Here is a 72089-nt window from a genome sequence, read left to right as displayed (position 1 = left end):
GACTGTATGATTTTAATTCTAACACTTTTCTTAATTAGTGACCAGTTTTGCTGTTAACGTATATTCTGTCCACTTTTCATAGACCTTTTTAACATTTAAGCCTAGTTTATACGTTACCACGTGAAATAGGTGCTCATACCACACCGCAAAGCGCGTGCGCACGGTGAGCAACCAAAAGTCATTCATACTTGTATCAGCCCTTTGGTTCAGCGCGCTAATATTGTCCTAGTCGAGTCAAGTGGCAATGTTTGGTCCGTGTCACATTAGTGTCGCATAGGTACTAATGTTACTACAGAGGAATACACACACTGCTGATGGAAGAATGTTAATGACCTTAACAGGAAAAAAAGGAGAAGGTGGAGTGTAAGACCTGTTGACCAAAAGCAGTGAAGGGAGGGAGATTCTCGTAAGCGGGGGACCTTCATTATAATCGGATGCCTTTTAAAATGGTTTTGCATGTCTGCCTTGTGTTTTGAATGTCTGTTGCATTATATTAGCCCCATCGTTAACATTCTAGTATTTTCCTAACCAACCACTCCTCGTAATTCACCATTTCTGCATACATATCAGCTGAGTCCGCGGCTCTGCGTAGTTTTAGAAATTTTACCAAGCGCATCGCGCGTGGGCGTGTCCTCAAAGCTGACGTCATTCTCGTCGCGTTGCCTTCGCGCCCGTTAGTACTTTGAACTGCTTCATTTTTTCCTTAAACTGCACCAAACAGAAATGCTGTGGGAAGTTATGAGCCAACAGATGACCAGCTAGGTCGGGGCCTCAAACTCCAACCCATTTCATAATTGGAAGCCAATTCTTGCTGTTAATTAAATCCATTATTTAATCCATTGGTTTCTTGGTGCTCTTATTCTGCCAGACGTTTCCAAAACTGTTGACTTCCTTAGGAGGTTAGGAGCAGGCACTGATACAGCGCATTGCCACACCCACTACTATAATCAGAATACAAGTTTAACCAGGAAACCCCCGATTCTCTAAAGAATTGCAAATCCAAGAATGGCAATCACTTTCTGTTCCCTCCGATCTTTGGAGGGATGAAAAATGATGGAGGGTGGGAGCGTCCTGGGAAAGTTTTCATTTAATTAAATAAATGTATTTGTACTTAAAGTAACCAAAATTTATTTAACCTAATTTATTAAGACTAAAATTGAAATGTAATTGTTATATCATTTAAGTCCAAAATGTCTTTGAGTTGCTGCACTAATAAGTAAAACAAATATCGGAGTGCAAAGGTTTAAATGAAGTAAACTGGAAACAAAAAATTCATAAAATGGTAAATTCAAAATAGTTAATCAAAAATTTCCTTATAAACAACATTTTTGGTAAAGATGGTTTCCTGTCCTTGAATTAGCTCTCCCTGGTATGGAGTAGTTTAAACATTCACTTTAACGTCACACGAACAGTGGAGTCTTGAAAAGGTAACACAAAGTTGTCCATGTTCAAATACAGGCTCAGATAGATAAATCCCTACTTTGTCCACGGTTTGTCCTTGGGATTTGTTGATCGTCATGGCAAATGCAGCCTTAATGGGAAATTGGTGTCATTTAAGTTTGAAAGGTAATTCCAGGTCAGAACTTCAATTCTGGGAATCAAAACAGTATTGCCAGTATGGGATCCCGTAAGCACTTGTGCCTCAGTAACATTTTCTCTCATGCTGTTCACGACCAACCGTGTACCGTTGCATAAACCTTGTTTAGTATTAAGGTTTCTAATAGCATGACTATTGTCCCTACTTTAAGGTTAAGATTGTGTTGTGGTAATCTGGCCAGGCTAATAGTGTTTAAATATTCGAATGGGAAATTAAGATGCTCAGTTTCGTATTCAGAATCAACACTGTCAGTACTTGGAAAGACGTGGCTTTCTCCAGGAAGCAATCCAATCACTTGGTTATTTATCTGCTCAACGTCAATAGGTTGTATATGTGGTGGTGTGCGCGTTCACGTTCGGGCGGCGGTTGTATTGTGACCTGAAGTTTAGTTTACAGGTCGTGTTGTGTTGTTTGGGCGCCACCTACTGACTCTGGGAAGCTGCTGGGTTTGACTCTGGGGTGCTGAGGCGCTGTGCTCGTGCGCTTTCGGTGCTTCTGGCCTCTGGCATCCGTGCATATACACAACCTTTGTTTAGTAATATAGATATGTCATTGTGCTCTGTGCAAATATTTTAAATCTACTTTTCCTTTCTTCTCACATGTACTGCTAACACAAAGCCAGATTTAGCACACAGGGGCTCATCATTTAGAACTGCTAGTCACGCATTAGAAGGCATTGTACTATTTCTGTGTGTCAGAGTCAGCATGACATTGGATCTTCTTTTCCTTGTTTGGAATGCCATGGTTTACCAAAGTGGGGGCCTGCACGTGGAGAAAGAGTATAAAGCCTCGGAACATTGCCCGGCACACCTTTGAAGCCGACAGACGGATGGGAGATAACGTCATCCGATCCTGAAAATCCTTCCAGCGCAGCAGCAAAAATACATTGGGCTGCCACTCCCGAAAGGTCTTGTCATGGCTTCCTCGTCTGTAATGCCATGTAAACCGTCATTAAAGAAAGATTTCCTCCTATGTGATTTTTTACTGCTGTATCATTAAGGGAGGGGTATCACCTTTTTATATCATATCTCTATAGTTTCAGGTTATGTAACATGCCACAATTACAAGAGAACTTATTCCAACAAGAGAGCTAGCACCCCCTGCTGGATACAACTACATGACAAACCACTTCAGGATCCCAGACTAGGACCCGTGTGCAGCCATGCAACAGGTGACACCTCAGCACCACACTTGTTCAGATGGAGTGGAACCAGTGTGAGTTTTTTATGGTGGCTGGAGGGCCAATTCTGCCACCAACCCCCAGGTTTTCCCTGAAAGATGGAGGGCCTACATGAAGGGCTGGATGCAGATTAACGACATACCCAGGATGGAGCAATTACAGGTTAAGGGCCTTTCTCAAGTTCCCCACTAAGTGGCGTTTATGGGATTTGAACCGACAACCTTCCTATTGCTAGTGCAAATCCCTAGCCTCAGAGCCACCACTACTAAGACCTCCAACTTTATTTATTTTCAGATGCTTTATGATGGACATAAGATAGCTGGTCATGTGTTGGCTTGGTTTGTATCTTGTTGACTGCTAATTAAAGAAAAATGAAACAATTAAGGGGGTCTGAGTTTTAAATAGCAAATCAATTAAAATTAAGACAAAAGAATTAATTAGCACCAAAAACTGGTCATTAATTAAGGGCAGGGTTAGAATGAAAACCTGCATCCACAGTGGCCCTTCCTTGTGTTATGCATGCTTGCCAGGTTAAGAAGTCCGTATTGCACAATGAAATGAATCAAGATATATGGAAAAATGTTTTTTCTTCAAAGAAATATAGGTGCCACTAGACTGGCTGATCCAAATCTCTTTGACCCCTTTACCATTTTCCCTGAGCATCACAGGTGTTGTGCCAAACCCCTTTTGTGTGCATGTGGTCTCCCTAGCTAAATACATATTATTTTCTTAAGGTAAAGACGTAAATACTGTTGATTGATTACATAATACCAGGAGTCTCTAGAGATCGTAAGTCACATTTACTTATAGTTTTTGTGTTTCTGCATTTAATGTTAGACAATATTATTTGTCTGTAGCCGCAATGGAATTTTAGGTGTTTATGACACCCCAGGTGAAATAAAGACTCCAGACTGGAGGGCCAGAATCATTTGGCATTGCATACTCATGTCTTCCTCTCTCTTACACTCATAATGTCTGATGTGGTTTCTCTGGCTATTGTTGCTATCCATTCACCTTTTACATATCCTCACACTACTTGCTGTTCTTACGTGGTGCCAATTCAGGTTTAGGCGACTCCACACTGCCACATTCTCCTAACAAACCTCATCACAGAGCCACTCTTTATTTTTTACAAGTTAAATAATGATCAATAATGTTAACTATACACAAAAAAGGTCTGGAGGATCCCAGCATCCTTCAACAGACCCCTGTCCTTGGCTGGCTCTTCCTCCTCTCTGCTGTCTCAGCATGGGTCAGTACTGTGCTGTCTGCAAACCCGACTCACTCTCACCTTGTGTTCGACCCAGCAGCACTTTGGGACTCGGCTGCCTCATCCAGTATTTTTGCTGCATGTTAAATCAAAAACCAACAAATAATTGTGATTATCAAATATGGGAGAAGGCTGTAATCTGCCAGTGAAGTGAAGAACGAGGTGATGGAAACCCCAGACCCTTCACTTACCCCGTTGATTGAGTTTCTCCCAGCAATCTGACCAGAGCTTCCTGTGGATTATTATTCAAGACTGGACTCCTTCAGTATTGTGTCTCTTCAGAGAATCCTTGGGTACCACTGGTGTGACTTTGTGTTGCTCATGGAGTCCTGAATGAGGGAGCGTCAGTTACAGCACTACGGCCGTGTGGCACAATGGTGATCCTGCTCATTGATGAGGACCTGAGTAACTGGACCAGGCCAAGGGGACGTCCATGTAACACTTGGCTGTGGCAGATAGATGGTCATTTCCGAAGGGTGGGATTGGACCCAATGTCTGTCTGGTGGGCTGCAAACCAGGAAACTGAGCTGTTTCGTCGTGTGGTGGGTGCGATAATGCGCTGTACCAATGCATACTCCTCAAACTGACCTGACCTGAACGGCAATATCAGAAAGGTGGAGCTCATCACCTCTGAAAGTCCCCCATTATGAATATCTCTCTCCGATGGGGCACAATTATAGTACCCACTAATGCCATAAAAGCTTCCATTTCTTTCATTATTTACATCCTCTCCTCTTTTTTATCAAAATAGACAACCACACATATTTAATCCTTGGCTAAAGAGCCAGAATTTCGAAACACAAATGGGGGTCCGGGGTCTATTATGGGAATGCATACACTGGTTATAAAACATAAAGTTTTATGATGCCAAGTGTTTTAAGGATGGTGTCAGACATTGTGTGGAGTTGTTGCTCCTGGTTCAAGTTGAGGACTTTTCTTGCACTGCAGTGCTCTCTTTCTCTTTGCTACGCAGTCCTTTCTTCATGGTGTGCCATGATGCTTTCCTCAGCTGACTGTTAGGATCTTTCCTGTGTCCTCTGTAACTTCTTTTTCAGTCTTCTCAGACAGGGCTGCGTCACTGGCACAGAACTTCGCTTGGCAGGGTGGCCTGTAGAGCTAGTTCAGGGTGCCCAGCTCCATGGGGAGTTGCTTCCAGGCCAACAAAGCTTTGTGAACTCTTTGTTCTACAGGGAGTGGATGGCTTCTCACCCCCAAAAGGCGGCAGCTCATCAGCTTTCAGCTCACCAACAGAACAGATTGTCAGCTTTCCACTTTCGGCTCATCAGCTTTCAAACAGTGCAGACTGTCAGCCTTTCGGCTCCCCAAAGAGAAGAGATTGTCAGCCTTCAGCTTCTCCCTAAATGAAGAAGAGATTGTCCTCACAAAGAGACAGAAGAGATGAGTGCAGCTTATTTTTGAAGGAAGGTGTAACCTTGGGTGGTTGGCTCGAGGTCACTTTCTGGAAGAATAATATTAGGGTAACATAGCATTCATCTTTAAGAAATAGCATACAGGGTTATTAAATGTCAGAAACGAGATAAAGATCAAATGAACAACAAAATGTACACTGAAATACAAGAATTGGTTTAGGAAAAATACTGAGATGGTCAATAAAGAATGTACCAGAAGAAAGGCTGATGTAATACACAAAATGTACTGAAGGATGACTAAGAAATCGGCAGATGTCCTATAAGCAACAAGAATGGACAACTGTTATATGCACAGAAATTTAAAAGGTGGTGGCGTAACTCAAAGTTATAAGAAGAACCAGAATATAATAACAGACTTTTATTTTATATAAATCATTTGGGTGTAAACCAACGAACCAACCAGAGTAAAATGTACTGTATGCATTGATTGACTGTGACGATGTGGGTTCACTCCATGCTCCCATCTCGCTTCCTGGAGCCCTAAACCCGACACCGTTGGTAATGTCACCAATGAGCTTGGCAGTGAGGCACAACAAATGGAGTAAGGGGATGGTGCAAAAATGCCAAAAGTCAATGTTCAAATAAATAGTGCAGTGATTTAAAAATCCTCAGATAAATAATCCAATAAAATGGGTGAAATGTGGAGGTAAAAAAAAAAAAAAAATCCTTTAAAACGATGAGGTTAAAACAATGCTGGAAGCAGTCCCTTAAAACACAAAGCCCGGTGTCTTCTTTTACCTGGCGGCTCCCCTGCTTCTCCCATCTGGGCCCCGCAACAGGAGAGTCCCCATACCTGCAGCTGACCTTCTTCTCCTACACAACTGATCTGGTGGCTTTCCGATCCCTGGCTCCGGTCCAGCTCACCTAGACCGAGACTTGGGCTCCCCAGAGACCAGGACGCTCACACTGGGGCTTCTCTTCCCAATCTCCAGCTCCCGCTGCCTACCTTGGCAATCCAACCTTCTCCTGGTCACTCCTGCTCCAAACAATCACTCAGCAGGAGCGACCACTACTATCGGCCCTCAGGTGCTGGCCAAACACCTCACTTGGGCTCGCCTCTCCCAGCTGCGTGTATACAGAACGAGCCTGCACTTGCTCGCTCTCCTTCTTTCTCTCTACCGGTTTTCTCCCTCCTACTTCCTGCCTCCTTCTCTGCAACCTCCGTTCTTCCTTTTCTATCTCCTCCCCCTAGCCGTCTCGCACTTTTATTTATGACGGGGACGTGATTCACCTGTGGCAATCAGCGGCTCCCGGGAACAATTAAGGATGCGGACGTCTCCTCACCTGTGCACTTAAGTTAGACTCGCCCGCACCGTAAATCACCCCAGGAACCACTTCAGCCACACATCACCACGCCCCCTCGCTAAGCCGCGAGTGCGGCGATTATTTATTTTAAAAATGACCCTTTGACGTGAGCTGTGGACCCGCTATACCGCATTGACACTGTATGTAATGTGGAGGACTGCCGGCTTCCCATGCCGGTCCGCACCCCCAGGCCGCCAGGAGGAGCTCTCCCGACAGCAGTATCGTGCCCCGAGTTCTAGCAGGGCCTTATGGACTATGTAGTGTTTTTACACAGCCTTGCTGGGTACCTTGGGGACCACCGGGAGTCGCTGTAGGGGGGCTCATGGGCTCTTGTGTACCCTATAACCCGGGAGTACATCACGGTCATGTGACAGGAAGGAACGACGTGCTCCCAGGTTGAAGGAAAGGACTGTTTGCCCTGACCCGGAAGGAATAAGGAACTGTGGACTGTTGGGACAGGAACACCTCCGGGTCCGGGGCTATAAAAGGACGGTGCCTCAGTCCAGATGCTGAGCTGTGCTGGGTGGGAGAGGAGCAAAGTGTCTGGGCGAGGAGGAGTGGTTAGTGTTTTGTGAGATACGTAGTTTAATTGGTTTATGAGTAGTGTGGAAGGTGCTTGGTGCACTGTGAACCAAAAAAAAAATTCTTGGACTTTTACCTGGTGTCTGGAGTCATCCCTGAGGGTTCAAGGGAGCGCTAGCGCCCCCTACTGCCACAGTAAATTCAACAGTTTATAAAATGAAGCTCAGTTCTTTGTTTCTCTGATCATGCTGAAGAATGCTCTCTCTAAGGCAGGGGTCTCGCTAGCTAACGGTAGATGGCAACCCCTTTCCAAGTAGCTTGCCAAAGGGTTAATGAATCCTACATAAATTTGAAAACTTGATTAGTCAAATTAGGGGTGGGCGATCTTTCCAAAAAAATCATGTCACGATCCTTTCAACACAAAATCATGATCCACAATCCAAATTGCAATCTATCTTTTCAATGTGGCATACACTTATCAAGTGACATACAAATATGAAGACTCAAACTCATCAAGACCTAAGTAACACTTTATTTTAAATATCAAACAAAGTTGAATTCAATTGTTCTCTCATTAGCTGGCTAAGCAGAGTTAAGGAAAACGCCCCAAAGCTGGCGAGTGAGTGAGGAAGGCCCCTCCTCTCGGCCCACTGCGTGGATCTCAGATTCGTGCAATTAAACTATGATGCATAATGAAATGAGAGAAGTCGCGAAATCAACCGGAATGTTCAAGCAAATTATAGAAAAAAAAAACGATTTAAATCCATGAAGTAGTTCTCTCATGAAAAGCGGACAGACAGACATTGGATTTTACATACTGCATTATACAGGGTGGGCCATTTATATGGATACACTTTAATAAAATGGGAATGGTTGGTGATATTAACTTCCTGTTTGTGGCACATTAGTATATGTGAGGGGGGAAACTTTTCAAGATGGGTGGTGACCATGGTGGCCATTTTGAAGTCGGCCATTTTGGATCCAACTTTTGTTTTTTCAATAGGAAGAGGGTCATGTGACACATCAAACTTATTGGGAATTTCACAAGAAAAACAATGGTGTGCTTGGTTTTAACGTAACTTTATTCTTTCATGAGTTATTTACAAGTTTCTGACCACTTATAAAATGTGTTCAATGTGCTGCCCATTGTGTTGGATTGTCAATGCAACCCTCTTCTTCCACTCTTCACACAACACCGCAGGAGAAATGCTAGCACAGGCTTCCAGTATCCGTAGTTTCAGGTGCTGCACATCTCGTATCTTCACAGCATAGACAATTGCCTTCAGATGACCCCAAAGATAAAAGTCTAAGGGGGTCAGATCGGGAGACCTTGGGGGCCATTCAACTGGCCCACGACGACCAATCCACTTTCCAGGAAACTGTTCATCTAGGAATGCTCGGACCTGACACCCATAATGTGGTGGTGCACCATCTTGCTGGAAAAACTCAGGGAACGTGCCAGCTTCAGTGCATAAAGAGGGAAACACATCATCATGTAGCAATTTCGCATATCCAGTGGCCTTGAGGTTTCCATTGATGAAGAATGGCCCCACTATCTTTGTACCCCATATACCACACCATACCATCAATTTTTTGTTCCAACAGTCTTGGAGGGATCTATCCAATGTGGGTTAGTGTCAGACCAATAGCGGTGGTTTTGTTTGTTAACTTCACCATTCACATAAAAGTTTGCCTCATCACTGAACAAAATCTTCTGCATAAACTGAGGGTCCTGTTCCAATTTTTGTTTTGCCCATTCTGCAGATTCAGTGCCGATCTGGGTCATCCTCGTTGAGATGCTGCAGTAGCTGGAGTTTGTAAGGGTGCCATTTGTGAGTAGCTAATATCCGCCGAAGGGATGTTCAACTAATGCCACTCTCCAGTGTCATGCGGCGAGTGCTACGCTGTGGGCTCTTGCTGAATGAAGCTAGGACAGCCACTGATGTTTCTTCATTAGTGACAGTTTTCATGTGTCCACATTTTGGCAAATCCAACACTGAACCAGTTTCACGAAACTTAGCAAGCAGTTTGCTAACTGTAGCATTGGAGATGGGTGGTCTCGTAGGGTGTCTTGCATTGAAATCTGCTGCAATGACCTGGTTACTGCGTTCACCAGACATCAACACAATTTCTATCCGCTCCTCACGTGTTAACCTCTGCGACATGTCAATGGCTGTAAACAAAGAGAAACTTGTAAATAACTCATGAAAGAATAAAGTTACGTTAAAACCAAGCACACCATTGTTTTTCTTGTGAAATTCCCAATAAGTTTGACGTGTCAAATGACCCTCTTCCTATTGAAAAAACAAAAGTTGGATCCAAAATGGCCGACTTCAAATGGCCACCATGGTCACCACCCATCTTGAAAAGTTTCCCCCCTCACCTATACTAATGTGCCATAAACAGGAAGTTAATATCACCAACCATTCCCATTGTATGAAGGTGTATCCATATAAATGGCCCACCCTGTATATTAGTAAACCTTCAAAATAATGTGCAGTTAAAGTCTCAACAGCATTCTCAGCATTTCTGGAGCTTAGCAGAGCCAAATAACTATAAGAATCTTCACCAAGAAGCTCTGAAAATGTCTGCATACCTCTGTGAGTCTAACATGAATGTCATGAAATCAAAGTTCAGAACAAGACTGATAGATGAGCATTGAAATGACTCCATAAGAGTGAACCTCAGTGGCTCCACTCCACCACACACCTGCCTCTCTTGTTGACTCCATGCAGTGCCAGTCATCTGACTAACTAAAAAACATGTCACACATGCAACTGGACATGTGAATAAAGTGACACAGTGACATGGAACAGAATGACAAATGAAGAAGTCATATCTGTGTATTTGGAATGGCATTGTTTTGTTTTGACAGCATTCAAGTTTTAACTCAGTAGTGTGAGATACACTGGAAAATGCATACAGATGTACAAAATGCACTTGCAGGTGAACTAAACATTCTTTGTGATGTTTTAATGCAAAATGTGAGTTGTGGACACCAACATTTTGTAAATGTTCAGGCAGAACAAGATTTTTCAGTTTGTTTGGGTTGAAATAAGCGGAGAATAAACGTTAGAAAACATGAGTAGCTCTCAGCCATTTTCGTTTTGTAAAAGTAGCTCTCAGGGGAAAAAAGGTTGGAGACCCCTGATTTAAGGCATTTTGCCGAGGAGCAATTAAAGGATTCAATGAACAGCTTTTCTCCTGCCTGATTACTGAATTGTCCTTTTAGAGGATGTTTATTTAATAAGTTGTTAAATTTCGACCACAACTTCCAGTTAAATGACCAGTTCCTTCTTGTAAAGAGTGTTATTTAGTCCATCACAAACAGGCAAGTTCAGTTCACAGTTACAAGCCTAAGACTTTTTGTCTGAAGCAATGACTGCAAAAGTGTCAACTCAGCTCTGATTTGCTTCTTTATTATAAGATGAAGAAAAGGGCTGACATTGCAACGAGCTGCAGTTCAGCCATTACTCAGCAATGCAGGTGGTGGAAGTTTTGTATTTTTGTTAAATATTCAGCCTTAACAGGCCTTGTGTGCCACTAAAAAATCTAGCAAAATGGGCGATGCCCACTTCATCCTACCAAACTACCTAATGTTTTAGGAGTGGCTCACCACAAAATCCTTCCACGATAAAACACAATGATGCCAAACCAAGCTGAATGGCAGGTACAGTAGAATCAGAAGGATCATTAAAGAGGGGCCTGAATAGAATAGGCAGCAATAGTTTAGGACATAAGACTGTAGTGGTGCTACTGGGTGATGAAACTTCAACTCCCAGCAGTCTCAGCAGATGACCAATCAGAGCAATAGGCAGACAACTTAATGGCCCTCTGGAAAGAATGATCGACCACAATCCACCCAAACCAGACACATCTATCCGCCACCATCTACAAACTTTACAGCAAATTACACAACGGGTAAAGGAGAGGATGGTGACGTCCCAGTCCAGGTAATCTCAATTCTACAACCAGAGACATAAGCCTGTGCAGTTCTCGGTTGGGGAGAAAGTCTGGATCAGAACTCATCCCCTCTCCAAAGCCTCCAACAAATGTGCAGCAAAACTGGCCCCGAAATGGTTCGGCCCAGCTGAGATAGTACAGTAAAAAGGTCTTGTAACCTATTTGGTAAAGTGGGGATTGCCGGAGACACAGCCAACATTTCTAACCTCAAGCCTTGGTTCGGCTGTATACCATGGTCTGGGGGAGAGGATTGTAACGGTGCTACAGGGTGATGAAAGTTCAACTCCCAGCAGTCGCTGCAGTGGCTCTGATTGGTCGGTCATCTGTTGAGGGTGCAGGGGCTGCTGGGCATAAGGAGGCCGGTACAACATTTAAAAGGAGGCCAGATTTGCAGGAAAAAAAGTCTTGGGTTTGGAGTTGCCTCCCCATGTTGCTACTTGTGGAATCTCGTTTTGTCGTGGATCGTCTCCTGTTCGGTGTATGGACTGTCTGGTGTCTTCCTGCTGCATGATGACTATCTGAGGATTTGTTGTCATCCTGCGAAGAAAGGAGTGCTCCAGATCCCTCCACATGCCATCATCTCATCAGGAAATACCAGCAGGACTGACCTTTACATTCATATGCAGCGTGCTGATCCCTGGACTATCCACCTCCATTATGTCATTTCATCAGTTGCTGTTTTCATGGACTTCACAGTGTGTGCTTTTTGTTAGTGGTTTGTTATTGTCGAATTTGTGTTTATTGTAAGGGAACATTGGTGGGATCTTTGTAGTTTGTATAGTGTAGAAGATTAGCCCAGCTCCAGACAGGCACACAGACCCACAATGTCTAGAACACACATATTTATTATTCTTTGGCACTGCACAATGCACAAACCCCGATAAAGCTCAGTCCTTTCTTCCTTTCTCTGACCACCTCTGCTCCTCTCCCACAAGCTCTATCTTCTTCCTCCCGACTCCAGCTTGCTTGCTGGAGTGAGGCAGCGTCTTTTATAATGCTCCATGATCAAGTTCCATCAGCACTTCCGGGTGCGGCATGGGAATCCGGTTCCTCTTCTGGCAGCACTTCCGGGTGTGACGGAAGCGCTGCAGACCATGGCTCTTGAACTGTCCAGGCGTCCCCTGGTGGTGGCCATGGGCCCGTGCAGGATTGAGCTTCTAAACCCCAGTCCCATAAACTGGGGAGCTGCCTTCTCGTGTCCCGGGCGAGGTACTGCTGATGATATGTCCACTCCCCCGGTCCTCTCCTCAAAAGAGTCTATCACAAAGAATGTCTATCACAATAGTTATATTTTGTTTATTATTGTTTAATGCATTCTTTGATTTCGGTTATATTACCAGTTGCTTTTTTTGTCTCTGTGAGGTAGTGTGTGTGAGTCAGGCCAAGGCTGGGTGCGTTCCTGGGATCCCCACATAAAAAATAAATAAATCATCATCTTGTCAGTGGTGTGAATCTTAGCCGGGTTTTAGTCCACTACAATACTACTAAAAGCAAAAATGCAAATTGTAGTCTAAGTCACATGGAGTGTACAGTCAGATTTAGTGATGTTGTGTTTATTAGTCTAATGGCATCCAAGAAGAAGATGTTCCTCAACCTGGTAGTGTCAGCCCATAAGTTGCACTTAGAGGGGGCCAAGCAGTCCATGTGTAGGATGAGTGGCCTCTTCCATAATGGAGGAGGTTTTACTTTTTGCACCTACAAGTGTAAATGTCCTCAATATTGGGTAGGCTGCTGCTGATGATCCGCTCTGCAGACTTAACCACCCGCTGTAGTGGTCTCCTGTCTGTAGCCGAGCATCTGCTGTGCCACACCATAATGCAGGAGCTAAGGATGCTCTCTACTACCACACACTTGTAAAAAGAGGCTAAGTTAAAGGGACACAGATAAGCCCGCTTCAGCCTCCAGGAATTAGAGGCGTTGGTGGGGTTTCTTTGACAAACAGGCTGTATTGTAGTTCCAAGAAAACATTTTATTTACTTATTTATTTATTTATTTAGCACATTTTCATACAAAAAGTAGCTCAAAGTGCTTTACATAATGAAGCATAGAAAAATAAAAGACATAGTAAGAAAATAAAATAAGTCAACATTAATTAACATAGAATAAGAGTAAGGTCCGATAGCCCGGGTGGACAGAAAAAAAAACAACTCCAGACGGCTGGAGAAAAAAATAAAATCTGTAGGGATACCAGACCATGAGACTGCCCAGTCCCCTCTGGGCATTCTACCTAACATAAATGAAACAGTCCTCTTTGGATTTAGGGTTCTCACGGAAGGACTTGATGATGATGGTCATGTAGACTTCTGGTTTTTAATCCATCCATCATTGTTGGAGCATCATGAAGCTTTGAGTAGGTGGTGGTGGCGCAGGTCAAGAGAGGTCATTTATAATATTCACCTCCGGGTATTCAAAGCAGATGACAATTTTCATCCTCTTCTCCATTGATGTACAGGGGGAGTGGAGGGCGAGTGTCAGTCTGACAAAAGTCCACAACCATTTTCTTAGTTTTTTTGACGTTGATGCTCCTGCTAAAAGGTTCATTTGATCCTGGGAATGTGTTCTTTTAGAATTGTCGCTCCTACTAGAACCTAAGCAGTCCAATATCCAATAACCTGGCTGAGATATTAAGACAAGATAAATATGCAACAAAGAAAGGATATATACAGTATTTAATGTAATTTAAAACACTTCCTTCCCTCCTAATGTACATTACAGTATAAATATATATATATATATATATATATATATATATATATATAGCCGATAGCCGCGCTGCCGTAGCATATGGCGGTGTAAGAATAGGTATGGAAAAAGGTGCATTGCCTCCGTCAACCGTTTGTGTCAAGAAATAACCCACTGATAGGAACAGGCAGTTGCCGGATCCCGGAAGAGAGATGACATTGTACAAAAACCCATCAACAGAGAACATACTGTTGTTCATTTTATAACAAAGGCTTAGGAAACAACCGTTGCAGTATAACGAAAACAGCAAGGTGTATGGGAGGCCGCAGGCAGCATGTAGTCCGAAGGAGGAATAGGAATCGAGAAAAGCGACGTGGGTGCGTATGGGAGGCCGCAGGCAGCATGGGGAAGTGTTTGGAAGAGGACGAATAGGAATCGAGAAATGCTGTGTCGGCTGCATGTGGGTGGGATCAGTTTTGAAGTGGAAGCAGGATGAACCAGAAGAGAAATATATATATATATATACAGTGCCTTCAGAAAGTCTTAAGGGCCTTCACTGTTGTCACATTTTGTTATTATTAGAACAGGAGAGCAATCTGGAACAGAACAGGCCATTCAGGCCACCAAAGCTTGCCAGTCTTATCCTCTTAATTCTTCTAAAATAACATCAAGTCGATTATTGAAAGTCACGAAAGTCCTACCACACTTATTCCATGTGTCTGTGGTACTCTGTGTGAAGAAAACCTTCCCAATGTTTGTGTGAAATTTCCTCTTCACACATTTCCAACTGTGTCCCAACTCATTTTAAAGTCATAGTCTCAACCCACTGGACTAATTCCCATCATCATTTTAAACACTTGACACTTCAGTTTTGTTACGTTGCAGCCTTGTGCTAAAATCATTTCACATCATTTTTTCCCCACATTAAGCAACACTCAGGAAGAAAAAACAGGATATTTAGGATTTTTTTAAGAAATTAATAAAAATAAAAAACTGAAATATAACACTGAGACAGCTATTCGGACCCTCTAGTCAGCGTTTAGTTGAAGACCCTGTGACAGCGATTCCAGCCAGGAGTCTTCTTGGCTCAGACACAATAAGCTTCACACAGCTGGATCTGGACATTTTTTGCCCTACTTCTCTGTAGATCTTCTCAAGCACCATCAGGCTGGATGGAGACCATCAGTGGACAGCTATGTTCAGGTCTCTCCAGAGATGTTGGATTGGGTTTAAGTCTTGGCTCTGCCCGAGCCACTCAAGCACATTGACAGTGCTGTTCCTCAGCCACTTTTGTGCTGAATTTGCTCATTGAACATTGAGCCCAGTCTGAGGTCCAGAGCACTCAAAGGCAGGTCTTCATTTAGGATATCTCTGTGTTTTGCCCACCTTTCCCTCAGCCTTATCCAATCCCCCAGTCCCTGTCCCTGATAAACAACCCCTCAGCGTGATGTTGTCACCATGATGCTTGACCTTTAGAATGGCATTGAGCAGGTGATGAGTTCTGCCTGCTTTCCTCCACACATGATGCTAAGAAATGAGGATACAGTGATAGCACTGCTGCCTCACAGTAAGGAGACTAGGGTTCCCTTCCCGGGTTTTCCATGCATGGAGTCTGCATGATGTCCTCCCTGTCCTGGGTTTGTTCTTGCCTTGCATGCTATACTGCCTGGGATAGGATGCAGCATCCCCTCATAACCCTGGTCTAGATTAAGGGGGTTAGAAAATGACATTACTGTTCAGTCTTGGTCTCCTTGGACCAGAGAATCTTGTTTCTTATAGTCTGTGAGTCCTTAGGGGGGCATTTTGCAATCTCCAAGTAAGCTTTCATGTGTCGCCTGGCATTCTGCCATAAAGCCCAGATTAGTGGAATATTGCAGTGGTGGTTGTCCTTCTGGAAGTTTCTTGTATCTCCACACAAGTTCTCCAAAGTTCGGCCTTGAGTAGCCATTGGGTTCGTACCCAAGCACGATTTGTCCCGCCCTGCCCTGCACTCATTCTGAGTGTAGTTTGAACCCAGCCACTGGGGATGCACAAACCAGTGTGTTACTTTGTGCCGGTCCCAAGCCCGGATAAATGGGGAGGGTTATGTCAGGAAGGGCATCCGGTATCAAATCTTGCCAAATCAATATGCAGACAACAATTCATATTTCCATACCGGACCGGTCGAGCCCTGGGTTAACAACGACCGCCATCAGTACTGTTAGCCAACAGGGTGCTGGCGGAAATTGGGCTACTGTTGGCCAAAAAAGAAGAAGGAGAAGAAGAGGGGGGAAGTGTGTCCGGCGGCGAGAGGAGACGAGGAAGGTAAAGAGAGAGGAACTGAGGGTAGGAACTTTCAATGTTGGCAGTATGACTGGTAAGGGGAGAGAGTTAGCCGATATGATGGAGAGAAGGAAAGTTGATATACTGTGCGTGCAAGAGACTAAATGGAAGGGGAGTAAGTCCAGGTGGATCGGAGGTGGATTCAAATTGTTCTATCATGGTGTGGATAGGAGGAGAAATGGAGTAGGGGTTATTCTGAAGGAACAGTATGTCAAGAGTGTTTTGGAGGTGAAAAGAGTGTCAGACAGAGTAATGATTATGAAGCTGGAAATTGGAGGTGTGATAATGAATGTTGTAAGTGCATATGCACCGCAAGTTGGGTGTGCGATTGATGAGAAAGAAGATTTCTGGAGTTAGTTGGATGAAGTGATAGACAGTATACCCAAGGGACAGAAAGCGGTGATTAGAGCAGATTTCAATGGACATGTTGGTGAAGGGAACAGAGGAGACGAGGAGGTAATGGAGTAGGTATGGTGCAAAGGAGAGGAATTGAAGAAGGTCAGATGATAGTAGGTTTTGCTCAAAGGATGGGCATGGCTGTGGTGAATACGTATTTTAAGAAGAGTGGGGAACATAGGGTTACATACAAGAGTGGAGGAAGATGCACACAGGTAGATTACATCCTATGCAGAAGAGTCAATTTGAAGGAGATTGAAGACTGCAAAGTGGTGGCACGGGAAAGTGTAGTTAAACAGCATAGGATGGTGGTCTGTAGGGTGACGTTGGAGATCAAGAAGGGGAAGAGAGTGAGGGCAGAGCCAAGGATCAAATGGTGGAAGTTGAAAAAGGAAGACTGCAAGGTTAAGTTTAGGGAGAAGGTGAGACAGGCACTGTGTGGCAGTGAAGAGTTATCAGACAGCTGGGGAACTACAGCAGATGTAGTAACAGTGTGACCGCAAGAAGGGTGCTTGGCGTGACATCTGGAAAGAGGCAGGTGGACAAGGAAACCTGGTGGTGGAATGGGGAAGTACAGGAGAGAATACAGAGGAAAAGGATGGCAAAGAAGAAGTGGGATAGCCAGAGAGATGCAGAAAGTAGACAAGAGTACAAGGAGATAAGGCGCAAGGTGAGGAGAGAGGTGGCAAAAGCTAAAGAAAAGGCGTATGATGAGTTGTATGACAGGCTGGACACTAAGGAGGGAGAAAAGGACCTGTACCGATTGGCTAGACAGAGGGACCAAGCTGGAAAAGATGTGCAGCAGGTTAGAATGATAAAGGATAAAGATGGAAACATACTCACAAGTGAGGAGGGTGTGTTGAGCAGATGGAAAGAGGCTGATGACTGAAAAGAATGAGAGAGCAAGAAGGTTGGATAATGTGGAGATAGTGAATCAGGAAGTGCAATAGATTAGCAAGGAGGAAGTAAGGACAGCTATGAAAATGATGAAGAATGGAAAAGCTGTTGGTCCAGATGACATACCTGTGGAAGCATGTCGAGTTTTTGTTTAATGGAATCTTGGAAAGCAAGAGGATGCCCAAGGAATGGAGCATAAGAGCACTGGTACCGATTTTTAAGAATAAGGGGGATGTGCAGAGCTGCAGTAACTACAGTTCTATAGCGGGATAAAACTGATGAGCCACAGCATGAAGTTATGGGAAAGGGTATGGGAAGCTAGGTTAAGAAGTGAAGTGATGATTAGTGAGCAGCAGTATGGTATTCATGCCAAGAAAGAGAACCACAGATGCAATGTTTGCTCTGAGGATATTGATGTAGAAATTTAGAGAAGCCCAGAAGGAGTTGCATTGTGTCTTTGTGGACCTGGAGAAAGCATATGACAGGGTGTCTCAAGAGGAGCTGTGGTATTGTATGAGGAAGTCGGGAGTGGCAGAGAAGTACGTAAAAGTTGTACAGGATATGTACGAGGGAAGTGTGACAGTGGTGAGGTCTGCGGAAGGAGTGATGGATGAATTCAAGGTGGAGGTGGGATTACATCAGGGATCGGCTTTGAGCCCTTTCTTATTTGCAAGAGTGATGGACAGGTTGACAGACAAGATTGGACAGGTGTCCCTGTGGACTGTGATGCTGATGACATTGTGATCTGTAGCGAGAGTAAGAAGCAGGTCAAGAAGACCCTGGAGAGTTGAAGGTTTGCTCCAGGGAGGAGAGGACTGAAGGTCAATAAGAACAAAATAGAATACATGTGTATGAATGAGAGGGAGGTCAGTGGAATGGTGAGGATGCAAGGAGAAGGCACCGTATGTATGGATATTGAGCCAAAGAGAAGCCATGGAACAATAGAATTGTTTTACTGTGCTTCAGTGGGATCTTTGACAATTACATGTTCATCTTCAAAGGAGTAGGAGGTGTTTTTTCTTATGCACAGACTTGATACAAGGACTTCCATCTGTCTATTTCAGCAGGCTTCTGCTTTTAGTAACAATTAACAGTCCCTTTGTGCTTTTTTCACTTTCTTTGTATTTTTCAAAAGTAACAACATTCACTCTGACCATTGCCAAACGTGGAATCCGTTCTCTGTAAATACAACAAAACCTTATAGCAACACTACAGTCACTGACCATCTACTGACGATTACCAAATAAGGAGCAAATCAGCAAATCTGTTAAATCATGTCCTTTTCTAACTCACTTAATCCAGATCAGGGTCGAGGGTGCTGGAGCCTTTCCCAGTTAGCATTGGGTGCAAAGCAGGAACAAACCCTGGACAGGGTGTCAGTCCATCACAGGGTGAAGAAACACACAAACACACCCACACCTGGGCCAATTTAGCGTTGTCAATTCACCCAACCTGCCTGCCTTTGGACTGTGGGAGGGAACTTGAGCACCTGGAAGGAAACCCACCCAGATATGAGGAGGACGTGGAAACTCCACACAGTGGAGGAGCCAAAAACCCTGGTCTCTTTACTGCGAGACAGCAGTGCTATTACTGTGTCCTCAATCATAAGCATCAGGTATGAAGCAAAGTAGGCACACCGCCTGTTAAGTACAAGCATTTAATACCTCTCCCATTTACCCATTTTTCTGTTTCTCTTCAACTTGCAAGCATCTGTAGGAGGAGGAGGAGGTTGGGAGGATGCACTGATACAACATGTTGCCATACCCACCACACAACAAACCACCTCAGGATCACCAAATTAGGACCCGAGCACAACCATGCAATGGGTGACACCTCCATACTACACTAGTTAAAATGGAATGGAACAGAGTGAGTCCTGCCACCAACCCATGGAAATGAAAAAGACCCGGAGAATCGCAAGTTGAAGAACAAGCTAAAGGTGAAAACCAGTCAATTAGACCTTTTGTTAAAGCCAAGATGCCATTGGAAAAGATCTGAGTCAAAAACAATAGCGGGGATTCAAAAAACAACAAAAGATTAAATAAAGATAGAATAGAACAGAATGCCTTTTATTGTCACTATACACATATACAATGAGATTAAAAGCAGCTCCTTCAGTGCAGACATATATGTAGAACACAACAAGTAAATAAACACATAAACAAATGGTGCAAAAAGTTGCAAAGAAGTTGCAAAAACGTTCTGCGATGCTATATACTGTACATATGTAAAGAATCTATATATATTATTCACTAAGGCAAGACAACCATGGAAAGGACGCCGGAAGGGGCGTGGATTCACTAAGCCACCGACAAGTGAGACACCTATGGCGCCCGCAGGAAGGAGCCACGCCCACCAACTCTAAGACCATTGGATACGACGGCAACTCGCAGAGCCACGCCCACCAACTCAGACGCGACGGCACAGAAAAAATGGCGCCATTTATATTCGTCTGTCGTAGAGGCAACATGCAGCTCCGACCCACGCTGACTGTTCATGGAGGCATGTTTCTCACGGCGGTAAATCGCCATATGTAGCGTGTAAAACGGTTTGCGAGGGGTATCCCATGGGATCCTTAAAACATTCCTTCACAACTGAGGTTAAAACACAATGAAGTAAGCAGTCTTTAAAAACCGAGTTTTCGGTTACGACGCACGACCCACGTGCACCATAGCAGACTGTTTTACACGCTACATACAGCAATTCGCTTCCGTGACAAACATGCGTCTTCTTAGATGCTCCTGCACTTTGTACACACCCACCTCGCTACCTGTGCCTCTGTTTCATTACCGTCTCACCTGCTTCACCAATGCAGGCCCTGCAACAGTCGAGACGCTCTCTCAGCAGCTGACCTTCTCTGTGCCTGACCGGTTCACACAGAGGCACCACACGACCAGGCGGTGTGTGTGCTTCGAGAACGAGGGTGGACGCGGCAGGACTATCTAAGAAGAGGCATGTTTGTCACGGATGTAAATCGCTGTATGCAGCGTATAAAACATTTTCCGAGGGGTTTCCCATGGTCTTAGACTCGGTGGCCGGGTCTCTGTCAGTTGCTCTTGCGACCGAGCACATGACCAGGCAGTGTGTATGCTTCGAGTACGAGGGTGGACGCAACAGGACCATCTAAGAAAAATCATGTCGCGGCTGTGAATCGCTGAATGCAGTGTGTAAAACAGTTTGTTTGTCACAGATGTGAATCGTTGTATGCGGCATGTAGAGCAGTTTGCGAGGGGTATTCCATGGTCTTACAGTTGGTGGACGGGTCTCTGTTAGTTGCTTTTACGCAACTGGACGCAACAGCACCATCTAGGAAGATTCATATTTGTCGCAAATGTGAATCGCTGTATGCAGCGTGTAAAACGCTGTATTGTATGTTGCCCTCTCCAGAGTTATATCTTTTCATTCACCTACAGTCGTACGCACAATGAAGTAAGCGGTCTTTAAAAACCGAGTTTTCGGTTACGCGTGACCATAGCAAACTGTTTTACACGCTACATACAGCAATTCGCTTCCGTGACAAACATGCGTCTTCTTAGATGCTCCAGCACTTTGTACACACCGCCCTCCCACCTCGCTACTACCGTGGTCGGGTGTCTTGGAACGGCAGCCAAAACCGCACAGAGCAATGAAAAGTCTACGTGAGTCACAGGTGCATCTGGACTGTGCAAAGACAACGACTCGAGTGACGAGTTGGAGGTGGGCACATGAGCAGGCAGTGCATACTGGACGAGAAATCAGCAGACTAGCATTATGGAGGGAGCAGGGTGGATGTCCTTCTCTCTTCCCGTTCCACCCTCCGCGCCTGAGCGCCGCACGGATGATTGTGTGTTGGTTTGTTCCGTGCATTGTTACAATGTTGCTTTTCTTGCTGATTTATTACATTACCAATTTTTCAAATGTTAATTTTCTTCCTGTGCTTAAAAATCATTTAAAAAAACGGCCTTATTAGCGGCATATGGTACGCCGCGGGTTGGCTAGTAGTAACTATTGCACTATTGGGTTATTGCACATAATTTAAATATTGCACAATAATGATGATCATTTGCAGTAAGTAGTGGATGTTGGACCCTGAGAGTAATGATATTGTGCAGTATACAGATATTGCACAGTTATTATCAGTACTATTTAGATATTGGATAATGCACAGTTGATTGATAGAAGGAAGTCCAGGGGTTGGGGGGTTAGACTGTGTAGTCAGTGCACGTGTGAGTTTAGAACGGTTATGGCTTTTGGGAAAAAACTGTTCTTGAGTCTGTTTGTCCTTGTTGTGATGCACCTGTAGTGCCTCCCTGAGGGCAACAGGTCAAACAGATCAGAGCCAGGGTGGGATGTTCTAATGCAGTGAAGCAAGGCTGATCCTTCAAGGTTGGGTATCCTAGAAACACCAAACTGATGCCAGATTGACGTCACAAATGAGCGCACCCTGAAGAATTCTAAGTAGAGTTGCCATGGAGAGGGCAGAAACAGAAACTTAACATAGTGGCGCTTAACCAGAAAACAAAAATGGTGCTGTGACAAAAGGAAATGAAATAATTAAACCCTCGGGTCTCAAAAATCATGCCAGCCCTATAAAGATTCATAGGAGCTGCACAGGAATTTGTAGAAATCTAATCATTAAAGTTGGACATCATAACACTTACAATGCTTCTTTCTAAACAGACCATCTACTTGACAAGCTGCAGGCTTTATAATCTTGTTGTGTCAAAACTGGAAGAGCACACGTGTTCTAATCACCAATCACTTCTTTAAGGTCCAGTTCCACAGTCCTCACACTGTCACCACTGCCATTGTAAAAGTTTTTAAATTTATACCCTGCGATATGACAGAGTGCAGAAAAGCCTTTGTGTGTGCTAAACACACTTACTACAGCAGGGAAGATAAGTATTGAACACGTCAACGTTTTTCTCAGTAAATCTATTTCTAATGGGGCTCTTGACATGAAATTTTAACCAGATGTTGGTAATAACCCAAGTAATCCACACATACAAAGAAATCAAAACAAAAAAGTTAATAAATTATGTGTAATAAAGAGGAATGACACAGGGAAAAAGTGTTGAACACACGAAGAAAAGGAGGTGCAAAAAGGTATGGAAAGTCACGAAATGCCCTGACATCTGTCAGTATTTAGAAAGGAATCCTGATAGCCCCCCCATCAGTGCAGTCCTAATTGATGGTCTATAAAAAGGTTTCTCAATCCCAAGGTGTCACACAAGAAGCACCTCATGATGGGTAAAAGCAAAGAGCTCTCTCAAGACCTTCACAGCCTTACTGATGGCATTGGTGGCAGACGGATTACTAAACTTCTGAATGTTCCAATGAGCACCGTTAATCCAGAAGTGGACAGAACATCATTTCACCATAAACTGGCCACGACCAGATGCTCCTCACAAGATTTCTGACAGAGAAGTCAAAAGAATAATCAGAAGAGTCGTCCAAAAGCCAAGGACCACTTGCTGAAGAGTTTCAGAAAGACTAGAAATTAGCAGGTCCAGTTGTTTCAAAGACAACAGTAAGTAATGCACTCAACCACCATGGCCTCTACGTATGCTCACCGCACAAGACTCCACTGCTAAAGTTAAAGCACGTTGAAGCTCATTGAAAGTTTGCTGCACAACATTTGGAGAAGCCAATTTAATACTGAACAGAGAATAGAGTCTGGTGAGAGGAGACCAAAACTGAACTCTGTGGATGTTATTGCACACACACCATGTTTGGAGGAGAAATGGCACTGCATATCGTCACCCCAAAAACACTCCACAATACTTAATACTTAATAGAATTGAAGGAAGGATGAATGGAGAAATGTAGTGGGACATTCTTGATAAGAATCTGCTGCCATCTACCAGGATGCTGAAGATGAAACGAGGAGGGACATTTCAGAAAGACAAGGACCCCAAACACACAGCCAAGGAAACTCTCAGTTGGTTTCAGAGAATAAAAAAAATAAAGAAGCTGCTAGAACGGCTGAGTGAATCACCCGACTGGAATCACATTGAAAATCTATGGAAAGAACTGAAGATCAGAGTTCATAGAAGAGACCCCTGGGACCTTCAAGATTTGAAGACTGTTGGTGTGGAAGAATGGGCCGAAATCACACCTGAGTGATGCATGTGACGAGTTTCTCCATCCAGGAGGCGTCTTGAAGCTCTCATTACCAACAAAGGCTTTTCTCTAAGTATTCAATATATACTCAGCAAAAAAAGAAACGTCCCTTTTTCAGGACTGTGTATTTCAACAATAATGTTTTAAAAATCCAAATAACTTTACAGATCTTCATTGTAAAGGGTTTAAACAATGTTTTCCATGCATGTTCAATTAACCATAATCAATGAATTAACATGCACCTGTGGAATGGTCGTTAAGACCTTAACAGCTTACAGAAAGTAGGCATTTAAGGTCACAGTTCTAAAAACGCAGGACACTAAAGAGACTTGTCTACCGACTGTGAAAGATGCCCAGGGTCCCTGCTCATCTGCGTGAACGTGCATTAGGCATGCTGCAGGGAGGCATGCGGACTGCTGATGTGGCTAGGGCAATAAATTGTCATGTCCGCACTGTGAGACGCCTAAGACAGCGCTACAGGGAGACAGGAAGGTCAGCTGATCATCCTCGCAGTGGAAGACCACGTGTAACAACACCTGCACAGGATCGGTACATCCGAATATCACACCTGCGTGACAGGTACAGGATGGCCACAACAACTGCCCGAGTCACACCAGGAACACACAATCCCTTCATCAGTGCTCAGACTGTCCGCAATAGGCTGAGAGAGGCTGGACTGAGGGCTTGTAGGCCTGTTGTAAGGCAGGTCCTTACCAGACATCACCAGCAACAACGCCGTCTATGGGCACAAACCCACCTTCGCTGGACCAGACAGGAGTGGCAAAAAGTGCTCTTCACTGAGGAGTCACGGTTTTGTCTCACCAGGGGTGATGGACGGATTCGTGTTTATCGTCGAAGGAATTGAGCACGTCTGGGACCTGTTGGATCGCAGGGTGAGGGCTAGGCCATTCCCCCAGAAATGTCCAGGAACTTGCAGGTGCCTTGGTGGAAGAGTGGGGTAACATCTCACAGCAAGAACTGACAAATCTGGTCCACACCAGATACTGACTGGTACTTTTGATTTTGAGCCTCCCTTCATTCAGGGACACATTGTGAAACATTTTTAGTTTATGTCTTATGGTGTTGACTCTTTTAGTGTTCATACAAATATTTACACATTAAGTTTACTGAAAGTAAAAACAGTTGAAAGTCAGAGGACGTTTCTTTTTTTGCTGAGTATATTTCAGTAACTTGTGTTCAATACTTATTCCCTGTGTCATTCCACTTTATTACACATAACTTAATTTATGGACTTATTTGTTTTTATTTCTTTGTATGTGTGGATTACTTGGGTTGTTAACGACATCTGGTGAAAATTTCATGTCAATAACCCCATTAGAAATAGATTCACTGAGAAACAGATTGACGTGTTTAATACCTATTCCCACTGACGTATACTTGTGGTATAAAAAATTACAGATACAGTAGACCCCTGCGAAGTTGCAGTTCAGAGTTCGTAGGCTCAGTCATTCGTGGATTTTTCCTTAGAACCTATCTAATAATTGTTAGCAGAAACCACAAATATCCTCCACAATTTTTATGGCTTTTACCGTGGCAATACTGCACTGTAGAGAGAACAGGAAGCAACTGTAGAGGAAAACGTGGGTTGGGATGGTGAAAGTAGCCAATAGAGTTTGAAACTGCAACTCCCAGCAGTCCTTGCAGTGGCTCTGATTGGTCTTCTGCTGAGGGTGCTGGGGTTGTTAGGGTCAAAGGATGTCAGCGCAGCTTTTAAAAAGGGGGCCGGTGACCAAAAGCAAAAAAAAAGTTTTTGTAATTTGTGCTTCAAGTTCCTGTCTGCCTGCCTTCTGTTGGGTTACCTGTACTTATTCATTTTGTAATGGATCGTTTTTTGTTCATCTGGATTGTCTGCCGTCTACCTGTGTATATGAGGACTGTAAGTGGATTCATCCTGCAAAGAAAGGAGCGCTCCTGAACCCATCCACCCATCTTCACCATTTCAGGAACTAGTGGTAGGACTACCTGTACATTTCCATTCAACATGCGGATCTCTGGGCTATCCATTTTCATCATTACAGTTCATCTGTTGACGTTTTTCATGAACGTTTTTCATGATTTACTGTGTGTTTTGTTTGTGCTTTGTTGTATTTAATGTGTAATCACCGTAAAGGGAGCAGGGGTGGTATCGTTGTTTTCATGTAACTTTCATTACATTCTTTATTTGCAGTTTGATTACTGGTTTGCTTTGTTTTTGTCTCTGTTTGTAAGTGCATGCGGGTTGGGCCAAGGCTGGGAGCGTCCCTGGAATCTCCACCATAAAAATAAATAAATTGCCATCTTCTCGACGGTGTGAATCTTAGCGGCACCGGACCGCTACAGCGTTATTCATTTCTCCTGGCTGCTGATTGACTGTGATGCTGAGTGTTCTTGTGTTTTCTGATTTGTTCCTCTTAACCCTAATCAGCTATAGTCGTTTCCCAGTGCAATTTGCAAGCACGCAGGAGCTGATCAGTCAGTGCCGTACATTCATTGAGCAGCCAGCTTATTGTGAGCAGGGGGGCTGAATGCACCCCTAGAAGACGCTCCTCAAAAAAACCCTCTTAAAAAAACGCTGATAGTTTACTTTCACATTGCTCCCTTACTTGCTGGGCTTACTTGCGGTTGTTCTGTTGCGTGATATGCTTCTCACACGACGCTACGCATACTTAAAAGCCTGAACAGCACCTGTCCTTTTTGGCTGATTGCTTTGTTTCTCTCTCTTCCCCCAGACTTCCTCTGCTCCTGTTGGGGGTCCCGCTCCCGTTGTGCTCCCCTATGATGTTTGTCTATTCTTTAATCACAAACTATCTTCATACTGAGCTCGTTTTTACTTCTGAAAGAGACATGTTTGTTTGAAGTGTTTGAATAAAGTTCCTGTCTCTACAATCTCCTGTGTTTCTGTGCAATTCCGTGACCCAAGCGTGACACCCTGCAGGCTTACTGTCCCTGGGATTGACCCACTGCACTAGACTAGCCTGCAGTTGTCAGCGCTTACCTCTGTGTGCTTGCGTGCAGCCAGTACAACCGCAGTTAGCTCAGTGATTTGCTGAGTTTCATCCATGGCGTCAGTTGCACCTTGTACATAATGTTTCAATAGTTTTTTAAATAGCTTTTACAGTTCGTTAGCAGTGTGTAAAATTATCAGTGTTGCAGTAATTGTGTTCCATTAAAATTTCATTTTTTTCTTTGTGAATTGTGACGTTTACTTAAAGTGCAGCAAAAAACTATTTGGCATTCAAGGATGCATTAACCCCAAAGTATGTGGCAGTTTAAGTGTTAAAGCCCCAAGATGCCACCGAAACGTCCTGCACCTTCTAAGGCTTCTAGCAATGAAAACGCGCTTGCATGAATTACAGTACATACAACGGTAATATCGGTATTTTACATTCTAGCACTGTGGGAGACATAGCAGTACAGTACTGTACAGTATACAGGTTTACCTTTACATTCTTTTTTTAGGTAATGTATTAAGCTGAGTTTGAAATTAAATTAAGAGTGTTTTGGGAGTATATTTAGGGTTTAAACTATAAAAATAGGTATTTTTTTAACCACATCCAAAATTCGCGGTTTTCCACAATTTGCAGATGCTCTAGGAATGTAACCCCCACGAATTTTGGGGGTGTACTGTATACAAAATCCAACTCTTAGCTTACCAGTGCCTTTTCAATTCTGGTTTCACGATATTAGACATAAGAAACAAAAATGTTAGATGTGAGAAGTCAATGGGAGTTCTGAAACTTGAAAGCACCCCTTATGACAAGTGGTTCTCAAACTGTGGGACGGGTCCCCCTAGGCAGGCGTGAAGTAACAAAAAGGGGGGCACGAAGATGTGGAAAAAAGAAAACAAATGAAACCAAAACAAATTAACTTAAACTACATTCTGATACTGGAAAAATATAGAGTTATTTAAATATCAATAAAAGTTAAGTAGGTATAATAAAATATGCATCTATGATATATCATTAATTAAAAAAGAACAAATTGGTATTAGTGGGCTCCTTTCAAAAAAACCTTAGGGGGGTGCGATTAAAACTGTTATGAAAACTCGGGTCGCAAATACTTAAAGGTTGAGAAACACTGCTTTATGAGAAGGACCTAAGAGTCATCATGGACTCATCACTGTCTACAGTACATCCAGAGATTGGACTGAAGTAATCAAGAAAGCCAGTAAGATCTTACATTACGCAACGCAACTGATCTGTGGAGTGCAAGTCACAGGGGGAGATGCTCAAGCTTCAAAACACACTAGTGGGACCTCATCTGGAGTTCTGTGTGCAGTTTTGACCTCCATGTTACAACAAGTTAGACAATTTAACTTTCAGGAGCTTTTGGAGTCTAAATCAACTGAAATGAAAGTGGAAACATTTCGCATTTCTTACTTACCTCTTCCAGTTGTCATATTTTGTAATAATGAGTCATATTGAAAAGTAGCAACGATAATAGAATGGAGTCACGTGTGCCAGTAGACTCCATTAAATATGTGTGCTTTTTAACAACACTTTAAAATGGAGTAAAAAACAGAGCACAAAGAGGCTTGTGGTGGCTCATTGGCTTTCCTACACAGCAGACTGCAATTCAAGAGAAGTGAAAATGATGGTGATGGAGGGTCTGTGACTAACTGTTGTTCAATGTTCTTAAAGAAAACGTTATTGTAAGTATACCCAACAGAGGAGTATCCAAATAATTACCAAAAGCAAAACAGCTATGCATTGCTGTGGAAATGTTCCAAAATGTAGCTGCTCTATAGCGCCACACATGGACAGCTTCTGTAAGTAAAGAGTCTTACTGGCTCATCACAAGCAGACCTGTGCCAATCCCCAAAGCAGGTGCCCGCTCACCACGCTGCCCTTATTGGAGGCATCCCCCCTCAGCTGCTGACCTCTGTGGGAATGTGGCAATCACCCACACCAGGAGCTCTTATCACTATACCTTGAGCATTTTTTTTGCATGGAAATTTCAATGCTCATTATTTTGGTTCACCTGCACTATAATTACTGTTAACTATATTATTTATATAAGTATTAAGTAGATCTACTTTATAGCGCCCCACATGTACAGCCTTACTTTACTGAGAAATTAATTCATGCATTTATTTCTAGTAGGATTGACTACTGCAATGAGGTGTTCACTGACTGCTGCAAGAATTGTTACAAAAACAAGAAAATCCGAACACATAACTCCAGTTCTTAAGTTGTTACACTGGCTCCCGGTTAAGTTTAGGGCAGCTTTCAAAATCCTCCTTTTAACATACAAAGCCTTAAACGGCCAAGGTCCTGCTTAGTTATCTGAACTTATCATCACTTGAAAACCAGAGCGCACATTAAGATCTCAAAATGCCGGTCTGCTTATGATTCTAAGGATTAATAAAATAACAGCATGAGGCTGAGCTTTTAGTTTAAGGACCACGCAGCTATGGAATGGTCAGCCTGCTTATATAAGTGATGCCCCTTTAGTCTCATCTTTTAAATCCCGGCTGAAGATTCACGACTTTAGTCTGTCACACATTCTGACTAGAGCTGCTGATTAGCTGTACATACTGCCTCTCTGTTGTTAGTCATTAGTACTAACATATAAGAAGATATTTATAAACTGCTTTTGGTAGAAACTTTACAGTTTAAGCAAAAGAAGATTAAGAGTTGACATGATTGAAGTGTTTAAAATTATGAAGGGAATTAGTACAGTGGATCGGGACTTGTATTTTAAAATGAGTTCATCGAGAACACAGGACACAGTTGGAAACTTGTTAAGGGTAAATTTCCCACAGACATTAGGAAGTTTTTCTTTACACAAAGAATGACAGACACTTGGAATAAGAGACCAAGTAGTGTGGAAGACAGTAAGACATTAGGGACTTTCAAAACTCGACTTGATGTTTTCTTGGGGGAAACAAGTGGATAGGACTGGCGAGCTTTGTTGGGCTGAATGGCCTGTTCTCGTCTAGAGTGTTCTAATGTTCTAAACTGTTACTAATGCCCTTGATATTCTCATGTGCCACTGCTCTACTGCCAAGTTGTTTGCCCACCTATGAAAAAGTCATTTCAGGAAAAAGAGCACCTGGCAAGATTTCCAAAGTAGTGGACAGTTTCATCTGCCCTCAGTAGGCATCTCCTTGGCACCGTAGGGCAGAAAAGAGATCACACAATTAACAACTGTGCCCTCTCTTGGTTTGGCCGGGTATTGCAAACTTGGTCTGAACCCAGAAGGTGACCCTCAGACGCACATGAGTCACAACTGATGGGTTTGTTGTGAGCTGTTTTGTTCATCTAAGGTATTAACAAAATAAAAGCATTGTGTTTTGTAGCTTCCTTTTTTACATTATTTTCTTCCATTAATTTCTATTTTTTCAAGCAGGCAGAGAAAAAAGATCAAATCTGTTTGGTTTGTTGTGTTTGAAAGTGTCCATATTAATCCTATGAGTGGCCCTGTTCCAGCTCCAGGACCAGCGCCATGGCTGCTGGCATTCGTTCCATCTGAGTTGATAATCGCAGGCTTCTAATTGAAATCCTTTCTTAGTCTCATTCTATTTATAATCTCTGTAGACTCACAGTTATACCTCACACATTTGTATTCTCTTACTTCAGGGCTGTGGCCCAGGCTGCTATTCCATTATTTCACAGCTCGTTCAGTTTGTGATGTAGTAGTAGTAGTAGTAGGCAGCCTTTGATTCTGAGCGATCGTGCATCTGCACCTACTGTATGATGAACTGGTTATAGCAGCGACTGCTGTGGCTGTGGAGTCCAATACGACAGTGAAAGCCCTTGTACAGCAGAACACCGAGGGGACTTGAACGACTCAGGGCACCGGACTTCCTGTTGGCTCTCCTATCATCACCTTTCTGTATTACTTTGGTCTCTTACCTTGAGAGATCCTTCATCACCTCCTGCTTCCAGTCACTTCTGTCTGAGGTGACCAACTGCCAAGCGCTGGTGACAATTCCAAGGGTTTGGAGGTCATGCTTGCAGACATCCTTGTAGCACATCTGGCCTCTTTCCAGATGTCAGTTCTCCAAAGAGGAGGTCTATGGCTATCTGACCATAGTAAGACAAGACCCAGCCAGCACATATATCTTTGCTGATGCATGGAGGTGGGTCCATGCCCTCTCGAGCAGTACATTGTTTGTGACCTTTAACCTCCAAGTGAAGCCAATATATAGTGCTTCATATCTGTCTATCGATCTGTCTATTATATAGTGCTTCATATCTGTCTATCTATCTGTCTATTATATAGTGTTTCATATCTGTCTATCTATTGTGGAACTTACCCCGGACATCGACAGGCAGACACATCTATATCACCCCACACACGTTTATTTACATATTCCATATTTACAAGTTAATGCTCCACAGTCTCCAAGTCCCCAAAGTCCTGGTCACAAAACACAATGCCTTCACTCTTCAGAGACCTTGTCCTATGCACTCCCGACTCCAGTCCCCACACGAAGGGAGGCGGCCCCTTTTATAAGCACCCGGATGTGCTCCAGGTGAGCTCCGGCAATCTCCCACTGACACGCCCCAGTGTGGCAGAAGTGCCGGCTGCATCCCCGGAAGCACTCCTGGTGTCCCTGCTCCTCTTCCCCCCAGCATTTCCGGGTGTGGCGGAAATGATGAGGTCCAGGGCTCCCAAGGCATCCGGGCACCCCCTGGCGGTGACCACGGGTCCCCATAGCAACCAGGGAGGTTGCCCACGTGTGGTTTGATGAAGGCGTAAGCCCTCTTCCAGTCCTTCTGGGCATCCCAGCAAGGTCGCCCCGCCCCCCAGCCACCTGCAACACTGCCCCACCGCCAGCGAAGATCCGTCAGGCAGAGCAACTCGTCCCGCAAGGGCAGCTCATCCCCGAAGTGGGTCCTACTCCTGAGGCTCCCGGGTCCGATCTGGCACCATGGGGCCTACTCCTTCGGCACCCCCTCTGAGGTCTTCGTGCACCTCCGGTTGGAGCTACTCGCACCTTAGTAGCCTCTTCCAGCTGTGGCACTATCTATCTATCTATCTATCTATCTATCTATCTATCTATCTATCTATCTATCTATCTATCTATCTATCTATTATATATCTGCCTTCTATCTATCTATCTATCTATCTATCTATCTATCTATCTATCTATCATATAGTTGGTCCATACTCTGTCAGCCTTGCAAGTGACATAGTGCCCACCTCTGCAGTATTCAATGTCACATCATTTGCACCTGCCTTTGAATGTGAAGAACTTCCCAAACTATTTCAGGTTAATTAGGAAAGACAATGATAGTCAGATGAGTCACAGGACTATTGCGGGTCTGCTCCACTCTCCTGGGAACCATGTGGGGAGCCTTTTGAACCCATACCACCTGATAACGTAACCAAGAGATGGGCTGTGGCAAGTGAGGACACACACAGTCAGCAGTGGATGGGTGTAAAAGGTGCAGGTTCTTTTATTAATAAAACCTGAACACAGGTTCAAAATTCAAATGTACCAAGTAAGAAGTGCAGGGCAATCATCTTCAATTGAACAAATAAATAAATATATAATCCACTTGGGCAAATAAATAGTGAGGTGCCTGAAAGTCAATAAACATGTACTGTATTCCAATAAAAACACAGTGTTTCTTATGGGTTAATCAAAAAGCCCATTCAAATCTCAAGTTAAAACTCTGCAGTCATTGGGATCCCCCCTCTTCTATCCGCCCAGCATGCCTCTCTTCTTCCATTCCCCCCCAGCTCACCCAAACAAGCGGGGATACAAACTGCTACAGTCCAACTCACTGGCTCCTTTGCCAACTGCCTCTTTTGGCACATCTGCCGGCACACCCAGACTCATTTGTTCCCACTGCCAACATAGACATCTGCAGGCTCCCGGAGTGCTCAGTCGCTCTCCATTCCACAATCATGTTTTGCCCTTGAAGAGCTGCTCCTCATGCTTCCCCACAGGGCGCCTAACGGCTCTACCATGCTACATCAGCCATGCTGGCTCCTACTGCCCTACTGCCTTAATTTTTGGTGTGTGTTCTGGTGGTTGTTGTTTGTTTGTGGTGGTGGTTGTGTTGGCTTTGTTCTATTTTTTGTTTCCTCGCTCTTTTCCTTCACCATTTTCTTGCCCGGCTCTCCCTTGTACTCCTTTCATATGCTCAGCACCTCAAACACAAACCACAATAAACCAATGAAGCAATCAAGACGGAACACCCCCTCACGTGTAGGTGCACTCATCTCGATCACTCCACCAACTCCACACAGCTGCATGTGCATGCACACCCACAGAGATTTAGATGGCTGTTCATTTATTTATTTAATACTAATTGCCAGCCCCTATCACCAGCCCCCGCGGACCCTCTATATCACAAGGACATTGAAGATTGCTCCTTGTGTACAAGTATAAGCAGGGCCATCTTAGCAGAATCATAGACGCCTTGTGCAAAATAGTGCAGTGGGGTCCCTGTTTTGATAGCAAAATAGAAACATACTGTATATAGGCATCAGAAATGTCCTGTGCTCCTGGGGCCCCTGGCCAGTGCCCATTGTGCCCATATGTTAAGACAGCCCTGAGTATAAGCAAAGCCAAAATAGGAGACATGACTATAATGTGAAGTATAACTGCTATTCAAGGTGGGTTTGAGCCTTGTTTTTAATGCTGCCAGGGTGAACATCAGCCCCTGAGGCCCTAATGAGCAGGAGAGAATGAATGAATGCTGATGAGCTTTTCTGAATTCACCAAAATGTGGCAATAGGGAAAGGAGAAGCCTCAATTAGCAAACTTTACATTTATTTTTTTTTTTGCTTCGCAGACCCTTTTATTAAAAGCAACTTTGAAAAGAGATCAACATAATCGAGTATGATTTATTTACACAAAAGACCATAAACACCTGAAATAAGTGACCAAGTAGTTTGGTAGACAGTAGGACTTTGGTAATCTTCAGAACTTGACTTGATGTTATTTCGGGGCATTTAAGTGTATAGGACTGGAAATCTTTGTTGGGCTGAATGGCCTGTTCTCATCTACATTGTTCTAATGTTGCAGTGTGCACCAAAGCTGAAGACTAGCAGCACACCAAGAGTAAGACTAAGTGCTGCTGCAGTGCGATTTTTGGAGACAGACAAGGGGAACAAAGTTACGTACTAAGTTAGACCACCTCATGAGCAGGATCAACGGAATTGAAAAACCATTAATCTTACAAAGCTAAAACAAAACAGAAGAGAAACTTACTTGGAATAACATGAAGGATGTCTAGAATGGATTGGCCATAATTAATAGACTCAAGCAATCCTGGGTTCAGGTGCTAGAAGGGGATGTGGGCAAAACTAACACCCCAGTCCCACTACACCACCCCTACTACATTAACAACTCCTATCAGTTCAACTGGAATGACCAGTGAGGAGTCCACCTCTGACCATCAACATGGGGTGTCCATAACTGAGGGACATGTGAAGTGACAGCTGAGGGAGCCACACACAGGAAAAGCAGTGGAATCAGATGTCAGAGTCAGTCTTGGGTTCTTAAGGCTTGTGGTGACCGAGCCTGTAGTGTCTTCTGTCATCTTTTCAGTCCGTCCCTAAGGCTTTAGAAAGTGCTGCTGCTGTGGACAACATACTGCATTGTTCAAAAGAAACCAGGCTCTTATTCTCCTAATGGCTACAGGCCAGTTGCACTTGCGTCTCACATCGTGAAGACCTTTGAGAGACTGGCCCTGGACTTTATGGGTCCTCTTGTGGCAGACCACCTGGACCCACTGCAGTTTGCCTATCAGACAAAGGCTGGAGTGGTGGGCTCAATTATCTATCTGCTTCACAGGGCTTATTTTCATCATGACAAAGCTGCCCACACTGTGAGGATGATGTTTTTTGATTTCTCCAGTCCTTTCAGTACCATCCAGCCATCCCTGTAAAAAGGTCAGCTCTGAGATATGCAGGTGAATGTACCAATGGTGTCCTGGATAATGAACTACCTGTTGGGCAGACTGCAGTGGACCCCCATCAAAATGCTTACAGGAAGAATCACTCCACTGCTGACACCATCTCTTCTGTGATTCATGTGGCTCTCACCCACCAAGAGAGAAAGAACTCCTTCATCAGATTATTTTTCTTGGATTTTAGTTCTGCCTTTAACACCATCACCCTCCCAAACGCTAATTTGGATTATACTCAATACTTTGCCACTGGATTTTGGATTTTCTACCAAACAGGCCCCTGTCAGTCAGAATTCACGGCATTACATCTTCTACCATCATTCTCAACACTGGCACCACCCCATGGGTCCGTTTTGAGCCCCCTCCTGTATACTCTGATGACCTAATACTGCATATCTCACTGTCCGAACAATCACATACAAAGAGAATTGTTAGCATCTTAACGTCAGCAAAATCAAGAAACTGCTTATTGACTTTCCTTGTGCCAGAAAGCCTCTATGTCCGGTTACCATTCAGGGAGTGGATGTGGAGAAGGTCCTCTCCTACAAGTACTTGGGGGTCCACATCAACAGTTGGACTGGTCTCATAACACAAAGGAACAGTAAAGAGCAGAGAATCTCCTTTAATGTGGGAATCCTCCATAACTCTGTGATGGCCAGTGCAATTTTCTACACTGTGGTCTGCTGGGCTGGCAATATTACCTCAAGAGAGTCCCACCAAATCAACAAGTTAATTAAAAGGGCAGGATCATTGCATTGGGGAAAACACAAACAGATGGTGAAGGCACTCAGACCACTGTCCAAGGGGCTGGGATGGCAGGAGATATAAAGAGATGGAAGCTGAGCTGATGGATCAAGGCTTATGCTGACATGAGAGTCCATAAATAAAATATAGACAGGCAGATAAGAAGACTAGATTATATAGTGCTTCAAATCAATCTATCTATCTATCTATTATATTGTGCTTTATATCTATCTATCTATCTATCTATTATACTGTATAGTGCTTCATATCTATCTATCTATCATATAGTGCCTTTCATATCTATCTATCTATCTATTATATAGTGCTTTATATCTATCCATCTATATATCTATTATATAGTGCTTCATATCTATCTATCTGTCTATTATCTAGTGCTTCATATCTGTCTATCTATCTATTATATATTGCTTTTCATATCTATCTATCTATCTATCTATTATATAGTGCTTCATATCTATCTATCTTCTAAACCCACTATAAATCCTTTGCCACCATGCAATCCTAAAACAATCCCAACGAAGATTTCTGTTTACCAACACCACATTTTCTGTCCAGTGAATCCGTAATTTCTGTTCCTGGAGAAATCTGACTCTTGTTGAGTAAAAAATTTGAACTCAAGAACAGGACAGAAAATATTTATTACCAATGCAGTTTAATCAGGTCACTTACAGCCAATGCATAAAATAATGAATACAGAATGCAGTCTTGGCATTTTATTGGGCACTGACTGCAATGCCAAGCTGTGCTTTGATCTCGCCAAGTCCCCACAGAGTTGAGTGTCTCTGTCACCACCATCATCTTTATTTTTTCCTGCCAAAACGTTGAGGTACTGCCAGACTCCAGAACTGCGGGGGCATGACTTCCCAGCCTCGCGACTGTATTCTTGTCTCATCACCGACTGCTCCTCGAGCCTCACGACCGAACCTGTTCAGAAGCAGATAACATTAAATAAAGATAAACATTAAATAGGTAAAACCATAACATCATTTTACAACCTCAAACCTGTCAGCACTGGGCATTTGGCTACTGCAAGACTACCCACACACACACATATTGGAGCCAATTTCAAATCAACAGTGAGACAAATATAAGAATTTGGAGAAGAAGGAGACAACTGGAGGAGTTGAAGAAAAAACCTGGACAGACACACATTTTCTTTCCCCTCCAATGTCTTCTTCTGTTTCTTCTGGATTGACTTCTTTGGCCAGGCCCACCCTTCACCCAATAGTGAGGCCCCTGCATGTCACCTATGGTATATGCCCTAACATTTTCCAAAGCTGATTGGATTGATTCCATCATTAAGGTTTTGGAGTACATTTTACTGCTGGATGCCCCTTCTGGACTGTAACCCTCTCTATTTATCCAGGCTTGGTACCAACACCAAGTTAGGTTGTGTTGCCCCTCTGGTGGCCAGATTGAAATTGATCTTATATGTACTCAAAATAAATAGGATTCATACCAACTTTTCTTCTAGAATGTGCACCAGTAGGCTACAGCTCGCTCACCTTATTTTTCCAGAGATCAGAGACTTAATCACAAGGGTACGAGATTTATACACAAGCAATAACAAGCAAACATTTAATAATTCATTAAGGTCAGCAGCTATCAAGTGTGAAAACCATCAAGCTTAAAGAATAAACCATCAGCAGAAATGAGGAAGAAATTGTAGTGTCGAGAAAAAATTGATAATACCTAACACACCTGGTGATAAATATTTTCTAGATTGTCTTTATTTGTAAAATTACCTTTACACTTTCATTTTAATTTCATATTTAAGTCCAAACCATATTATTAAGCAAGTTAAATTCTGGACCCCAGAGAGGAGATCTTCTATCAGCATACAGGACTATGCTGAGTACATGACTGGGTACATTAGCACCTGTATTGACAACATCGTGCCCACAACACCAGTCAGAAAGTTCCCCAACCAGAAGCCCTGGATAAACAGTCATGTACGCCACATGCTACGTGCCCGCTCTCTTGCATTTAGATCAGGCACTGAGATGGAGTATAAAGCTGCAAAGTACAGACTAAGAAAAGCCATCATAGCAGTCAAGAGGCAGTACAGAGAGAAGCTGGAGGCAGGGCCTACAGCACATCACAGACTACAGGACCACCACCAGCACAATCCGCTCCTCAAACAGTCTCCTGGATGATCTCAACACTTTTTACACCCGCTTTGAGACATCTAGCAAAAGCACAGAATGGAGGCACACACACACACGTGGACCACCCAGCCCCCCTCTCCTCCCCCAATGGTCTCTTCAGGTCAGGTACACAAAGCACTAAGGCAGCTGGACCAGACAATATCCCTGGGCGGGCACTTGGAGCTTGTGCCAACAAGCTGGCTGATGTTCTCTCCTTATCTTTAACCTTTCCCTCAGTCAGAGCATCATTCCATCCTGCTTTAATACTACAATCATCGTTCCCCTTGCTAAAAAAAGCCCACCCACCTGCCTGAATGATTATTGGCCGGTAGCACTCACTCCAATCATCATGAAGTGTTTTGAGAGTGTAGTGCTGGCTCACATTCAAAGCAGCATACCAGACACCCTGGACCCCCTGCAGTATGCCTACCGGCCCAACAGGTCCACCTCAAATGCTTTCATGGTCGCACTATATTTTTCCCTCTCCCATCTGGAGAACAAAGACTCCTACATCAGGATGCTGTTTGTTGACTACAGCTCCACCTTTAACACAGTTACCCCCATAAACTCACCCATAAACTGTCTGCACTTGGCCTGCACCCCACCCTCTCTGACTGGCTCCTAGACTTTCTGACTGGCAGGCCCCAGTCTGTCAGGATTGGTAATAGGATTGCAGCCACCATTACCAAAAACACAGGCACCTAACAGGGATGAGTCCTCAGCCCCATCCTCTACACCCTGTTCACCAACGACTATGTTGTCTCCTACATAAAGATAACATCTTCCTAAAGTTTGCAGATGACACCGCAGAGATAGGATGAATCACTGGTGGGGATGAGGCAGCCTACAGGAGAGTGGTGGACAGTCTGGCGTCACGGTGTGAGGACAACAACCTCACCCTCAACACAGACAAGACAAAGGAGATTGTAGTGGACATGAGGAAGGAGAGGAGACCTCACCAGCCACTGTTCATCCGAGGGCTTGAAGTGGAGAAGGTGAGCAGCATTAAATACCTGAGCGTCTACATCAGTGAGGATCTCACTTGGACACTTAACACTACACAGCTGGTCAAGAAGGCCCAGCAGCGGCTGTACTTTCTGAGGAGGCTGAGGAAGTTTGGTATGTCGACTAAGAATCTCTGCAACCTTTACATCTGCATTGTTGAGAGCATCTTGACCAGCTGCATCACCATGTGGTACGGCAACACTACTGTTATGGACCGCAAACACCTGCAGGGAGTGGTAAAGACTGCTGAGAAGGTCACCAGGACCCCACTGCCCTCTCTGCAGAGCATCTACAACTGCAGAGTCCACAGGTGAACTGCCTCGATCCTCAGGGACTTCACCAACCCCGATCCTCAGGGACCCCAACCGCCCCCAACACAAACTGTTTACACTTCTACCTTCAGGCAGGAAGTATAGAAGTATGAAATGCAGGAATTCCAGGCTAAAGACCTCTTTCTTTCCCAAAGCCATTAGACTCCTAAATAACTGACTGGAGTTTATAACTGTGGTTCATCTCATTCTATCTACCTCACACAACTGTATTTGTCTTGTCCATCACACACCTACCTGCAAATTACACTTCATACTTCTATTCTGTTTTATACTTTATGCTGCATTTGTTACTTATTGTTTATTTGCTACTTATTATTTATGTTTATCTTTATACATTGGTTTGTTAACCATTGGTATTTGGTGTGGACAGCAAAGAAAGAAACTTACTGGTCAGCTAGCCTGGGGGAATACAGGTGTCTGAGATTAAAAGACACGGGAATGGAGGCTGAGTTGCACCTAAACACAACTTGAAGGAACCGGGGGGTCAGCCCTGCACTACAACATCCCATTGTTTGGAAGGTACACCAAGGATATTGCAGAATTAGCTATAAAATTAGGCTAAAATGTCTCTGTTTCCTCCAAATACAGGAGCCATGCTATATTTTTCTCCAAATGCCAATGCCAAATGCCATGCCTGACCACATCGAACTATAGAGTTGAGTTGAGCCTACTCTGTAGGCTACGCCATTAAAAGCAGTTTATATTCCTGCATAGCGCCGCGCAGCTAGCACATGCCTGAAAACTACATGAATGTATTTGTCCCGCACATTTTCCCACATTTTTCTAAACTGATGTTGGCCAATATTTCATGCCATGAATTGGCCATCATCTCATTGTCTTTGTTGTGATCATACAAATATGTATATTTTTAAATTTCTTCAGCAAGTCTTTCCTCAGTCTGTTCCATGTTTACGTCTGACAAAGGAAATACATAGTTATCAAACTGGCCAATCAGAGTCATAGTGATCAATGTAGGATCTGTATCAACGTGACTTGCAATCACATTTTTGAGGAGGTGCGCATCAGGTTACACCGCACATACACTATGGCCTGCATGAGCTGTGACGAAGGTATAGTGTTGGCTCAACGCAGAAATATAAATCATCCTTAAGACAGAGAGCCACCTGGTAGTCTAAATAAGATGAACTGACTCTTTTCCAGGTTGTATTCAGCTTTGATCAGCCAGTTTATGGTCAATCCGCTTGCCATTTGCACCAGAGAAGAGCAGTGAGTGCTGATCTGTTTTATATGAGCTGAAAGTGTAACAGGGGCTAAAATCCACAATAGGCTTTCTGCACAACACGCTGTCGGTGTTTGACCATGGCGTTTACAAATGAATTGAGAAGTTAAAAAATGTTCAGACAACTGCTAACCACAAAAAAGGAGCGGGATGCCATCCATATCCACTACCGATGACAACACTGAGCGAGTCCATACCATGACTCTGATGAACCAACAAGGATTTGGCTGTAAGGACCATTACAAGAACTAGAAAGTCTGACTCCTGTCCTTCAGTCAAAAACACTGCTTACCTGTTTGAACTTATAAACAAGATCTCAAGATGTCGGCCAACTAAAAGACACCGAGGATTAGCAAAATAACAGTAGGAGGTCGAGCATTTAGCTATAGAGCCCCAAAGCTGCCTGCTTGTTATAAGAGATGCCACTCCGAACGACTGTCATACCTGATTAGGGCTGCTGATCAGCTCTGCATATTCAATCTCTGTTTGTTAGTCATTTGTACAAAAGTATAAGTTATACAATAATTATGAACTCTTACTAACCTGCCTCCATTTCTGTTTCTCTTGGTGTCACTGCTCTATAGCCAAGCTCTTTTCTGAGTCTTCTCAGATACCAGGAGCCTTGAAATCAATGAATGGAAAGATTCTGTTTTCATGTTAAGGCCCTGTCACACTAGATGACTTTTCCAGCAATTTTCAGTTTACATAATTTTAGCAAGTCGGAGGCAGTCCTTGAAGGACACTCATGTAGTCTGACATACCCCTTGACTCATCTGACTTCAAACAGTTTTGATGTTGTCTAGTCATATGGGTGGGCTCTGTGTGCATGAGAGCTGACAACCAGAAGTACGGGAAGACAGCATCGAGGAATACGGAATATGGGCGTTTTGGACTTCACAAACAAAAGAGAAGCTCTCTGTCTGATGTCTCATGTTTTGAGTACCACAACAGAATGTAAAAAAGGAAAAGAAAATCAGCTGACCTTGCAGGTGACTACCTGTTAATGCTTCCTACAGCACCGGCTCCATCTGTCAGAAAAAGCGACAAACGAGACAGTGCTAGAAAGTCGACACTCTGTTGCTGAATCTGACATACCCACTGATAATCAGGTTATCACGGATAACACAGTCCGGCAATGTGATCGGTAACATCAGTCAGCAAGTATGACATACCCCACAATTCACAAGTCACATAAAGTGACATCGGCACAAGACAGCACTTTCGAATGCCCAGAAGGAGGTGGCTAACATGTTGATTGAGGTCTCCAGGGACTGTGATGGTGTCCGATATTGTCTGCTCTAACTGACCCTGGATCCTCCCTTAGGTTTCTTTTCCCCATTAATGCTGCTGAGAACAGTTTCTGCTTTCTTCTCCTCCACAATCAACTGGAGCTCAATAAGTAATGTTAGTGGACAGACTTGGCAGGGCTCCATTTACGTTAATCAGTCTGGAACTGCTTTATCTTTTGGCCTGTTGAAACAAACTTGTGCTTTTCTGTGTATTTATTTATTATGTAATTATCCATTTCTAATATATGCTTGTAATTATAATCTACCTGTAAACATGCTACAGCGTTCTGAGCCTGCATTCACCAAACAGCATAATACAATAACAAACTGAATTGAAGTACCAGCAGTCTTACCACTTGTACTTCAGAAGAGGTCACCCACCTGAAACTCAACAGTTCTTGGATAGGAGACCCTCTAGGAAAACCTTGGGTTGCTGCTTCAAAGAGGCATTGGTGACACCAGCATGGTCTGAATGTGGATCCCAATGCACCAGTGCAGTGACAGGGACAATGTGCTGTAAAAATGGTGCCTTCCTTTGGATGAAACGTAAAACCGAGTTCCTGACTTCTCTGTGGTCATAAAAAAGATCCCTGGGAATCCTTTGTAAAGAGTAGAACATGTCCCGATATTCAGGCTAAATTGCCCACCATGGCCTAGTCATTCTGGCCCCTGTGGCAGACGGCCAAGACACCTCTAGATCCAGGGGAGCAGCCATAGATTCCACGCTACATCCCCCAGAACACTTGGTGGCAGCCCCCCTGGGTTGCATCGAGGCAACTATCCTGGAACACCGGAGATCATCCCTGTTGGGCTCCGTGGCCACCGCCAGGGGGAGCTGCAAGATTTCCTGAGCTCATGTGGGTGGTAACGCAGCCACACCCGATAGTGCAGCCTAATTTAGGTTAATTGCCACCTGAAGCACTTCCGGGCGCAAGAGTCGGGAGGAGGAGGACAAAGCTGTCCCTGGGAGGAGTGGAGGAAGACGAGTGTGTTGGTGTTTTTGTTTGGTGTGTTTTGGGACTGTGTTGTGTCTGTGGGTATGGGGAAGACGTAGTCCACAGATGAAGAAAAGTAAAAAGTTTATTTTCATTTTCACCTGGGCCTCTAATCTGGATCTTGAGTTAGTTTGTTGTGTGGTGGGTGCAGCAATGCGCTGTATCAGTGCCTTCTCCTAGCCTCTCTCTCTCTCTGGTGTCAATCTGTGCCAGGTCGGCACCAACCAAGTGCTTCTGCCACATCCCCTAATCATCCCCTCTCTCTAAATGGCTATTTCTCTCACGGCACTTCACCACCTAATAGCTCGTGTGTGGGGAGAGGACAGGCCTGGCACAAAATGACTGCCGTTGCATCATCCAGGTGGGTGCTGCACATTAGTGGTGGTTGAAATGGCTCCCCACTCACTGTGTAAAGTGCTTTGAGTAATGAGAAAAGCGCCATATAAATGTAAAGAATTACCATTATTATTATTTTCAGTGAAAGTTCTATGATAAAGTCAGGGTGTAGCAGGGCAAATGGAGATGCAGGTCAAAGCCAAATGCTTGGGGTGCCAACCAGGCAAAAACCCTGTTCAACTGGAGCAAAAAAAAAGCAAGAAGTGAAATGAAAATGATGTGCCTCAATGCACCTTCTTAAAAAATAATAACTTCTAAATTAATAAAAAAAAAAAAAAGAATAATAACTTAAAGAATGATAACTTCTAATGAGCGTTTCTGGCTTAGATCAGCACAGAAGCAAGGTCAACATCAGAATGAGACGCCGCCTTCCACAAGCGTTCTCTTTTTATATCGGGTGGTCCGGAAAGGGGCGGGGCTTCCTTTGTTTCAGTGCCCTTAAGGGGCGGTTCCTAGATGCTGTGAGAGAAAAAAGGTGACAAGACTGTTAGCGACAGTGCCCCCTCTCTTCTCAGGGTGGTACTACTTACTTTAAGCAAACCCGAAAGGTGACCTTCTGGCATGCATATGTGACATTTAGTATTAATAGTAGCCCGATTAGCACTTCTGTTTTAGCTGGGCCTACTGCTTTTCTATTTGTACAAACATATACAGTACACATGACGATTATAAGCTCTTACTGACCCTCTTCTGTGGTTTTTTATCTCAGAATCCTGGCATGCTGCCTGGTGCCCCCGCTATACTGGCAAACTGTTGGGAAAGAGAGAGACACTTGGGGGCATGGAATCCAAAGATGAAAGGATTCTGTTGCCTTCTCAGCACAATTTATACAAACAAAATTAAATTGCAATACCCTTTGTTTGATGTTATTCATCCATTTTGTATTTAAATCCGCAGATCAAATCATTTCTGTTTGTTTGTCTGCCAATCACACAAAAAATGGCAGAACTGGTTTTCCTGAAATTTTCCGTGCAGGTCTGGATTAAAATGAGAGCTACATGGCATTTCAAATAGATCAGTGAGGATGGAGGTTGTAATATGGAGGGCAACTCAAAAACTGTGCATGACCCCAGTCCATAGGAACGAAATATCCAAAATAGAGATCTCCTTAATATATTTTTGGTTTCTCCTGGACAACAATGAGATCAGAACAAAAGAAAATAAAATGGAGGCATTTTCTTTTGTATCACGCCTCACAAGTGTCTCCCCTTCAGTGTCAGCAGACATCTCAGCAAAGTCACACAGTGGGCTCACATCTTCCAAGTAGTGTCTTGACATTTTTTTGCAATTTGAAAGTATTTGTATTGCGCGCTCAGTAATATCTGGTAAAATGTATAGACAGTTGTTTTGTGGTAATAAAACACTTTACTGTGATTACAAAACTGTAGTCCTTGCTTCTGAATAATACTATGAGTTAGTCTAATTGATATTGCTGCGCTCCAAGTACATCACACTCGTTCTAAGAAAAAAGCCAGACAGTGGTTAAGACTTTGGACTTCAAATCCTGAGGTTGTGGGTTTAAATCCCACTGCTCACACCACTACAGTATGTGACCATGAGCAAGTCACTTCATCTGCCTGTGCTCCAACTGGAAAAACAAAAGAAATGGAACTGATTGTATCTCAAATGTTGTATGTCACCTTAAATAAGGACATCAGTCCAATAATAGGTAAAAATAGAAAGAAATGAAAACAAGACTAGAATGAGATCTCACAAACCCTAACATGCTCTTCAAACCAAATTGTCAATTTTGATCTTTTTACCTCAGTTGTATCTCATGTCTCCTTTGTATCTTAAGCTATGTCTCGTAAAGAATTTTAGGAGAAATATCTGTGATGACGTTGATTCTTAAATGAAACGTAAATGAGAATCTCTTTAAAGTCTCACAAGCCATCAAAGATCAACCTTTGAGCAGTGAAGTCTTCATACAGGAAAAAGCCGGGTCGATCTTAGTGAAATATTGTGTGCACATTACTGTGGATTCAACGTAAAATGTAGACTTTAAGACCTTTCAAAAGTTGCTCGGTTGTAAAATTTAACCCACGTTAGCACAACAAAATGCCAAAACTGATTTTAACACCGTCAGAGCTGACAGCACAAACTCTAGCAAGTGCTGTGTTTTGATTAGTAAATCGCTGGTTTGTTTTTTTTTTTTCTCACTAATCTTTCTTAGACATCTTGTAAAGAAAGCATTTTGAGCCACGTGCTGTGTATGGAAGTGTGCCATTGAAATAAACGATGACAGAGATATTTGGCCATCAAGTGCCGTATTTACAGCATGAATACTTCAGATGCAGACTCCTGATGATGGATTGAGAGCTTCTTCGATTAAAGGAGTTGCTTTCTGCAGTAATTCTGGACAACTTTTGCCGTCACAGCTTTGAGCATGTGCTTCACCAGCAGTTCACCAATCAAAAAACAGCACTTGCTAAACCCCGCCCTCTCAACACTGATGGGTGAACATGACAGTTTTCATTTCAAGTCTTAATTTATGGTGCCTGTGGTGCTACTGAAATAATACTGTAAATGGAGAAGGAAATTAAATAAGAATCTAAAGAAACAAGAAAATGATATTTCATAACATGTTTAATTATATTGCTATTTATTGTCACATTTTACAATTTTATGTATGTATTGTCACACACGTGCGCATAGGAGCCAGACACAGGGACCAAAAGAAGGGAATTCCATGCCCGGTCGGGGGGAGGCGGGGTGCACTAAACCCTCTTATTTGGTCCCAGTGGACCAGACACGGGAAATTCTGCCTCAAAGACGTCACTTCCACCTCGGCTCTGAAGACAACATCACTTCCTGTCCCGGCCCCAAGGAGAACATCACTTCCTTAAACCTCCCTATAAAACCCAACTTCCTTCCTCCATTGGGCAGTTCTGTTTTGGACTCTCTTCTGTACTTTATTGTGAGTACTCTTTTGCAGCCAAGGTCAAGTACACGGGTGGCTGCTCCAAACTTTGGTTTTGTGTCAAGCAGGCCCGCACCTAGGAAATCCTGGGCCCCAGGCAGCTAACAGAGTTCAGGCCCCTTTCGTGTTTCAAATATGTGCGTGTATTTTAAAACGCCACTTAAAGGGCGGGCCCCTATCTAGCTCGGGCCCCTGACAAGTGTCATGGTTGTCCCCCCCCCGAGGTGCGGGCCTGTGTCGAGGCTCATCGTTTCACAGTATTTATTTATTCATTTTTACTTTCTCGTATATGAATTCTAGGGAAAGTATTGTAATCGTCCAAAGATTCGATGTCAAGAGTTTGATGAATCTTGACGTTTTAGACCTCCCTGACTTTCTAGTATACGAAGTATAGGGAAATTATTGGAATCCTCCAAAAATTCAATTTCGAGATTTTGATGAATCTCGACATTTTAGACTGAGATTTTACATTTTTTTTAATTATGTCTGTGTGTCTGTCTGTTTATGTGTGTCTGTGTGTAAACACGATAACTTGAGTACGTTTTCACTTTGGTCAACCAAATTTTGCATACAAGTATTAGGTACAAAATGTAGATTTCTATCAACTTTTGGGCTATTTCCACTAACAGGAAGTAGTACTTTACCTTTAATTTGTGCAACTGCAGAGTCTGATTTATTCAACTTTACTGTTTTAATAATTGTTCAATATATCATTAATTTGATTTGATTTGTTGTTGATGGTTCTTTAATGTGGTTTTTTAATGTTCTTTAAGTTGGGTCTTGAAACCCAAAAAATTGGTCATAAAATCAGACCCCGACTTATACACCCGTTCAAAAATGCGACACTTAATTTTTTTTTTTTTTACTCCTTCTTGCCTCCTCCAATCAGTTTCTCAGACGCATCGAATTTTGTTGCAGCAGCGCAGTTACCAATTTCTTTCACTACTTCAACGATGTTTAATTTAAAACCAGCTTCATATTTTCTTCTGATTGAACGCTCAATCACAGATAAGGGATGCTCTTATGATAAAGGTGTATGAGGATGTGAGATACAAAAAACACAAATCAGTGCAAAAGTTGCTTCGGAATAGTTCGGGTATCACCAAGTGACCACGTAGGCACAATAAAAAAGAGAGAGAAGAGAGGTTACGTGCATGCGCGGATACAGCACATTGCCACACCCACATAGAAAAAAAAAAGGTCATGTGCTCCATGGTTACTCTCTCAGGTGGGCATTAGCATATCATAATCTCTTGGACCAATAGCATGAGTTTTACGCATTCGACTTTTACGGCCGACATTATAAAATACTGGAAATTGTACGATAAAATCAAGTCCCGAATTATCTGACGAAGAACTTATCTGTGAGTATATACGGTAACACAAAAATATAATCATTGTCTTGCAGTTTAATCCTCAAATATCCAACCCCATATATGAGTATGCAGGCGGCACGGTGGTGCAGTGGTAGCGCTGCTGCCTCGCAGTTAGGAGACAAAGGTTCGCTTCCCGGGTCCTCCCTGCGTGGAGTTTGCATGTTCTCCCCGTGTCTGCGTGGGTTTCCTCCGGGCGCTCCGGTTTCCTCCCACAATCCAAAGACATGCAGGTTAGGTGGATTGGCGATTCTAAATTGGCCCTAGTGTGTGCTTGGTGTGTGGGTGTGTTTGTGTGTGTGTCCTGCGGTGGGTTGGCACCCTGCCCAGGATTGGTTCCTGCCTTGTGCCCTGTGTTGACTGGGATTGGCTCCGGCAGACCCCCGTGACCCTGTATTCGGATTCAGCGGGTTAGAAAATGGATGGATGGATGGATATCTGAGTATACAAGAAAATCTAGGGGAGACCAATCCCAATATTTATTTCTGAAATACTCCTCCATAGTTGTCTAGCCAGTGAAACTGCATTTTGCAATTGTTTTTGTTCAGAAAGATTTTTTTGCAATAAGCACTAATACCTCAGTGTTCTAACTTTCACAAGGACAGTGTGAACCCAGGGGGCGCCGTTTCTGGTTACACTTTATGTCCAGGTTACTTAATGACAGAAGGCTGCCAATGTCCTTCAGCTGAGTTTCTTATTTTATTAATTCATCAAACAGATTCATTACAAATTAAAATTAAGTGATTTATCTACAAGAATGACCAATATTGAGTAGGCCCCCTTCATGCTGACCCGTTAAAGGCATGGACACCTCAAGACCTCTGAAGGTGTCCTATGGTATCTGCACCAAGCCATTAGCAGCAGATCTTGTAGTTCCCTCAAGCTGCGAGGTGGGGCCTTCATGCTTTTTTTTTCTAACACATCCCACAGACACTCGATCTCATTGCGATCTGGGAAATGTGAAGGCCAAGTCAACACCATAAATTCTCTGTCATGATCCTCAAGCCATTGTTGAACAATTTTGCAGTGTGGCAGGTGTACTCACCTTTGCGGCTGAAATAAAAAAGAAGGACTTCGGCTGTAGCGCTGGGTCGCATGAGCCAGTGATCGCAGGATGGCATTCAACAGTCGCTCATCTCCTTGCCAGCTGTGCTCTTCGGGTTGCTGAAATCCAAAAAGTGGGAGAATGAAACATCTGGGGTCCAAGGATGGCATTAAAACAAAGCACATCTATATACATATAAAATACAACGTCCACTCACTAACTCTTTAATAAAAGTACAATTTCCTATTTCGTTAAAAAGCTAAAATATTATTTAAGGGTAACCTCCAGAATCGAAAAACTAAATACCCCAAAATCTTAAAAATGCCTTAAAAGATTTGATGAAAATTTGGCGAAAGAACATTGACTGTCACATGTTTTTATATTTATCAATATTTGTCAATAATCATGTTGTAGCAAGGGGGCAATTCTAATGTGCCACGTCCTTTTCTTGGCACAGTGCTGAGAAATGATCACAGTTATGGGGCTTGTCATGTTTGCAAATGAAGGCCACCAGGAGATCAGCAGCAGTAGCAATAGGATGGAAAGTGTGAAGAAGGCAAAGTGCTCTGCACAGGAAAAAGAGACAGGATCAGGGGCCTGAGGGACTCCTTGATGTCATAAACTAACATAAGCTCTCTCTGATCTCAAGCCCCACCTGCTCCATGATATCATATGTTAAAATTAAATGCACTCCGATCTCCAAGGGAAACCCCCACACCTCCCTACACAGCCCTCCCTCCCAGCTCCTCAATATCAAATACTACAATAAATTAACTCTGATCTACAAGGGGGGCACTGCACTAAAATGTCAAGTAAAATGTATCTTACATTGAGAGGGGGAACAAGACATCGATAACACAGAGTACCTCCTGTATGCAGGGTAGCAATATTTACGGTTTTCACTCCAAATTTGCCATTTTTGAAAGTATTGTGGTGGTAGTAATTTTCATTTGGTGGTGGTCAGATTTGTGTGCTATGTTCAAAGGACATGTGCAGCTGCTCAAAACGCTGAACCTAAAGTCGCCAACAATGGAAACCCCCTCAGACATCAACAGCAGCAAAAATCCAAGGGGGGGTCCCCTCTCCATACATCTTCAATAACAGCAAAGCTCTAAGGTAAAAGGTCATCGACAATGCTAAAAGTCCAAGTGGGACAAATCGACAACGTCATCTATTGGGATGGTCCACCGTGTCATTGTAAATATTCCAGGACCTGGCGACCCCACCTGTATAGTTTCACTTAAGTCACTGGTAGGGATTTTATATGGTATGCGCTGTGAAGTGAAAGGAGGAAGGTTAGACTAAGCTCAAGTAAGATATGATTAATAATAATGCTGCATTTGTCATACGGAACAACTGGGAAGTCGAAAGTCGCAACTGTGTCATTGGCAACCTCTGCTCATTCACACTGCTTACGTGGGAAAGTAAATGTGGATGCCTGTGATAAGAGGACAGAGGTGAAGCGTGATTTATAAATACAGGGTAAGTCAAAATTATGTTAACATTTGAATGACGGAAACAATTTATTCACAAAACATATTTCATATGTGCAAGATGATTTACAGGAATGTGTCAACCTGTTCACCATCATGTTCAACACACAAAAACCAACGAGCAACAGTACCAACACACATTTCACGGGGAATAGAGGATACGACAGTCTGTATTCTGTCCTTCAGATCATTGATATCATGAACTTTCCTGCTATATACGCACTCCTTCACCAGACCCCATAACCAGAAATCACAGGGTGTCAAATCTGGGTAGTGTGGAGGCCATGGCAATGGTCCATCAACCTGGAAAGGTGTGGTCGAGATAAAAATAATCTAATAGTGTTAACATAATTTGACTCACCCTATAAGTAATTGTGGTATAGCGGGTCCACAGCTCACGTCAAGAGGCCATTTTTAAAATAAATAATCACCACACTCGCGGCTTAGCGAGCGGGCGTAGTAGTGTGGCTGAAGTGGTTCCTGGGATGATTCGTGATGTTGGCATTTCTCACCTAAGTGCGCAGGTGAGAAATCATCCGCATCCGTGATTGTGCTCGGGGCTGCTGATTTGCCACAGCTGCCACGTCCTCTTCATAAATAGAAGCGCAAGGCGGCTAAGAGAAAAAAGACGAAAGAGGAAAGAAAAAAAAGGGCCAGAGGTTGCAGGATTGTGGGAAGCAGCAAGGAGGAGAGACAGCCTGTGCGAGCAAAGGCTCGCAGACAGGCAGCTGGACAGTTGGGCCCTAGCAGGGGTGTTTGGCCAACACCTAGGGCAGTTGGTAGTGGTTGCTCCCGCTGAGCATTTAATGAGGAACGGGAGTGACCGGCAGAAGGACGGCTGGCCGCGTAAGGCCGAGAAGGCAGCGGAGTCAGGAGGCTTGGAAGGTGAAGCCCCAACGTGAATGTCCTGGCCGCTGGGTGAAAGCCAAGTCTCGGTCTGGAGAGGGCATAACCGAAATCAGGGATCGGGAAGCCTCCAGACCAGATGAGCAGAAAGAAGGTCAGCTGCTGGTAGGGCGACTCTCCTGTTGCGGGCCCAGATGGGAGAAGCAGGGGGGCCGCCAAATAAAGGAAGATACCAGGCTTTGGATTTTAAAGGGACTGCTTCCAGCATTGTTTTAACCTCGTCATTTTAAAGAATTTTTCTATGGGTTTTTACCTCCACCTTTCACCCATTTTATTGGGTTATTTATTTGAGGATTTTTAAATCACTGCACTATTTATTTGGACACTTTGTTTTTGTTTGCTGTTTTTAAATAAAAGCACTTTTGCACTTTTACACCATCCCCTTGCTCCATTGTTGTGTCTCACTGCCGGGCTCATTGGTAACATTACCGACGGTGCAGAGTTCAAGGACTCCCCGACGGACGATGGGAGCGTGCAGCGAACCCGCATCATCACAGTAATCTAGTTCCGGAACATGCAGGCTCCGAATGGATGTGGGTTTGCTTATGCAGGAGCCACTCTGAGGTTGAGTGGGGTTCTTGGGTGGTCGTGCATTCACATGTACAGTAAATGTGAGTGGGTTAATAAGGTGCCTCATTCACACCTCGGAGTAGTAGCACCTGCACAAAACTTGGCAGGATACGAGGAGCCTGCACAGTAGAAGGAGGGAAAAGATAAAGATCAGCTCAATTCAGGGTCAAAATCAGAATAATGGAAGACCATGAGTGAGCGAAGAATTGGGGGGCCTGAGCAGAGCCAGAAAGTGATGGAGAGACAGAGATGAGGGAGAGCGGTCATTAGCCCCACAAAAGAGCGAAGGATTGTTGCTCTAGGGAGTTCAATGGTGGAGGAGTTCTCCTTAAGGATCAGAGGGATGCCAAGTGTGTGAGAAGGAAGATGGGAGGACAGCCAACCTCGAGAATAGGACGCCAAGACGTGGGTCAGTAAGGAGGACCGCAGCTGCTGTACTCTCCGCCGTCTGAGCGAGCTTTGATTGAGCTGGGGAGACAGTGAGAAAGTAGTACTGGCCTCAGGTAAAGAAAAGGAGAAAGATTAAGATCTCGATGGTTGTTTTATACAGGTTTTATCCACAGATTATTTATTTGGTTTTTAACTCACGGATGGCTCCCTGTTTTTGCAGAATTACTAGGAGGCTGTACACCTGCTCACTTCTCTTGCCAACCCCTAGGCCGGCACTAAGCGCTAGCCTCTTTGAGGTTCTGCTGCTCATGTATAGGGATGTGGATGTACAATTTAAACAGATTGTTATTTCCATGGAAATTATTACATATGCATAATAGAACTATTTTACATTACAGGAAGTCATTAAAAATACCATACTAAAAAATAGTACAAAGTAATAATTTGAAAGTAAATTATATTTCATGTTGCGTTAAGAGTTATTCATTGCGTAATACAATTTTGTTCTGTTTGGCTTTGAAATTAGCACGCAAATACTTTTTAAATGTACACTTTTACTATAAAACTTCAGTAAAACAAATTTTTGAATCACATTTTCTTCAATATTGTATTGAATTTTGATTCCATGTTTGGACTTATATCGTGACAACACAACGTATAACTGCCCGTGAGTGAATTTCATTTCTTTCTCTATAATAAATAAAACGACTTTTTCGAATGTTTGTCTCTGAGATTTATTAATTGTCTTTGCAAAAGCTATTCTAACATTAAACTGTTAATGTTTTAATACGAATGGCATATCAAGATCTCCTTTGTTGTGTAATGTTATCCCCTGAAGATGTACTACATTACCTTTCTTGGATACATCCTTCTTTCTACAGTAATTCGTGTTGTGTAAGACCGGACGGTGTTAACGGTTGTAGATATTCTTCGTGATATTGTAAGTTGATGTTTTCATCTTCTGCATGATCACCACCAACTGTTTCAGCCTATTGATACGCATTTAACCAATTTCATGTGTAACCGATCGAGATTTTTGGTGTTAATTCATTTGACTTCATCGTTTCTCGGTGCTATGATTGTCCGTATACTCATTTCTTCTGTTGATAACCCTTAGTGATGAAATTCTTCAAATAAGATTTGGACATAATACGTCATCTGTAATTGGGAACTTAAAGTGAGGAAAATGTAAAAATTTATAAGAGCTGAAAGAGCAGGAACTGTGTCTGACAAAAGCATTCACAAGAATGAAAGGTGAGAGGACTGTGTGCGTGTTTGAATATGGTTGAGAGGAGGGTGTGATCTCATGGCAAAAGGCTCGTCTCGCGGGACTTGAAAAAAGTCTTGCTTCGTCACGGGATTTTTTTATATAATAAGAGAGATTTATTTATTTATTTGCCCGGCTCATCGACAATTCCAGGTTCAAGAGGCTCCTGGAAGCAACCAGGGAGCATGGAGCCGACCCGGGCCGTCAAAAAAATACCCTTATGAAAGCTGGAGCTCCAACAACGAACCCTAACGCAAAGTTTAATAGTCAAAATGAGGTGCAAGAAAGGTGCAAAAAAAGTATGTTGTCATGTCTAAAAAAGATTTTTATGCTCTTGGCAATGTGGAAGCTGCAATTAAAAACAGCAGCCACTGGATGCAAACAACAAACAGTAGCGTGTATCAAACTAACATCAGTTAAGTCCATTACTCTTTGTGCTGGTAATGTTAACGTTCACCCTCTCAATATTCAGTACTGTGGATTAAGGTGATTCATGTAAAGTAAAATCTTTTAATGAACAAACTAAAGTGGTGTACGTTGCCATTTTGGACTGAATTCAGACAAATCCAAACTTGAGAGACCAGGTTCGAGTTTGTGATAAAGTAATATCTGAATCTGGGACACGTTTTCCGAGTCAGAGGTTGCAAATTGAGAGTTCTGAGTTTTAGCCAAATGCAGCATTAAGCTCGAATCGGCGTGCCATAAAAAACAGGAAAAGTGATCTCCTCGTGTCCAACAAAAACAAGCGGTGGCAGGCATCATTTTAAATACTACTGCAGTTCAGTTAACACGTCCCCCATGACCAAAAGGGAGAGGTTTGGACAACTGCCCATATATTCTAATTCTTGAGATTATTTATTTTAACCTGTTTCACAGAGACATCATCACCTTAACATGGCAGAGTGTTTGAGTGATCTTCTGAGCAATGCCGTTGAGAGTCGTGTACTCCTGGTAGGGCTAATCATGATGGCAAGGTCAGAGGTGACATCCTGACTATGAACGACTCAACCACCAACCAAGGGTCCATCCAAAGTGGTGGAACTTCCTACTGTCTCTCGTCATCCTGCAAATGATTTGGCCCGTGGCCCCCCGACAGGGAGCAAAGCTATTTGAGGATCGCACACCCTCACTACTACTGATATCAACAACTCCTTTGTGTAGGCCTTTCCTTTGTTCTTCTTCTTCTGTACCAGCCTTACTTCTCTCCCGTTTTAAACCTCACTCTTTCATAACAAGTTGCTCCCTTCATTGCTTACATTTTTCACTCCTGTGTCTTCTTTTCTCTACCAACAAAGACATCACTACCACACATTTATGAGGAGAAAATCAGTACTTGAAGTGAGTCGGTATGCAACCCCCAGCAATCATATAACAAGCCTTCACACCATAAAACCAGCTCATACATTCTACTTCCACTACTGCAGAAAACAACCCCAAAATTAAAAAACGTTCAGTTCATTGCACCATCTAAATATACAGCCTCCAAGATGTGTTACGACATTGTCTGGCTATGGCTGGATCAAAATGACTTGAATCTTGAATAAATGCCTGATGAAAAACACAAAAAGTAATCCCAGAGTGACCGATACAAACAAATTAAAAATCATAAACAACATCAGCAAATACTCCCAAAATTCCAGTTATTCTTACTGATTACCCATTTCAATTCAAAAAGAATACAATTTAGTCTAACATTGTGCGCAGTGACCATCAACAAAAGCTGAGGCCAGTCACTAAGAAAAAGCAGGAATTGAAAAAATGTCAGGAATGCTTTAGTCAAGTGTAATCGTATGTACCATATTGAAGAGTGCGGAGCTCCAGCGAACTAATTAACTACAAATATTGTGTACAAAAAAGTACTGAGCTAGTTACATAGTAATTCTGACACATTTGATTAACCAACGGCACTATAACTGAGGCCCACTGTCTTTGGAAAGTATAGAAATAAAACCACCACACGGTGTTCACTCACAATGCGGAATTTCAGATCTTCTCTCCTTGTCCTTATGAGTTTTCCACTGTAAACCCCGGTTCTCCTCCCATATCCACACAGCCTTGTGAGTAAGTGGGGCCTGCAATGGACCAGCGTCCTGTATGGGATTGTTTCTTGTCTTCCATCACCCACGTTTTCGATGAAGTAGGTTTTGGAAGTTAGGTTTGGGGGGTTGTGAATAAGTAAGAGACCGAAACATCTGACTGGTGCAGTGGTAGCTTTGCTACCTCGGAGTAAGGAGACCAGAATTCACATCATGAATGTGTGGAGTTTGCATGTTATCCGCATGTCGGCATGGATTTTATCCCACTGTCCAAAGACATACAGATTAGGTGGATTGGTGATGCCAAATTGAAGTGAGTGTGTGTGTTTGTGGTCCTGCCTGGTGCACTATGATAGATGGAATAAGCTTCAGCAACACCCTAGGACCCTGCTCTGGATTAAACAGATTAGAAAATGACATGACATTTGGCTTCTGTGACGCACGTTCTTAACACTAAAGTGGTTCTTCAGAGTGATGTCACAGGGGAATCATTTTTGTTCCCACAAGAATCGTCCCTATGAAGGTTCCAGAATGAAATGACTTCTTCAGATCCATGACAGGTTCCATGAATAACAATAATTACCATATATACACATGGAAAAGTTCTCCCGCGGATAAGTCGGGACTTGCTTTTACAGTATAATTTCTGGTGTTTTAAAATGTCGGTCGTATAAGTCGAATGCAGAAAACTCGTGCTATTGGTCCAAGAGATTACAATATGCTAACGCCCACCTGAGAGAGTCACCACGGAGCACACTGTGTCAGTATGGCAATGCACCGTATCCGCGTGCCCACCTAACCTCTCTCTCTACTGTGCCTACGTGACCTCACGGTAAACCTGAACTATTCCAAAGCAACATTTGCACTGATTTGTCAGTCTCAGCCTTTAAATCCCGGCTGAAGACTCACTACTTCAGTTTAGCACATCCTGACTAGAGCTGCCGATTAACTGTACAGACTGCATCTCTGTTGTTAGTCATTAGCACTTTAATATAAGTAACATGATAATTATATTTGAATAATAACCCTCACCTATTCTGTTTCTTTTCTCGGTACCCAAATGTGGCCATTGGTGCCACGGCCCACCTGCCAAGTTGTTTGCCTGCCTATGGTAAAGTCATCCCTGATGGAGGATCACAGGAATCATGGGAAAGAGGGGTCCTTTCATCGGAGCAACGTTTCAGCCGTGGCATGGCCAAATGGGGAGGCAGCTAGATGGATGAGGTCTCCAGGACTCTAAAAATATCCAAACCTAATTATGTCATATCATCTACTATTAAACCGTACTTCTAAAATTTTTATTATTATGCTGTCTTAAGGAATTGTTCTGTTCTGTATATTGTATTGTATTGACCCCCTACTTTTGACACCCACTGCATGCCCAACCTACCTGGAAAGGGGTCTCTCTTTGAACTGCCTTTCCCGAGGTTTCTCCCATTTTTCCCTACAAGGTTTTTATTGGGAGTTTTTCCTTGTCTTCTCAGAGAGTCAAGGCTGGGGGGATGTCAAAGGCAGGGCCTGTTAAAGCCCATTGCGGCACTTCCTGTGTGATTTTGGGCTATACAAAAATAAACTGTATTGTATTGTATTGTATTTGTGTTTTTTGTATCTCACACCCTCATACCCGCATCCCTTATCTATGATGGAGCGTTCGATCAGAAAAAAATATGAAGCTGGTTTTAAATTAAATGTCATTGAAGTAGCAAAAGAAAATGGTAACTGGGCTGCTGCAACAAAATTCGATGCATCTGAGAAACTAATGGGAGATTGGAGGAGGCAAAAAAAATTAAGTGTTGCATTTTTGAATGGGCGTATAAGTCGGGGTCTGATTTTTTGATCAATTTTTCCGGTCTTATACGTGAGTATATACGGTAGTCAATATCCCAATAGCTTTGTCCATATATTAGAGATCTTTTCAAAGAGCGCAGAAAAAAACTTCTTATCAGAATGACAAGGTTCTTTATCAAGCAATGAGGAACAGCACCACACAGTAAAGCACCATTTTAATAACCATTTGAGTGTGGACTGTTGAAAATTCAGATAAACAGTGCTCTACTCATAGGAATGAAAATGAAAAAAAGAGATCTCCTTAATAAGTTTTTTGGATTCTCCTAGACAACTATGAGACCAGAAAGAATAAAAGACCTTTTCTTTTGTCTCACACACCCTGGTATCCTCACAGCGTCTAGTGAGTTTCAGCAAAGAGCTCAGCAAAGTCACACAGTGGGTTCAAGTACCCATAAGAATGAAAAATCAAAAAAAGAGATCTTTTTAATATTCTTTTGGTTTCTCCTAGACAACAATGAGATCAGAAAGAAATAAAATGGAGACATTTTCTTTGCTCTCATGCTTCTAAGAATTTTCTCCTGAGAAAAGAAATTACCTGCGGTGGGCTGGCACCCTGCCCGGGGTTTGTTCCTGCCTTGCGCCTTATGTTGGATGGGATTGGCTCCCGCAGACCCTCGTGACCCTGTGTTAGGTTATAGCGGGTTGGATAATGGATGGACGGAAAAGAAATACCCAGGTATCCTCAACAGGGTCTCCTCATGAGTTTCAGCAGAAATCTCAACAAAGTTACACAATGGGCTAACATTTTCCACGTAGCATCTTTTTTTAACATCCATCCATCGTCCAACCCACTGAATCTGAACACTGGGGTCTGCTGGAGGCAATCCCAGCCAACACAGGGCACAAGGCAGGAACCAATCCTGGGCAGGGTGCCAACCCACCGCAGGACACACACACACACCACACACTTTGGCCAATTTAGAATTGCCAATCCACCTAACCTGCATGTCTTTGGACTGTGGGAGGAAACCGGAGTGCCCGGAGGAAACCCCACGCAGACACGGGAGAACATGCAAACTCCACGCAGGGAGGACCCGGGAAGCAAACCCGGGTCTCCTAACTGTGAGGCAGCAGTGCTACCACTGCGCCACCGTGCCGTCCACTTTTTTTAACATTTTTTAGCAAAATGAAAATATTGAAATAAAGATATTGCTGTGCTCCAAGTAGCTCAATGTCACTCATAGTAAGAAAAGGCAGACAGTGGTTAAGACTTTGGACTTCAAACCCTGAGGCTGTGGGTTCAAATCCCACTACTGACACCATTGTGAGACCACAAGCAAGTCACTTCATCTGCCTGTGTTCTAAATGGCAAAACAAAAAATATAACTGATCGCATCTGAAATGCTGTATGTCGCCTTAAATAAAGGCATCAGTCTGATAATAATAAAAAATACGAAGTCTTGCAATAAGACTAGAAAGGGATCTCATGTGCTATTCGCACCAAATTTTCAATTTTGTCTCCTTTTTACCTCACTTGTATCTCACATCTCCTTATTGTCTGAAGCTATGTCTCGTAAGGAATTTTAGGAGAAACATCTGCGACGACGTTGATTCTTAAATGAAATGTAAGCGAGAATCTGACGAGCCGTCAAAGATCAACCTTTGAGCAGTAAAGTTTTCCTATGGGTGGCAGTATGCGCTGTAATTGATTGTTTTTATATTACTGGAACAGCGACTGAGATCATTACTATTCAATGGCAGTGATGCCCATGGTCCTTACTGTGTCTCCCAGTAAGATTTTATGCAGAATCTGTCTCACCAGGTTTTATTGTGTGCGCTGAGTATGAGTTCATATTTTGATGTATTTGCCATTGTTGATGGAAAGTCACAACTGAGGTATAGTGGGAAAGCTAGGAGTAATAATAATAATAATGATAATGCATTGGCTGATATTTGTAACATATGAATAAAGTATGAGTGAGATCATGAGGAGACACATTATGACCATTTGTTCAATATGAAAATTATAACAGTGTCTTCCTAACTAATTTTATCAACATATGCAGTTATGTCATTTGTTTAACCTGCTCAATCCAAACCAGGGTCTTGGGGGAGTGCTGGAGGGCACAAAGTCAGCACACATCCTGGACTGGGCGCCAGTCCATTGCAAGGCAAGCACACACCAAACACACACTTGGGCCAATTTAGTGTCTCCAATCCGCCTAATTACATTGCATTTCTTTTGACTGTGGGGGGAAATCTGGAGGAAATCGACAAAGACACGGAAAGGACATGCAAAATCCACTCTAGAAGAAGAAAGGGGCATCCCTGATGAGATGGGGAAAACATACACTACTTGGACAATAGGCCAGAGAAATAACTTTGTGTCCAGCTGGCAAGAGATAAGGGACGGACCAATGGAAGATGAGATTCGGGAGAGGATCCACCCACATACGCAAGGTGGCAGTGGCCATCATATGGGAATCCAGTCCCCTACACCATGCAGGGAGGATCTGGGACACAAACAATGTGTCTTCTTACTGGAAGGCATCAGTGCCACCCCAGTAAATACAGTGCCTTTTATAAAGTTTCCAGACCCCTGCGCTAAAATTGTCTAAATTCATTTTTTTCCTCCTCAAGCAACACTCGCTTACCCAGAATAACAAAGCGAAAACCAAATTTATTAAAAATAAAAAAATGAAATATCACATTGACACCAGTATTCAGACACTTTGGCTGTGACACTTGAAAGATGGCTCAGGTGCTTCCCATTTTGTGATCATCGCTGAGATGTTTCCGCACCTCGTTTGGAAATGCACACATCTTCTCAGTTGGCAATTTGTATCTGAGGGAAAACCAAGCCATGAGGTTGAAGGAATTGCTTGCAAAGACAGGGTTGTGTCGAGGCACACATCTGGGCAAGGTGACAATCATTTCTTGTAGCACCGATGGTTCTTAAGAGCACAGGGGCCTCCATAATTCTTTAATTAAAGACGTTTGGAAAAACTACACCTCACAGCAGGCCATCAGCCCACACTCAACAATCGAGGGTAAAGGGCCATGATCAGAGAGGTGACTAAGAACCCAATGGTCACTGTGGCTAAACTCCAGAGAACACGTGTGGAGATGACAGAAACTTCCAGAAGGCCAACCCCACCAATCTGGGCTTCAAGGGAAGCCAGCTTCTCAGTAAAAGACACCTGCGCCACCACCACCTACTCAAAGCTTCATGATGCTCCAACAATGATGGACGGATTAAAAGGCAGAAGTCTACATGACCATCATCATCATCAAGCCCTTCCGTGAGAACCCTAAATCCAAAGAGGACTGTTTCATTTATGTTAGGTAGAATGCCCAGAGGTGACTGGGTGGTCTTATGGTCTGGAATCCCTACAGATTTTATTTTTTCTCCAGCCGTCTGGAGTTTTTGTTTTTTCTGTCCCCCCTGGCCATTGAACCTTACTCTTATTCGATGTTAATTAATGTTGATTTATTTTGTTTTATAATTGTGTCTTTCATTTTTCTATTCTTTAATATGTAAAGCACTTTGAGCTACTGTTTGTATGAAAATGTGCTATATAAATAAATGCTGTTGTTGTTGTTGTTGAAAGCCCGCTTGGAGTTTGCTAAAGGAGCGCCTGTGAGAAGATTCAAGATTCTCTGGTCTGATGAATCCAAGATTAGCATCGCAGCTGGAGGAAACTGCTCATTACCTGCACTGCATAATACCATTTTGATAGCAACATCAGGAACTGGGAGCCTACTCAGGGTCGATGGAAAGCTTCATGGAGTAAAATACAGAGATAATCTTAATGAAAAACCTGTTCCAGAGACCCCTAGACCTCAGAAAGAGCCGAAGGTTCAATGACCCTCAGCACAATTCAAAGTCAATACAGGAGTGGCTTAGGGACAACTCTGGGAATTTCCTTGGGTGGTCCAACCAGAACTCAGACTCGACGTACTCAAGCATCTTTGAGGAGACCTGACACTAACTGTCCAACGACCATATCAGCCCATCTAGACAGAGCATGAGGAGGATCTGCAGTGCAGAATGGCAGAAAATCCCCAAACCCAAGTGTCTGAAGCTTGCTTGACACAGAGGACCCAAGAAGACTGCAAGCTGGAATGGCTGCCTACGTACTAAAGCAATGTGTGTCAATGGGATATTCCAGCTTTTCAATTTCTAAAATCCCATTTTCGCTTTGTCATTTTGAGGCATCGAGTGTTGCTTGATGAGGGAAAAACATGAAATGATTTTAGCACAAGGCTGCAGCACAACAAGATGTGACAGAAGCTTCTGAATCCACTGCAAATGCACACAAGGCTGACTTGTGAAAAAAATGTTTCCCAGTTTACTCTAACAGTAAAGTAGCTGTTACGACATCTTGTTTTAGGGATTCACAACTGGTTTTTCAATATTCTATCTTGAACGTCTCATTCACTTGCTTCAAATATTGGAAGTCCAGCAATCCTGTGAAGGCATGCAAAGCAGAACTCAGCCAGCCGTCACCACGGCCAGCTCGGATAACAGCTTGCAATTTGGACTAACTGGTTCATTAAGATCTTTTAAATGGAGCCGACAGACACAAATACTAAAGTTTGCCAAGTCAGAAAAGATCATCTGCTTTGTAAAACAGTTGGAACTCAGAAATGACTCCACAGAACCGTCCTATTATTTGTGAAAGTAAATGCCGGCTGCACTACACACGACCTATTAAAAGGGGCAGGGGGCTACAACAACAGGAAACAGTGGCAGTGACACCACAGTTTTTATATAAAATAGTGGAAAGTACATCTTTGTATTCATGCAGTGTAAAAAGCAGCATTATACTCAGTTCACAGCTGAAAGGAAAATTACATCTTGAGTAAAAGAGACCCCAATACAGCGGCACACAATCTTACATTTAGAAACGTCATAATGGCTACGGGCTGCATACAAACTCAAAAAATGATTCACTGGAAGAACGTAACTGGATTAGAAGAGAAGGAATCCAGTGAGGCGGCACGGTGGCAGAGACTGGTGTTCACATTTCAGCTGAACTGGTCTTGTAACACAAAGGAACCACAGTGCAGAGGGCCGAGCAGACTCTTTGTTCTTAGGAGACTGCGCTCCTTTAATGTGGGTAGTGACATCCTTTATATGTCATACAACTCTGTGACGCCAGCATGGTGGGCTGGGCTGGTAACGTCACTTCAAGAGAGGCCTGCAGAGTCAAGATGGCAGGCTCAGTTATGGGACCCAGTATGGACCCCCTGGAGGTCATAGCTAAGGGGGGAATTAAAGCAAAACTGAGTGCCACTATGAACAATGCTGCGCATCCTCTCTCTGACATACCAACCCTGAGACTTTCAGACAATGACTAATTCAGGAGAAGTGCATCAAGAAATGCAATACACTTTTATAGTGCCTCACTAGGACTGGACTCATCTTTTACCTGTAGACAAGTCAAAAGTTTTCTTTCTTTTAGTAATTCTTGTATTTGATGGGGAGATGTTGCTCTTTGTGATCATTTTTATGTATGCATGTAGTATTTCATATAGTGCATTTCATATCTATCTATTATATAATGTCTTTCCTATCTATCTATCTATTATATAGTGCCTTTCATATCTATCTATCTAACTATCTATCTATTATATAGTGCCTTTCATATCTATCTAACTATCTATCATTATATAGTGCCTTTCATATCTAACTATCTATCTATCTATTATATAGTGCCTTTCATATCTATCTATCTATTATATAGTGCCTTTCATATCTATCTATCTGTCTATCTATCCAGTTTGGAATGTTTTGTTATGATAGGCAAAACAAGTCATTCTGAAAATGAGAAGGACCACGGAAGAAAACCTCATGGTGACTGATGTAATGCCAGTGCTTACAGTACGTGTAAAGAGGAGGCTGAAACCTGAGTTTTTGTATTACAGGCTGATTAACAAGTATGGCGCTCTGCATAAGTGCATGAGCAGGTGGTGAACAGGTGAATTGGTGTTAAAAATGTGGGGGCAGACTTTATTACTCTCTCTACATATTAGGATTGATGTTTGTTAACCACTGAATTGTTGTATTTCTGAATTTTTCATGTAATCTCTCAAATATATGTGCAGAATAGGAAGTGATTGTGGTTGAATTAAATCTCATCTAGCACACATTTGTCTGAAATGTATGTATGTATGTATGGAGTGCAAGATGCATACTGTAGTGATGTTGGAGGGAGAAATTAGTGATTGTGATGTACAAATACCATAAGATGTGTGGGCGGAGCTTGAGGTGGGAGGAGTGTGGGAGTTAGAAAGAAAGAAAGAAAGAAAGACCTTAATATTGGGAATGTTTAGTGTCTGTTAATAGTACATATTAAATGTTTTTGTGTTTTTCCAGGATAATTAATTAAAGATTATTTCAACATCTACCTATCTATCTATCTATCTAATGTCAAATTTTCCCAAAAAGAATTTTTTAAAGTTTAAAACATATTCATTTTAATCAAAATCAGTCCAAGGTAATCAGATAATAGCAATATACCCTAGAAATGACTTCTGGGGGTGATGCTGTTAATTAAAGCCATGAAGTCCATTCATAGTGTTTGTACATAAATTAGACTTCTTATTGTGAAGAGACTTAATTCAGTTGTATTAGAAATGTACGTATAAAGCCTTAAACCTGTTCATTTCAGGTAAGGCCAGTTTAACTTAGCAATGTAACAGCACCAAACCCGAAGCATCTTTTTTTTTTTTCCCAGAGTGCAGTAGACTACTGATGTCACTTACTTCACAGTGACATTGACGTATCCTAGGCAACAGTCCATATACGCACCATAAGCCACAGTCATTTGTGATGTACGGCAGACAGATATGTGAGTGGACAGTTACAGCATTAAAATAAGAGAACATACCATCAACACTCATCATCTTCTGTTTCAAATGCTTCAGTTGTTTAATATTTTTTTCAATAAAGTCTGCATCATTTGTTAACTTGATTTATTTAGTTCACAATAATTTCCATTCATAACACTGAAGCAATTACCTTTTCAGTTAGGGCAATTTAGGACTGCAATTAGTCAGAGACTCTGGTGAATTATTCATGGCTTCTGTATCTCCATCAAGTTACAGCTGTCTATCAATTTATGTGTCTTACAATTAGTGTTGAGCAAGAGCCAGATTGAAAAATGTACAGCCACCCACACAAAAGAACAGGACGCTGCCACCAGAGCGTGTGACAGCATCACAGTACATCCCATAATATTAGTGGCTTATTAATGAGATCTAATTCTGCATTTACAAATTGGAGGTGACAGATGAATAATATTCCTGGAACTCAGCATTTGTGTTTTAGATAGATAGATAGATAGATAGATAGATAGATAGATAGATAGATAGATAGATAGATCTGAAAGGCACTATAAGATAGATAGATAGATAGATAGATAGATCTGAAAGGCACTATAAGATAGATAGATAGATAGATAGATAGATCTGAAAGGCACTATACGATAGATAGATAGATGGATAGATAGATAGATCTGAAAGGCACTATATGATAGATAGATAGATAGATAGATAGATCTGAAAGGCACTATATGATAGATAGATAGATAGATAGATAGATAGATAGATAGATAGATAGATAGATAGATAGATAGATAGATAGATAGATAGATAGATAGATAGATAGATAGATAGATAGATAGACTTCTCATCAGTCTCTCTGTATTTTATTGATGGACTCTCATGTCAGCATAAGCCTTGATCCATCAGCTCAGCTTCACCTCTTTATTTATATCTCCTGCCACCCCAGCGCCTTCACCATCTGTGTGTGTTTTTCCCCAATATAATCATTCATTGCAATACTCAAAGACACCTCCTAAGTGACTCATTCCCAGGTTTTTTCTGTAGACCCTTTACGCCAATTGCAGTAACTTCATTAAATAAAGCCCTCAGAAATATAACAGTGAGACTCGCACAGCAGGACATTATGAAGCCTCTCCGACTGTCAACGCTCCTGATTCATAACAGGATGATGTCTCCGTTGTGTATCAATTGAGATGTTAGGAATTCGATTTGAGAGAGTACATGAATCATAACACTGTGTATGATCAATCAGTGGAAACTGTCACAAGTGTCCCCCTGCACTCCCCCTCTCCCTCCGGTTACACCAATGTGTATATGAAGCACGTAGATGAATGCGGTGTTGAATCTTTTGTACCGTTTGCACAAGCATAAATGTGCTTGGCTCTTGAGGTACTTCATTTTTATACATTTAATTCATTTAAAAGTACCTTTCAAAGTTTCCCAAAGGATGCTATACAATGGAAAAGGATAAAAAAAGAAAATCGCAGAGGAGTCAGGACAAAAGTAGCACATACATGCAGAAATATGTTTAAACATTCATGTGCAAATACTGTAAAATGTATTTAAGCCCACACTGCCTGTGTGATGTAGCGGCTAAGGCTTTGGCCCCCAGACCCTAAGGTTGTGGTTTCAGTCCCCACTACTGACACTGTGTGACCACGATCAAGCCTGCCTGTGCTTCAATGGAAGGGGGGAGAAGGGGGGGCAAAAGAAATGCATCTGAAATATTGCAATTCTGCTTTTATAAGCAATAATAAAATAAAATAGTATACACAACTATTACAGCAATGAGAAAGATGGACTGAAAAGATTCCTTTTAAAAGAAGTTAAAGTTGCAGATGCCTGAAAGCGGAAATGTAAGGCATTATACTAAATGCTGGGTCACTTATAATATAAAGATAAGAGAAAGGGACAGAAAGAAGGCACAGACTCGAATGAAAACAGAGGATGTGACGGCTTCTATAGCTGAAGGCGACTGCGGAGAGGCGTAAGGGCTGAACGGTGAAGAGACTTGAAAAGAAGCAAAAGCATCTTAAACTGAATTAGTCAAATGAGTCAATGGAATATATGTTTCAGTTCAGGAGTGGAATGTTCTCATGGGAGAGGACCCCCGACAGTGGGATTCTGTATGTTGTGCAGTCTCCTAAGTCCTGAGTGCCACACAGAAGAGTGTTACAGAGCCAAGATGGGATGTGATAAGCATGAATGAGACTCTCTGCCATACTTTTACATCAGAAACCTATGGTGCGTGAACATGTTGTGTTAGTAATTGAGCAAGTAAGAGTGCGGATTACTAAGATGACCCCAAGATTTCCTCACTCCTGCACAGGGGGATGTGATAAAACCAGGAACACACAAACTTTCAGTCTTCCTTAAGAAGCACCTCAGGTTTATCGCCATTTAGCTTTACAAAGTGAGATGTCATCCAGGTGTTTATTTCATTTAGACAGCATAAGCAGTGATGTATGGAAGGACTTTGTACGAATAAAGACGAGTGTATTGTCATTTTTTTTTTGGGTTCTTTGACACATTTATGAATCTGAATTGCGAAAGAGCCGCCTCTAATTTGCTAAAGTGACGATTTTGATTTTGTGTTCTTCTTGATGGAGGTGAGCTGTAATGTCGGTCTCTCTGCCACTTTGACACGAGTTCAAGTTTGATGGCTAAGAACATCACAGACACGATCACCACGGAGGTGAGGCAGCTCCTCCATCGGGGCGATTTTGACATGCATGCCCTACTCGGCTAACGGCTAAAAGAGAAAAGGAAATGTCTCACCAGCAGGTCTGCCACATTGCCCTCCGAGTCCAGCGGGTAGCTTTCTTTGGACTCCACACCCTCCTCGAGACCTGCGCTCAATCTTGTCCACGCCACCAGCAAGGCCAGTGCAGTGAGGAACACTCGGCTTTCCATCTGGATTTTGGCGGCGGGTGGTCTCGCTTGGCTCCGTCGTGTCCACTCTGTGTCCCGTGCTGCTCTCTTCACACTCATCCTTGGATTTTTTTTTGGCTTTTATACCCTCAGATAGTTCCTGACAGCTCATTTACTCCAGAGATGCACAGGGATTAGACATAAAGCCCGAGTGAGTGGCTGGGGAGCCTTTTAATGGAGGGCAGCGGTCGGGGTGGGGGGCAGCGTGAGGGTGAAAGCGGCCGCAGCTTAGCTGATTTGAAAGCCATTTACCAGGGACAATGGAGCGCTTCTCATCACAAGGGAGACATCCATCGTAGCTTTATGCACACTCTTCTGAGCCTGGGGCCCAGCAACTTTCAGGATTATTAAACCGATAAATCCTTTTAAGTGGACTCCATGATGCAAATACCAGGGTTGGAATGGCTAATTAATTGCCATTTGTTTTGTAAGCACCGACGGACCCGCGCAAGGAGACCGATAAGCAGTTGAGTGGTTTACTGCCCCGTCGCAGATTTTAGATGTGCAGACTTTACTTAAATAAGAGGAAAATAAAGAACAAGTACACCATCTCCTCACAGCATAGAGATTCATCAGGGCTGTCAAGGTGGTTCATTTGTCTGCAACTGGGGGCAATTGGGGCCAAACTGCCTGAGGGTTTGGCATCTAATGATAAAAATTTAACATCTGGAATGTGTCATACTTCAGGACACTGACCCATGAGCTTCAAGGGTCACACTAAACATCATTAAAACCCATAAGGGCCACCTAAAGTCATAAGTAGCACTTTTCTCCACTGGAGATGTCCACCTGCCACCTGATGAGTCCAAATCATTCGGTTTTTCTTCTTTCACCTCCTCTTCAGATCCTCCTTGGGACGGAAAAACATTTGAACAGGAGGTTCAATTGTCCTCGGCCATGGAAGACAATCGGGAGCAAAACAGCCTAAGGGTTTGGCATCTGATGGAACATGACACAATGGCTGGAATATGTTGTATTTCATACCCTGGTCCACAAGCGTCAAGGCCCACTCTAAAACCAGAAGAACCAATAAGGGCCACCTACAACCATAAGTAGCACTTTTCTCCAGTGGAGAAGACTACCAGCCACTTGATAAGTCCACATTGTTCAGTTTTCATTCTTTCAGCTCCTCTTCAGACATTTTTTTTGTCACTCATGGTCTGTTTTTCTGACCATATTATTAAATAAGCAACTTCTTAATTATCATTTTCTAGCCATTTGTCCTGGTGAAGGTCACAGAAAATAGAAGACTTCCAGGATTCCTTAGTGAGAAGTTGCAAGAAAAAGTAAGTGAACCCTTTGGAATTCCCAGGATTTCTGCATTGTTTACAAATGAAATGTGTGTCAGATCTTCATCAAAGTCACAATTATTTAACCCAGCTGGAATCACCATTAATTTAACTGAATCAGCCCGCAATCTAGGAGTTATTTGTGACTCTAGCATGTCATTTAAAGAACACATTTCAAACTTGTCCAAATCATGTTTCTTACATCTTAAAAATGTTGGGAAATTAAGATGTTTCCTAAATATGCAGAATTCTGAGAAATTAATTAAAGCATTTATTTCTAGTAGGACTGACTGCAGCAATGCTGTGTTGATTGGATGTTCAAAATGTTTTTTATTCAGCCTCCAGTTAATCCAAAATATGGCTAAAAGAATTATTACAAGAACAAGAAAATACGAACACATAACTCCAGTTCTTAAATCCTAACACTGGCTCCCGGTTAGGTTTAGGGCAGATTTCAAAATCCTCCTTTTAACGTATAAAGCAATAAATGGCCGAGGTCCGGCTTACTTGTCTGAACTTATTATGACTTACAAACCAGAGCGCACATTAAGATCTCAAGATGCCGGTCTGCTTATGATTCCAAGGATTAATAAAATAACAGTGGAAGGTCAAGCTTTTAGTTACAGGGCCCCTAAACTGTGGAATGGTCTTCCTGCTACTATAAAAGATGCCCCTTCGGTCTCAGCTGTCCAATCCCAGCTGAAGACTCACTACTTCAGTTTAGCATACCCTGACTAGAGCTGCTGATTAACTGTACAGACTGCATCTCTGTTGTCAGCCATTAGCACTAAAACATAAGTAACATGATAGTTAGAATTTGTTACTAACCCTCACCTATTCTGTTACTCTTCTCGGTACTCAAATGTGACACTTGGTGCCACTGCCCACCTGCCGAGTTGTCTGCCTGTCTAAGGTAAAGTCATCCCTGATGGAGGAGCACTGGAATCGCCTGGTATAGGGGTCCTTTCATCTGATTTGCTGGCCCACAACTGAATCAGTTGTTGAACAGCCAGTAGGGGGGAGACAGCCAAGGCTGAGGTCTCCAGGACTCTGAACATATCGTAATCCTATTCTGTGATATCATCAACTGTTGGAATTCTTCTCTGTACTTATAATATTTCTATTGTACTATTATATTGTATTGAGGATTACCTGTGTTTTATTCTGTGAATTGTAGTGTATTGACCCCTTTTTTTTGACACCCACTGCACGCCCAACCTACCTGGAAAGGGGTCTCTTTTGAACTGCCTTTCCCAAGGTTTCTTCCATTTTTTTCCTACAAGGGTTTTTTTTAGGAGTATTTCCTTGTCTTCTTAGAGAGTCAAGGCTGGGGGGCTATCAAGAGGTAGGGCCTGTTAAAGCCCATTGTGGCACTCCTTGTGACCTCGGGTTTAAGAGATGTTAGATGATGCAACAAAACAATGAGACAAAGCACACGAGTACATCAGCTAAAGAGTGGCTGAAAAAGAGGCAAAATTATGTTTTGGAATGACCAGGTCAGAGTCCTGATCTTAACCTGATTGAGAAGCTATGGTATGACCTGAAGATGGCTGTGCAATGAAAACAACCCAAATTACTGATGACCTAAAGCAGATTTGAATAGGGGGAATGGTCCAAAATTCATCTTGATTGTTATGCAGGTCTTATAAGCAGCTACAGGAGATATTTGGAGAAGAATGTTGATGAGGATGCAGGGAGTACAGTTGGTGAAGGTGGATGAGTTTAAATACTTAGGATCAACAATACAGAGTAATGGGGATTGTGGAAGACAGGTGAAAAAGAGAGTGCAGGCAGGGTAGAATGGGTGGAGAAGAGTGTCAGAGTGACAGACAAATATCAGCAAGAGTGAAAGGAAAGGTCTACAGGACGGTAGTGAGACCAGCTTTGTTATATGGGTTAGAGACGGTGGAACTGACCAGAAAGCAGGAGACAGAGCTGGAGGTGGCAGTTAAAGATGCTAAGATTTGCATTGGGTGTGACGAGGATGGTCAGGATTAGGAATGAGGACATTAGAGGGTCAGCTCAGGTGGGACGGTTGGGAGAAAAAGTCAGAGAGGCGAGATTGCGTTGGTTTGGACATGTGCAGAGGAGAGATGAGGAGCATAATGAGAGAAGGGTGTTAAGGATAGAGCTGCCAGGCAAGAGGAATAGTAGAAGGCCTAAGAGGAGGTTTATGGATGTGGTGAGAGAGGACATGCAGGTGATGGGTGTAACAGAGCAAGATGGAGAAGACAGGAAGACATGGAAAAAGATGATCCATGGTGGAGACCTGAGCCGAAATAAGAAGAAGTTTCTTCTAAAGGTGGATCTATAAGTTAATATGATTACTTACACCAGGCTTAGTGTGTGGTGGTTAAAATTTGCACCAAAAACTTCAGACATGAGGTAGATCCTGCTCCTGATACTGTGTGACCTGCCTGTGCTCCAACTGGAAAATGAAATGGAACCCAGTGTATCTCAAATATTGTGTGCCTCCTTTAAATAACACTCGAGTCTCAGTCCGGGTGGTTCATTGTGTGGTGGGTGCAGCAACGCACTGTAATCACTGCACACTTCCAACCTCTCTCTCATGTTATAAGAATAACCAACACAAATAAAAAAATAAAAAAGAGATCTACTTAATATGTTTTTGGTTTCTCCTAGACAACAATGAGTTCACAAAGCAATAAAATGGAGACAAGTTCTTTTGCCTAACGCTTCTCAGATTTTCCTCCTGAGAAATAAACACCCCAATATCCTCTGTCACACACATGGGCATAGGAGGTAGCTAAATGGCTTGAACGAGAGTAATTCCACACCAGACCAGGGGGTGGCGGAGTACACTGACTCTTTATCTCACTTCTATGCAGACCAGTTACGGGAAATTCCACCTGGTTCCGATGATGTCACTTCTGGTTCCGCCCCCATTGATGATGTCAGTTCCTCTGCTAGTCTTTAAAACCGCCATCTTGACAATCTCAAATTAGTTCTGTACTGAACTCGAACCTGTACACATCTGTACAACTAATTTATCCATTTGATACCAGGAATATTATACGGGTGGCTGTCCCAAAACTTTTTTATGGCTCCTTTATTTGTCTGACATTGACACTTCACAAGTGCCCCTTGTCTGTTTAAACAGAGATCTCAGTAAAGTCATACCATGGGTTCAGACCTTCCCAGTCGTGTTGTGTCATTTTTTTGCAATTTGAAAATATCTGCATTGCATGCTCAGTAATATCTGGTAAAATGTATGGAAAGTTTGTTTGTGGTAATAAAGCACTTTACTATGATTACAAAACTGTAGACTTTAATTCCGAATAAGATTATGAGTTGCTTTCATTTATATTGCTGTGCTCCCATTAGATCATAGTCACTCTGGAATAAAAGGCAGACAGTGGTTAGGCTTTTGGAAATCAAACCCTGAGGTTGTGGGTTCAGATCCCACTACAGACACCAATGTGTGACCACATCATCTGCCTGTGATCCAACTGGAAAAACAAAAGAAATGGACCTGATCGTATCTCAAATATTGTAATTCACCTTAGATAATAGGCATCAGTACAGCAATACATAAAAAATATGAAGTCTTGAAAGAGATGACAACAAGACTAATAAGAGATCTCACCAAATATACCATGTGCTTCAAACCAACTTCTCAGTTTTGACTCCTTTTACCTCAGTTTTATCTCATGTCTCCTTTTTTGTCTGAAGCTAAGGAATTGTAGAAGAAACATCTGTGACGAGGTTGATTCTTAAAAGAAAAACACAAAAGAGCATCTCATGAACGTCTCAGGAGCCATCAAAGAGCAACTTTCGAGCAGTAAAATTTTCCTATGGAAAAGTACATAAACAGTACAGCAAGTACCACTAGAACATCTGAGGTGATCTAAAAACAGTGGCTCTATTGTTCACATAGACCAAGTACTGCAAATGGGACAGTCATGCTAGAGTCTTGTGACATTAAACAGAACTGGCTGCTGCTGTTATGTGGCACATAAACCTCTTTTCGACTCAACAAAGACATGTTTGACTGCTCTTCATATAAGACTTGGACTGATGAAAATATTTTGTGATAGCAATGAACAAGCAAAGCATTTGCAAAGGATTTCTATATTTCAGACAGATGTTTCCACAAATAGCTGATACCAAGATGGAGGAAGGCATTTTTTTGCTGGTCTACAAATCAGATATGCCCTCAATGGCAAGTGGCTCAAAGATCTGATAGTGGGGCTGGAGGAAATTATATGGTAGGCATTCAAGGATGTTGCTGAGAATTTTCTTCTAAACTACAGGACCACAAGTTTCATTCAGCTGGTGGACAACAGCAAACAAAAGCGTGAAGTCCAACATGTCGCTAAAGAGTCATTTACTGCACTCGCACTTGGTCTTCTTCTCTTCTAATCTTAGTGCTGTCAGTGACGAAGGTGGTGAAAGGTAATGATGGACAAGCAGTATCAGGGCAAGTGGTATCCATTAATGCTGGCCGACTAATGTTAGACACTGAAACAAGAAGCATCAGATGCCAAGTACAAATGAAA

General features: G+C 42.9%; 1 protein-coding gene across 1 annotated transcript; it reads right to left on the bottom strand.

The window, feature by feature from the left end:
• Nucleotides 1–35924: 35924 nt before the first annotated feature.
• Nucleotides 35925–66808, bottom strand: npffl (neuropeptide FF-amide peptide precursor like). The gene is made up of 3 exons (XM_039746797.1): nt 66128–66808; nt 48048–48166; nt 35925–36229 (listed from the first exon to the last, which is right to left on the bottom strand). Exons 1-3 carry the CDS (start codon nt 66338–66340, stop codon nt 36106–36108), a joined length of 456 nt encoding a protein of 151 aa, XP_039602731.1. The 5' UTR covers nt 66341–66808; the 3' UTR covers nt 35925–36105.
• Between the last annotated feature and the right edge of the window lie 5281 nt (nt 66809–72089).

The sequence above is a fragment of the Polypterus senegalus genome, chromosome 3, assembly GCF_016835505.1.
Source record: "Polypterus senegalus isolate Bchr_013 chromosome 3, ASM1683550v1, whole genome shotgun sequence".
Taxonomy (NCBI): domain Eukaryota; kingdom Metazoa; phylum Chordata; class Cladistia; order Polypteriformes; family Polypteridae; genus Polypterus; species Polypterus senegalus.
The sequence above is the reverse complement of the archived record's forward strand: the minus strand, read 5'-3'. Positions and strand labels throughout refer to the sequence as shown.

What these genes read in the sequence shown, in the direction of transcription:
- npffl (XM_039746797.1), bottom strand. Translation starts at nt 66,340, where the DNA reads ATGAGTGTGAAGAGAGCAGCACGGGACACAGAGTGGACACGACGGAGC. An exon ending in GCAATGTGGCAGACCTGCTG is followed by an intron (nt 48,167 to 66,127) that starts GTGAGACATTTC and finishes TTTGGATTTCAG; the next exon opens with CAACCCGAAGAGCACAGCTG. An exon ending in TTTTTATTTCAGCCGCAAAG is followed by an intron (nt 36,230 to 48,047) that starts GTGAGTACACCT and finishes GCTTCTGAACAG; the next exon opens with GTTCGGTCGTGAGGCTCGAG.